The sequence below is a fragment of the Perognathus longimembris genome, chromosome 13 (genome assembly GCF_023159225.1).
Source record: "Perognathus longimembris pacificus isolate PPM17 chromosome 13, ASM2315922v1, whole genome shotgun sequence".
Lineage (NCBI taxonomy): Eukaryota > Metazoa > Chordata > Mammalia > Rodentia > Heteromyidae > Perognathus > Perognathus longimembris.
In genome coordinates, this window is record NC_063173.1 from 62325904 (window position 1) to 62390419 (window position 64516).

Genomic DNA, 64516 nt, shown 5'->3' on the forward strand with positions numbered 1-64516 from the left:
GTGGAAGAGAAGTGAGAAGAAAGGAGCGCACTGGGGGGAAAGAGGTGAAGGGTCACGTGACTGTGGGAAAAGGACTGAGGGGTGTGAGGGAGAAGAATGGACTACCGAGCACGGAACGCAGCATGGAATATGGAGGGGAGAATGGAGTACCAAGCACAGAACGCAGCATGGAATATGGAGGGGAGAATGGAGTACCAAGCACAGAACGCAGCATGGAATGTGGAGGGGGGAATGGAGTACCAAGCACAAAACGCAGCATGGAATGTGGAGAAAGAAGAATGGAGTACCAAGCACGGAACCACAGCATGGAATATGGAGGGGGGAATGGAGTACTGAGCACAGAACGCAGCATGGAATGTGGAGGGGGGGGAATGAGGCATGGCTGTGGGTCTTAAAGGCTGGGGTGGGGTAGGGAATGGAGCACAGACCACAGCACATGCAGCGTGGAGTCTGACGAGAGGAGCGTGGCGTATGCAAGCAATGGCCAGCAAAGTACAGAACGGAGAATAGGATGGAGAAGGCAGTGGGGGGTGGGGGACAGGGAGAGAGAGAGAGAGAGTGTGTGTGTGTGGGCAGAATAACTGCCAAGCATAAAAGGTGGAGGATGCAGAATGAAGGCCGGGTACTGGAGAATCGATAGTGAGGATGGGGGACAGGACAGAGCGTGGGGATGGTGACAGGACAGAGCGTGGGGATGGGGACAGGACAGAGCGTGGGGATGGTGACAGGACAGAGTGTGGGGATGGGGACAGGACAGAGCGTGGGGATGGTGACAGAGGACAGAGCATGGGGATGGGGACAGAGGATAGAGCGTGGGGATGGTGACAGAGGACAGAGCGTGGGGATGGGGACAGAGGATAGAGCGTGGGGATGGTGACAGAGGATAGAGCGTGGGGATGGGGACAGAGGACAGAGCGTGGGGATGGTGACAGAGGATAGAGCGTGGGGATGGTGACAGAGGACAGAGCGTGGGGATGGTGACAGAGGATAGAGCGTGGGGATGGTGACAGAGGACAGAGCGTGGGGATGGGGACAGAGGACAGAGCGTGGGGATGGTGACAGAGGATAGAGCGTGGGGATGGTGACAGAGGACAGAGCGTGGGGATGGGGACAGAGGATAGAGCGTGGGGATGGTGACAGAGGACAGAGCGTGGGGATGGGGACAGAGGACAGAGCGTGGGGATGGTGACAGAGGACAGAGCGTGGGGATGGTGACAGAGGATAGAGCGTGGGGATGGTGACAGAGGACAGAGCGTGGGGATGGGGACAGAGGACAGAGCGTGGGGATGGTGACAGAGGACAGAGTGTGGGGATGGTGACAGAGGATAGAGCGTGGGGATGGTGACAGAGGACAGAGCGTGGGGATGGTGACAGAGGACAGAGCGTGGGGATGGGGACAGAGGACAGAGCGTGGGGATGGTGACAGAGGACAGAGCGTGGGGATGGGGACAGAGGATAGAGCGTGGGGATGGGGACAGAGGACAGAGCGTGGGGATGGGGACAGGACAGAGCGTGGGGATGGGGGACAGAGGACAGAGTTTGAGGATGGTGACAGAGGATAGCGAATGGGGATGGGATCTGGAGGAGAGAGCATGGACGATGGAGGATAGACTACGGAGAGCACGGAGGGTGAAGCATGGATGACACAGAATGGTCTCTGGATTGTGATGCGTTAATAAGGGAATGTAGACTGTAGGGAATGGAGTTGGGATGGAGAATGGAAAGGGAGAGCGGGGTACTGTGGAGCACGGAGCACAGAGCACGGAGGCGGGAGAATGGGCCGGGGTGCATTGTGGGGCGGCGTGTAGAACACAGATAGGAAGCGTGGCGCGTGGCAGCGGGAAGGCGGGAGGTGAAGGATGGAGGAGGCGGGGAGAGTGGACCATGGAGAAGGGAGCACAGGGAACTGGACTTGGAAAACGGATAACGGGCTAAGGTAAGGGAGGGATGAGGGCGGAGTGGGGAGGACCATCAGGAGCACGGAGCCGGAGCGCGCCGAGAGGAGGAGCGGGGGTGCCGTGTGGAGTGAGAGCACGCGGCGGAAAGCGCAGGACAGACGCCGGTGGACGCCTTTCCCGCCCCTTTCATGCGTGACTCACACGGCGGAGCCCCGGTGATGAGAAAGCAAGCCGAGTGAGAACAGAAGGCCCCGAGTTCAAGACCCAGAACCAACAATGGTGCGTGGGATCTGGGGTGGAGAGAATTCCGTGGGGGGGGGGGCGTGGAGCATGGGGAATAGACAGTGGGTGTAGAGAAGATGGACGTGGAGGGGAGCTGCAGGACGGAACAGCGTGGGTGGAGCACGGACCGTGGAGCACGGAGAATAACGCCGGGCACGATGGCTTACACCTGCAAGCCTAGCGACGCGGGAGGCAGACGGGGAGGACGGCAGACCCAGGGCAGGCCAGGACAAAGGAGAACGTCTACAAGACCTCAGCTCAGCAGGGAGCGTCAACAGGAGGCTCCTCTCAAAAACAGCAAAAGTAAGAAGGAAAGTATCTGCCCAGGGAGCACAAGGCCCTGAGCACTGAGAAGAAAGACTTAGAAGAATGGAAACGAACTACGGAGTGCTCAAATAGAAGAGCACACAATATGGATGCAGAGTAAGGAGAATAAAATTAAAGCTGGGCGCCGGTGGCTCGGGCCCGCAATCCTAGCTCCTCAGGAGGCTGAGACTGAGGATCGCAGTTCGAAGACAGCGTGGACACAAAAGTCCCCGTGAGATTCTTCTCTCCAATTAACCACTCAAACACTGGACGTGGCTCTGGCCCAAGTGGTAGAGCGCTAGCCTTGAGCAAAAAGAGGCTCAGGGACAGCGCCCAGGCCCTGAGTTCAAGCCCCACAACCAACCAAACAAACAAAAAGGTAGGTAAATAACAGAAGCTGGGGTGAGAAACAGAGCGGCAGTGAGCGGAACGGTGGATTAGCATGGTGTCTGCAGCGAGCGCTTGGAGAAGACAGACTAGGGCCTAGGGCATGACCAGGGAGCATGGGAAATGGAGAACTGGTTAGAGGGAAGAGAGACTGGACAGTTAATTACAGAATATGGACACTGTCAAAGTAGTTTGTTTGCATTTACGGAAATAAAACAAAGGGACATGTTGAAATTGTTCTAAGAAGGGAGGTGGAGGAAGATAAGGAAAAGAGATCGAGGGGATGAGTTTGATGGAGGAATAGTGCATGCATATGTGGAAATGCCACAGTGAAATATCCTTTGTCATCTAGTGCATGCTAATTTAAAAAGTCATTGAAAAAAGAAGATGAAACCAGGTGCTGATGGCTTGTGCCTGGATTCCTAGCTACTCAGGAGGCTGAGATCTGAGGATCATGGCTTGAAGCCAGACCACGAAGGAAAGTCCGTGAACTCTTATCTACAATTAACCACCCCAAAATCCAGAAGTGGAGCAGCAGCTCAAGTGGTAGAGTGTTAACCTTGTACAGAAATCTAATAAACACTGCCCAAGCCCTGAGTTTGAGCCCCAGTACCAACACACACACACACACACACACACACACACACACACACACACACACACTATCCTGTGGTATGGAGGACGGAACATGGCGTACCAGAAACAGTATATGGATTAGAAGGTGGCTTATGTAGAATAGAGTGTAAATAATAAATTACAGAGCATGAAGATTATAGGAATTGAGTGAATACGGTTAAAGCGGAATGAAGAATAGAGTTTGGAGTTGTTGAATGGTGCGCGGAATTTGAGGAATGGAGTGAAATATGGAAGAATGGACACTGGTGTGGAGAATGGCGTAGAAGACAGGCCCGGTGTAGGGATATGGAGTAAATGTCCACGGAGAATGGAGTGTGTGGTGCAGGTGACGGCGTGCGGACAAAGATAATGGTGTGTTGGTATCTGATCGTGCAATGTTGTTTTGTTTTGTTTTGTTGCCATTCCTGGGGCTTGAACTCAGGGCCTGAGCACTGTCCCTGGCTTCCTTTTGCTCAAGGCTAGCACTCTGCCACTTGAGCCACGGCACCACTTCTGGCTTTTTCTATGTATGTGGTGCTGAGGAATCAAACCCGTGGCTTCATGTGTGCTAGGCAAGCGCTCTACCGCTAGGCCACATTCCCAGCCCCCATGCAGTGTTTTACATGGAGGATAAAGAAAGGAACACAGAGCCTGAACAAGAGAATCTGGAGTACACGACATGGAGCATTTTGTGATCAATGGAGTATGGTGTGTGGGGAAAGGAAATCGTGTGTGCTCGGGGGTGGGTAGAGGAGGGAGAGCTAAGGCAGGTGTGGATCACAGAGATGGCGTGTGCAGGGTGGAGGAAGCATGGGGGAGGGCTGAGTGTCGGGGGCGGATCCTGGAATAGGAAACATCCCCTGTGGAATGGAGGGGCGGGGGAAGGATGGAGAGAACATGGCGGAATGCGCTGCAGACAGAGTGGGGAAAGCTGGGAGTGGGGAATGGATACGGAATACGAGCGCAGTACAGGGAGGAGCATGAAGAGCTGGTGACGGGGTCGGAGAGCTGAGAACCGCACGTGGAGAAAGGAAGATGGAGAAGTCGAATGGGAGTGGAGAATCCGGGTGAAAGAGCGGAGAATACAGCGCAGTGCAAAGTGCCATGGAGAAAGGGAAGGGGAGAGGTGGAGAGGAGAAAGGCGTGCAGGGGTGAAAAGCTGAGGGGCCGGGAGCCGTCCGTGTGGAGAGCCGAGGTGGGCACGCCAGGCGCGTGCAGCTCAGCGTGGGGTAGAGGGAAGCGGATCGTGAAGGATGGCAGTTACAACGGGGAGAATGGAGGGCGGAGGAGAAAGGCGGGAGGGCAGCAAAGGACCACGTGCATGGCGGAGCGGAGCGTGTGTCGTGGATTCGGGGCGCGGAACGGGATCGAAGGATGGGGTGCGCGAGTGGAAATGAGAACGGAGAGTGGAGAGTGGCGATGCGGACAGAAGGCGAACACGGAGAAAGGAGGAAATTGGGTGGAGTGATGAGAAAATTGAACAGAGATGGCATAAGGAATGGAGTTTAAGCCAGGTAGCTTCTCAGGGGCTGATGTAAGGATCCTAGTTCAAAGCCAGCTGGGGCAGGAAAGTCCATGAAACTCTAATCTCCAATTAGCTACCCAAAAAAGTCAGAAGCGGAGCAGTGGATCAAAGGGTGGAGCACCAACCACCAGCCTTGAGCCAAGAAGCTGAGGGACAGGACCCTGGCAATGAGTTCAAGCCCCAGTAGTGGTGCATGTACACACACACACACACACACACACACACACACACACACACACGGATACGATGTAAATGGGAAATGGAATATGGAGATGCAGGCTGGGAAGTAGATGATAGAACATTTAAAGCACAAAGAATGCATCATGCAGTGTACGACACAAAAAAGGGAGATTGGGGATGGTGCGCCGAGAATAGAGAATGGAAATAAGATGAAGGCGGGTGTCTGAGGGCCACTCGTGGGGAATGGAGAAGGGATTGTAGAGGCAGGCATGGGCGTGGAGCTGAAGAAGAGACTGGGCAGAGGGACATAAAGCAGAGCACGGCATGCAGACCGCGGAGCAGGGGCGTGAGGGGAACGGTGCTTACTCCAGAGAAGGGACTGTGAGATGGCAGTGGGGAGAACAGCGCTGTGTGCATGGCGTTGTCACAGGCAAAGTGCAGTGCTGAGTATGGGAGAGGCAGGACACGTAGAGACTGTGGTGTGGAAACGACAGTGTGAGGGCAGAATGGGAGCGAGGTGTGAAGTGTGGATCTGGATGGGGAGCGTGGTGTGAAGCGTGGAGCTGATGGGGAGCGTGGTGTGAAGCATGGAGCTGATGGGGAGCATGGTGTGAAGTGTGGATCTGGATGGGGAGCGTGGTGTGAAGCGTGGAGCTGATGGGGAGCGTGGTGTGAAGCGTGGAGCTGTATGGGGAGCGTGGTGTGAAGTGTGGAGCTGACGCGGAGTGTGGTGTGAAGTGTGGATCTGGATGGGGAGCGTGGTGTGAAGTGTGGAGCTGATGCGGAGCGTGGTGTGAAGTGTGGAGCTGATGGGGAGCGTGGTGTGAAGTGTGGATCTGGACGCGGAGCGTGGTATGAAGTGTGGAGCTGGATGGGGAGTGTGGTGTGAAGTGTGGATCTGGATGTGGAGCGTGGTGTGAAGCGTGGAGCTGTATGGGGAGCGTGGTGTGAAGTGTGGAGCTGATGCGGAGCGTGGTGTGAAGTGTGGATCCGGATGGGGAGCGTGGTGTGAAGTGTGAAGTGTGGATCTGGATGGGGAGAGTGGTGTGAAGTGTGGATCTGGATGGGGAGCGTGGTGTGAAGTGTGGATCCGGATGGGGAGCGTGGTGTGAAGTGTTGATCTGGATGCGGAGCGTGGTGTGAAGTGTGGATCTGGATGTGGAGCGTGGTGTGAAGCGTGGATCCGGATGGGGAGCGTGGTGTGAAGTGTGGATCCGGATGGGGAGCGTGGTGTGAAGTGTGAAGTGTGGATCTGGATGGGGAGCGTGGTGTGAAGTGTGGAGCTGATGGGGAGCGTGGTGTGAAGTGTGGATCCGGATGGGGAGCGTGGTGTGAAGCGTGGAGCTGGATGGGGAGCGTGGTGTGAAGTGTGGATCCGGATGGGGAGCGTGGTGTGAAGCGTGGAGCTGATGGGGAGCGTGGTGTGAAGCGTGGATCCGGATGGGGAGCGTGGTGTGAAGCGTGGATCCGGATGGGGAGCGTGGTGTGAAGCATGGATCCGGATGGGGAGCGTGGTGTGAAGTGTGGATCCGGATGGGGAGCGTGGTGTGAAGTGTGAAGTGTGGATCTGGATGGGGAGCGTGGTGTGAAGTGTGGATCCGGATGGGGAGCGTGGTGTGAAGTGTGAAGTGTGGATCTGGATGGGGAGAGTGGTGTGAAGTGTTGATCTGGATGCGGAGCGTGGTGTGAAGTGTGGATCTGGATGGGGAGCGTGGTGTGAAGCGTGGAGCTGTATGGGGAGCGTGGTGTGAAGTGTGGAGCTGATGCGGAGCGTGGTGTGAAGTGTGGAGCTGGATGGGGAGCGTGGTGTGAAGTGTGGATCTGGACGCGGAGCGTGGTGTGAAGTGTGGAGCTGTATGGGGAGCGTGGTGTGAAGTGTGGAGCTGATGTGGAGCGTGGTGTGAAGTGTGGAGCTGGATGGGGAGCGTGGTGTGAAGTGTGGAGCTGATGGGGAGCATGGTGTGAAGTGTGGATCTGGATGGGGAGCGTGGTGTGAAGTGTGGATCTGGATGGGGAGCGTGGTGTGAAGCGTGGATCCGGATGGGGAGCGTGGTGTGAAGCGTGGATCCGGATGGGGAGAGTGGTGTGAAGTGTGGATCCGGATGGGGAGCATGGTGTGAAGTGTGGATCTGGATGGGGAGCGTGGTGTGAAGCGTGGAGCTGTATGGGGAGCGTGGTGTGAAGTGTGGAGCTGATGTGGAGCGTGGTGTGAAGTGTGGAGCTGGATGGGGAGCGTGGTGTGAAGTGTGGAGCTGATGGGGAGCATGGTGTGAAGTGTGGATCTGGATGGGGAGCGTGGTGTGAAGTGTGGATCCGGATGGGGAGCGTGGTGTGAAGTGTGGATCCAGATGGGGAGCGTGGTGTGAAGTGTGAAGTGTGGATCTGGATGGGGAGCGTGGTGTGAAGTGTGGAGCTGATGGGGAGCGTGGTGTGAAGTGTGGATTTGGATGGGGAGCGTGGTGTGAAGTGTGGATCCGGATGGGGAGTGTGGTGTGAAGTGTGAAGTGTGGATCTGGATGGGGAGAGTGGTGTGAAGTGTTGATCTGGATGCGGAGCGTGGTGTGAAGTGTGGATCTGGATGTGGAGCGTGGTGTGAAGCGTGGAGCTGTATGGGGAGCGTGGTGTGAAGTGTGGAGCTGATGCGGAGCGTGGTGTGAAGTGTGGAGCTGGATGGGGAGCGTGGTGTGAAGTGTGGATCTGGATGGGGAGCGTGGTGTGAAGTGTGGATCCGGATGGGGAGCGTGGTGTGAAGTGTGGATCTGGATGGGGAGCGTGGTGTGAAGTGTGGATCCGGATGGGGAGCGTGGTGTGAAGTGTGGAGCTGGATGGGGAGCGTGGTGTGAAGCGTGGATCCGGATGGGGAGCGTGGTGTGAAGCGTGGAGCTGTATGGGGAGCGTGGTGTGAAGTGTGGATCTGGATGGGGAGCGTGGTGTGAAGCGTGGATCCGGATGGGGAGCGTGGTGTGAAGTGTGGAGCTGGATGCGGAGCGTGGTGTGAAGCGTGGAGCTGTATGGGGAGCGTGGTGTGAAGTGTGGAGCTGGATGAAGGGTGGGAATGGGGCGTTTGGAGTGTGGAGCTGGATGCGGAGTGTGGTGTGAACTCTGCCGTGTGTGGAGGTAGGGGAAATGGTGTGGCGTCTAGATGGTGGAGGAAACATGGTAGGCGTGGCGTGGGGCGCACAGTGTGCAGAAGGTGTTGAGGGTGGTGTGGAGTGAGGAGGACTCGTGGTAGGTGTGGTGTGAGGTGTGGAGTGTGCAGAAGGTGTTGAGGGTGGTGTGCAGTGAGGAGGACTCGTGGTAGGTGTGGTGTGAGGTGTGGAGTGTGCAGAAGGTGTAAGGGTGGTGTGCAGTGAGGAGGACTCGTGGTGGGTGTGGTGTGAGGTGTGGAGTGTGCAGAAGGTGTAAGGGTGGTGTGGAGTAAGGAGGACTCGTGGTGGGTGTGGTGTGAGGTGTGGAGTGTGCAGAAAGTGTTGCACGTGGTGTGAAGTTGGGTGAGGCAGATGCAGGTGGAGCTGGTGTGAAGTGTGTAGAAGGTATTGAATGCGTGGGAGATGTGTGTGCAGGGCGGGGTGTGGAGGAGGTGTTGAGTGTGGTGTGAAGTGGGGAGTGTGGAGGAGGATGCATGGTAGGGATGCTGCGGGGTGTGTGTGTGTGTGTGTGTGTGTGTGTGTGTGTGATGAATGGAGAATGGGGTAGAGAGGACGGGGTGAGGCGGGTGTGGAGAGCAGAGAATGGGGATGAGGCAGGCGTGGAGCGGTGTGGCCTTGGGAGGCTGGGGGTGGGCGGCGGAGCGGCTCTGGAGGGGGCGCGGTGCGGTGTGGGGAACGGCACTGGGTGTGGAGACGGGAAGACAGGACACAGGCACACGAGTGCGAGGTGTGAGGAACGAACAGTGCAGCGTTTGGAAAAGGCCCCGGGGCGGTTCGCGTGCACACTGACAGTTGGAAATCAGTGTTCTAGAGTCCAGAGGAGGAAGCAGACCTGGTCTCAGCAGATTGTCCTGTTTACGCTTTTGATAAGTAAAAATTAGACTCATTCATGATTGTAAAGCAAAGAATATACGGAGAGAACGGGGAGTGGGGTGTGGAGGGCGGGGGGTGGGGTGGGGGTGGGGGCGGCGCGTGGAAGGAGAGCACCGCGAGGGAGCTGGAGCGTGGCACATCGGGATTGGGGGGCAGGGTGTTGGGAGTGGAGAGTGGGCGATGGGAAGCGTACACCGGCGTGTGGAGACGGGGCTCAGGGCATGGAGGGGAAATGGGTGGAGAGCCGCTGAGCGTGGGGGAAGTCGAGTGGCTAAGAGGACATCATAGAGACGGAGAGGGAAGACCGCCTTGCGCGTTGGAGGGCGGAGGGTGGGCGCGGGGAATTGCGTGGGAAGGACGGAAGTGGGGAGGGGCTGGTGAGCGTTGGGAATGGGAGAAGAAAGGGGGGAATGGAGTGGAGGTGGGACATGGGAAGGGAAGGCTGGAGAGTGGTGTGGAGAGGTCGGGAAAGGCTGGGGAGATGGGCGGGTGGGTGTGCACGTGGAGGTGGCGCGTGGGGAGAGGGGTGGAGAGAGCAGAGCGGGGAAGCTGAGATCCCTCGAGGACAGCGGCGGCAGGGGAGCCGGGCGGAGAGCGGTGGGCACAGAGGGAGCCTCGTGGCTGGAGAAAGGGGCGCGGGCGTGGGAATGGGGAATGGACCGTGGGGCTTGGAGAAAGGGAACGGGGAGTGAACGATGCAGATGGAGCCCGGTTCGTGAAGGAGGTGGAGACGTGGAGAAGAGGAGGCCTCGGGAACTAGCGACTGGGATGTGGACAGTGGGAAGTGCGTTATGGAGTGTGGGGTATGGAGAGTGTAGACGGAGCCAGGTGCGTGGAGAAAGGGGGGACCGCGGTGTGCGGAGTGTGGAGAGGGGAGGCTGTCGATTGAGCCAGGACATCCAGTCAGGTGTGGAAACTGGAGATCGAGGGGTAAAACCAGGAGATGGGTGCGGGGCGGGGCAGGGACGACGGGCCCTGAAGCGAAGGGAGAACACAGCACCGGGTGTGGAGAATGACTAGTGGGGGGTGGGGAGCGCAAAGCAACAGGGTGGTGTGGAACGGGGAAGATGGGGAATGAAGTGGTGTGCAACGAGAGCGTGGGGAGCAGCGTGTGGGGCCCAGAGCACGCGCGTCAGAGAGTGCGGTGTGGACAGAGAAGAAAGGAGTCAGGAGAATAGAGCATGGGGGGGGAGGGGTGAGAACAGACCCCAGGCAGTGTGACTTGAGGTGGTGGATTGAGAATGCAGATTGGGGTGTGCAGAAGGAGGGGACTGGGGTGCAGAGTGAGCTGGTGAGAGTGGAGAGTGAAGACTGGAGTGGGGGGGGGGAAGCATGACATGTGGAGAAGAACGAGGAGCTGGGGAGCTGCAAGGGGTGTGGGGGATGGACAGTGGTGTGGACGGACAGTGGTGTGGTGTGGACAGTGGTGTGGATGGACAGTGGTGTGGATGGACAGTGGTGTGGTATGGACAGTGGTGTGGATGGACAGTGGTGTGGATGGACAGTGGTGTGGATGGACAGTGGTGTGGACAGTGGTGTGGATGGACAGTGGTGTGGATGGACAGTGGTGTGGATGGACAGTGATGTGGATGGACAGTGGTGTGGTGTGGACAGTGGTGTGGGCAGTGGTGTGGATGGACAGTGGTGTGGTGTGGATGGACAGTGGTGTGGATGGACAGTGGTGTGGTGTGGACAGTGGTGTGGAAGGACAGTGGTGTGGATGGATGGTGTGGATGGACAGTGGTGTGGTGTGGACAGTGGTGTGGTGTGGACAGTGGTGTGGACAGTGGTGTGGATGGACATTGGTGTGGATGGAGTGTGGGGCATGCGCATTAGAGGTTATGGGCTCCGGGTGGAGGATGGAGGAGGCCCATGGGGAATGTAGCGAGCACTGTGGAGGCGGATGCAAGCACAGGAGCACGGGGCACATGAATGGAACGAGTGGCAAATGGGAAGCGCGCAGTGGCGCATGGGGGAGGGCCAGCGCTGGTGTGCGTGGAGACTGGAGGGTGGGTGTGGAGCGTGGTGTGGCTGTGGGGCGTGTGGAAGGGCGGGCTGTGGCGCGTGGAGGGAGGGGTGCGAGCGATGGATGGAGGGCAGCGGAGGCCGCATCAGGACAGGGAAGAGGCGGGGGTGGAGGAGGGGCCAGCGACTGTGGACATTCGCGTCCGGGCGGGGAAGGAGAGGGCCGGCGAGAGAGTGAGGTGTGGACAGCGGCGTGTGTAGACAGAGCCGGGACATGGGGAAGGGAGAGTGTGTTAGGAATGCGGATTGTGGAGAATAAGGAACCAAAAGCACCGCACAGGGCAGGCAGAACGAGGGGCTGCGGACCCCAGGGAGGGCAGGGAGGGCAGGGAGGCCGCGGGGGGGTGGAGACAGGGCGCAGAGCGTGGCGAGGGCGGGGAGGCTGCGCTGCGGGACTGACCGCGGCGGCTGGAAGTGTGTCTCCCGTGGGGAGATGGCAGTGGGGTGCGCGCAGGAGGCCTGGGGGAAGGGGGACGGGAGGAGGGCTGCCGCGTGCAGAACGGAGAGGCGCGCGGGGTTTGGGGGGCGGCGTAGAGAAGCGGTCGTGGAAATGGAGAGAGCCGCGGAGGGGCGGAGGGAGGCGGGAGGCGCCGCTGATGGAGAGGAGGATGTACGGAAAAGGGCGTGAGTCTGAGACAGTGCGGGGTGGAGAATGGAGCGACGGGTCGGGGAGGTCGCGGTAAGGAGGGTGAAGAGCGGGGCGTAGAGAACGGAAGGCGGGGGATCGCGAGTGGGAGGCATGTGGGGTGTGGACCGTGGGGTGTCCGCGGGGAGCGTGGGTCACGGGGGGAACGAGTGGTGGGGAATGCGGTGTGTTGCGTTCACTGGAGAGGGTGATGGGGACCGCGGAGCGGAGTGTGGACAATAGAGAAGGCGGTGCGTGGACTGACACAGGCGCGTGGCCGGTGAACGCTGGGTTGAGGAAGAGCGGGTGTGGAGAATGGAGTGGCGCGTAGAAGACGGAGCGTGGGCCTGTGGAATCGCGACTAGGGTGTGGGGGAAGGAGAGTGGGAAGTGGAACAGGAGCGTGGAGGGGATAGTGGGGTCCGGAGGATAGGAGGGCCGTAGGGGGAGTGGCGAGAGCAGAGAATGGAGAGGCAGCGAAGGCGGATGGAGGGTGAACAGCGGGGTTGGAGGCTGGGGAGCGGGGTGGGAGCCGACTGCGGTGTGCGAGAAGCAACCGTGGGTGGTGGAGAGAGGAGTGTGGGGCGTGGACCCAGGGCCGTGGTGGCCCGAGTCGGGAGAGCGAACAGTGCGCTCCGGAGAATGCGCAGTGATAATGGACCCGCGGCATCGAGATGGGGAGCGGGGGATCGAGAGCCCAGCCCAGTGTGTGGGAAGCAGAGCGGGGGGGGGGGGGAAACGGATGGAGGGGGCAAGGGAGAGTGGGAGGGGTGTGGAAGGGGGGTGGGCTGTGGGGGGCGCAGCGTGGGAGAGCCGTGTGCAGAAAGTGGGGAGCGAGGTACGGATCAAAGAGAGCAGAGAATGGAGAGAGGGACCTGGAGGATGGGGTGGGGGGCGTGGAGAATGAGCCGCGTCTACAGGGAGGACAGAGCTGGGGAAATGGAGCACAAGTACTGGGGAGTGGAGAGCGGAGAGTGGGGTGAAGGAAACCGAGATGAGGAGCCTGGAGCGTGGGTTGAGACCGTGGGGAATGGACACGGGGGCGTTGGGTCGTGGGTTGGGCGCAGTGGGGAATGGACACGGGGGCGTTGGGTCGTGGGTTGGGCGCAGTGGGGAATGGACACGGGGGCGTTGGGTCGTGGGTTGGGCGCAGTGGGGAATGGACACGGGGGCGTTGGGTCGTGGGTTGGGCGCAGTGGGGAATGGACACGGGGGCGTTGGGTCGTGGGTTGGGCGCAGTGGGGAATGGACACGGGGGCGTTGGGTCGTGGGTTGGGCGCAGTGGGGAATGGACACTGGGGCGCTGGGTCGTGGGTTGGGCGCAGTGGGGAATGGACACTGGGGCGCTGGGTCGTGGGTTGAGACCGTGGGGAATGGACACTGGGGCGTTGGGTCGTGGGTTGGGCGCAGTGGGGAATGGACACGGGGGCGTTGGGTCGTGGGTTGGGCGCAGTGGGGAATGGACACTGGGGCGTTGGGTCGTGGGTTGAGACCGTGGGGAATGGACATGGGGGCGTTGGGTCGTGGGTTGGGCACAGTGGGGAATGGACACTGGGGCGTTGGGTCGTGGGTTGAGACCATGGGGAATGGACACGGGGGCGTTGGGTCTGCACAACAGAGTGCGGTGTGTGTGAAGCACGGGTGGACTGTGGAGAGTGGAGCGAGGAGGGCCGTGGAGGCTGGAGGAAGGACAGTGAGGCGCGCGGTGTGAGGAATGGAGCAGGCGCTTTAGAACGGGAGCCACTGTGGAGGTTGGAGAGTCGGGTGGGGGACGCGGAGAGTGGAGAATGGATGCTGGTGTGTGGACAGTGAGGTGTGCACACAGAGCCCGGGCACGGAGAAGGGAAGGGATGATAGAGAGAGGTTATGGAGAATGGAGCCCGGCGCATAGGATGCGTGGAGAGGGGGGTGAGGAAGCGATGGTGGAGAATGAAGGGAGCGTGAAAAGCGGGCTTGGAATGTGAGGCGCGGTGTGGAGACTGAGGCTGCAGTGCGGAGTGTGCAGACCGAGTGTGTTAGCACGAGTAAGACGGGAGGACAGGGGGCTGAACACGGAGCCTTGGGGACTGGGCCCCGAGACGGAGGCGTGTGGAGAGGTCCAGCGCATGCAAGACAGCGAGCTTGGAGCGTACTGTGGGGAACGGACACGAAGGAGCGGGGAACGGGAAGCGGAGAGGGGAAAACAGCTGCAGCGTGAGGAGAGGTGAATGGGGTAGAGAATCGGGAGGGGAGACGGGGCTATGGAGCGCAGAGTCTAGGGAGCGGAGAAAATGGGGTGTGGAGGAGGGAGGGTGGGAGGAGGGTGGACCCCGAAGTGTGAGGTTGGAGACTGGGGAGTGGGGTGTGCAGATGGAGCCTGATGGATGGAGAAAGGGGGGTGCCACGTGGGCGGTGGACAGCGAGGCCGGGCGCCGGGGGATCCCGCCTGTGCTCCTGGTTGCTCAGGAGGCTGAGATCTGAGGATGGCCGTCCACAGCCGGCCCAGGCCGGAGCGCCTGTGAGACGCTCCTCTCTAATTAAACAAAAGAAAGGTCAGAAGTGGAGCCGCGGCTCAAGTGGTAGAGCACCTTGGACAGAAAGGCTCAAGGCCAGTGCCTAGGCCTGAGTTCCAAGCCGTAGCACTGGAGAAAGAAAGAGAAGGAAGAAAGAAAGGAGGGAGGGAGGGAGGAAGAAAAGGTGAAAGGGAGGAAGGGAGAGAGGCAAAAACAGGAAGGAAGGAAAGAAATGAAGAAAGCGAGGAGGGAAAGGAGAAAGCAGTGGGGCAGGAGGTACAGGGTGTGGAGACCGGGAAGGAAACGAGGCGTGAGGAAGCCAGCGACGTGCAGAGCTGCGTGTGACGGATGGAGACGAGAAAGCGGGCATGGACGCCGGGGAGTGGGGTCTGTGGCTCGGTGCCTGTGGTGTGGGAAAGGAGGAGTGGGCTGTGCAGAAGCCAGCCGGGGGTGGGGACGGGGAGTGCGTGGAGAGGGAGGCGGTGGGTGCCCCGTGGAGGCTGGAATGGGATGGAGAGAGGGTGGAAAGGTGGAGGACAGAGAGTAGCGTGTTGGGGGGGGGGAATGGAAAGCTCACAGGCACGGGGGACAGAGGAGAGGGGGAAGGACCGTGCTGAGGTTGAGGAGCAGGGGGGGGGATGTGGGGATTGGAGAGCAAGAGCTAGAAAATGGGGAGAGGGCTATGGAGAAGCAATGGTGGGAAATGCAGAGAGAGAGGTAGAGAGCATGGGGGAGGGGGTGGAGAGGGGGGAGATGGAGGAGGGTGGAGAGCAGGGGGGCAGAGCAGGGGGGTGGAGCAGGGTGGAGAGCAGGGGGGACGGGGTGGAGGGGGTGGAGAGCGGGGGAGGGTGGGGTTGGAGAGCAAGGGGGTGCAGGGGGGTGGAGAGCAGGGGGAGGGGTGGAGGGGTGGAGAGCGGGGGAGGGTGGGGTTGGAGAGCAAGGGGGTGGAGGGGGGTGGAGAGCAGGTTTGGGCGGCGGGCTCACGGTGAGGATGGGAAGCGGCCATGGGTGGAGGGGTTGGCGATGGGCAGGGGTCTGTGCTGTGGTCCCGGGTGACCATCAGGAGCCATGGGGGACGGGCTGAGCACAGCACCGAGACTGGGGAGGACGGTGAGGAGCAGGCGGAGGGTGAGGCTGAGCCGAGTGCCATGGCCTGCGTGGACGGGAAGGTGGCCCTGGGTCGTGGACAGGGTGCGGCGTGTCCCCCGAGTCTGTGCTCCCTTCCCGAGAGGACGGGCATGAGGGCCCCTCTTTGTCTGTGCACGGTGCCATGTTCCCGAGGGACACTGCGCGAGGCCACCACGAGGTCGTGTGTGGGTTCACTCACCCCTCACGTGGCTCCGCGTGGCCCCGCGTGGGCTCCGCGTGGCTCCGCGTGGCTCCGCGTGGTCTCTGCGTGGGTTCCGTGTGGCTCCACGTGGTCTCTGCGTGGGCTCCACGTGGCTCCGCGTGGGCTCCGCGTGGCTCCGCGTGGCTCCGCGTGGCTCCGCGTGGTCTCTGCGTGGGTTCCGTGTGGCTCCACGTGGGCTCTGCATGGGCTCCGCGTGGCTCTGCATCGGCTCCGCGTGGCTCCGCGTGGTCTCTGCGTGGTCTCTGCGTGGGCTCCGCGTGGCTCCACGTGGTCTCTGCGTGGGCTCTGCGTGGCTCTGCGTGGCTCTGCATCAGCTCCGCATGGCTCCGCGTGGTCTCCGCGTGGCTCCGCGTGGCTCCGCGTGGCTCCGTGCGGTCTCTGCATCGGCTCTGCATGGCTCCGCGGGGGCTGTCCAGGGCGTCCTGGGAGCTGGCTGCTCCCTGTGTGGGGCTGTCCTGTGTCACCGGCTGTCCCGGGGTGGCCTTGAGCAAAGGAAAGCCTCGGTCTCCTCGTGGCCCAGGAGGACAGACATGTCACCGCCCGGGGTGGTGGCGACGCGGGAGAGCCCCCGGCGAAGGCTCCCGGGGAAGGGCGGGCCTGGTGTCGTTCTGCCGGTCTTGTGAGGGGACACAGGGGCTCTGGGTTGTCCTTTCCCACGACAGAGCCCCCAGGGAATGGGGGACCCCTGTGCCGCCCAGGGCAGCCTCCCCCTCCCGGGACCGTCTAGATCAGCCATTGTCCCAGGCTCGGGATGGGCTCTGAGCCGTGGGCCTCTCGGCCCCTCTCTTCCTGATGGGCGCCATCTTTGTTGCCTACCTTCCCCACCACCAGGGCCTCTCCCCCACCACCAGGGCCTCGCCCCCTTCCCCAGCCAGGGCCTCTCCCCCACCCGAGCCCCTCCCCCACAGGGCCCCTCCCCCACAGGGCCCCTCCCCCACAGGGCCCCTCCCTCACCTGGGCCCCTCCTCCATCTGGGGCCTCCTGGTTCCTGGCTCCCATCTCCTCAGACCCTGTCAGAAGAGGATGCAGATTTGTCCATTCAAGCCGCGGGGCTCAGTTAGCCAACAGAGAGCGGACCCCCCGCCAGCCCCCCTTCCTCGGCCCCAGGTACACGCAGACCCGCCCCCCTCCACGGGGCTCTGACCTCGGGCGGTGCCCGGCATCCCCCCCCCCCCAGCCCGCAGACTCGCTCGGCCCGGCCTCAGCCCCAGGCCCACGGGGCCAAGCTAGGCCCCAGAGAGGCAGGAAGGCCGGGCATGGCGGCATGGCCGCCCACGGGGCCCGGGGCCGACGGATGGGGACAGGTGGTCGCCAGGCTCTCCGCTCCCCCTGCAGCCCCAGCCAGAGGCTCCCAGGGTCCCCCCCACCCCCCCCCCAGCTGCCCGAGGAGGAGGCCCCGGCTCCAGAGCACTGCCGGCCAAGCTGGAGGGAGTCGGAGAAAAGAGAAATCTCCGAGTCACTCCACCAGGCTTCCACGAAGAACACGCCCCTGCTGGCCCCTCGCCCGGGGACCCCAGGGGAGCCCGCCACCAGCTCGGCCCCCCCCACCGTCCCCCCCAGCCCAGCTCAGCTTCGCCCCCGCACTGGGCCGCAGGTGTCTCCCCCCTGCCCAGCTCCAAAGGGGGTTCACGGGGATCGCGCCTGCCCTGGCTGGCGGCGCAGGACACAGGGCGGACGCCATCTTGCCTAGGGAGACCCGGTGGGAAATGTTAGCAGGAAGCGAGCTATGCGGTCCCCCTGGTCCCCCGGTTCTGCTCACTTAGCTTGCTTATCGTTGCCCTGCGTCCACCCCCTGCACCTGTGCTACGCGTTCACCCCTGCGAACCCCAGCTCGGGGACTGCGGGGGGTCGCGGGGTCAGCTCCCGCGTCCGCGCTGCGGGCCTGGCCGGTCGCTTCGCGTGTTGCTTCCCCAAGAAGGCCACGTTTATGCTTGAGACCGTCCCTGAGTGGCAGGCTCTGGGAGGGACGGGGACGCCCCTCCCTCGCACCCCGCGACACTGGGAACCTCCTTCACTGCCGTGGATGTGGGGGGCTTTCTGTTGAACTCTCCCCATGTCCGGGCCTGGGCCGGAGTTGGGGCGTTTCCTTGGAACCCCGAGTGCAGGCTGGAGGAGAGAAGAGGCCGGCCTGCCCCCGGCTCAGGCCCCTGACCGGGAAGGTCGGCTGACAGGCTGGGGGCCTCGGAGGCTCCCCTCGGTGGTGGGGGGGAGGGGGGGCACCGTGGCCTCCGGTCCTCCGTGGCATGGCTCTCTGGGCTGCGCCCGCCTCCTGGACCGACCGGCTTGCAATCCGCCCTGCCCTCCCCTCCCCGAACAGCCCCGCCCCCACGCAGAGCCAGTGCCGTGACCCCTGAGAAGAGCACCCCACACGGCTCCACCCGAAACCCGGCCTCCTGGCTCGCCCCTCACGCCACCCCGAGTCTCCCTGCCTAAGCCCCCGCTGCCCCCCGCTGCCCCCCGCCCCTGGCTCTGCTACCTCTGCCCCCACCGGGGTCTCTGCCCAGCAGCCAGGCCCTCAGCAAGCCTCCGGCGCCCCTTAGCTGCCCCTCTCCGCCCCCCTCTTCCCTCCCACCCCACCTCTCCATCCTGGGCTCCCGAGGAGGCAGAGGCACCGACCCCGCTGCCTGCCTTCGGGGGAGTTCCTCCCCAGCTTAGTCTAGCCGGGGCCCTAGACTAAGCTTCTCCCTCAAGGCCTGGCTCGGGCGGGGCAGGAGGAAGGCCGGGGGCCGGAGGGCGGGGGGGGGGGGGCAGGGCGCTCCCGGGAAGGCGCTGGGACGCGTCCTTGAGGGGGGCGAGGGCGGACGGCCGGCTCAGACCCGGGGCTCCGCGGCGGCGAGCCCACGGCCTCAACCCGCTGAAATGTTGTTGTCTCCTGCGCCCCCGTGAGGTCACTGGCCCACATGACACCCATTTGGCCGCTGAGGTGGGGCTCCTGAGGGGGGTGCCCGCCCAAAGCACCCCGACCCCCTTGCTCTCCTGCAAAAGCTGGGCCCATCCACCCCCCCCGAGGTTCTCCAGGGCCTTAAGAGACAGCGGGCCGCTCCAGATCTGCTCAGCCGCCACAGAGGGGTGGCGGGCCCCCACCCTTGCCTGAACCCCATCCCAGAAGAGGGGGGTCCACACACTGTCCCAGAGAGCCTTGGCCTGTCCTCGTGGGGACCTTGCAGCTCCCTCCAGCACGGCTAAATGTTGTGGGGACACAGGGTTGGGAGCCGAGCGAGCTGGGACAGAACCCCCCGAATAAAGCCCGCTTCTCGGCAGAGCCAGGGTGACCCCGGGGAGGGCAGGTCTGCTGCTGAGGGTAAGTGAGGGAGAGCACAGGCAGCCCCGGGCTCGGAGAGGCCTGGAAGAGGGCATTCCACGGCCTTCTGGAAGGTCACCGCCCTCCGCCAGGAGCTCAGGGGACGGTTCCCGGCGAGCCGACGGCGCGGGAGGCCGTTCTGGGAAGCTCAAGGCCGGGGGCAGGCCCCGGTGGGCAGCGGGTGGCGGGCAGCAGAGGACACAGGACCAGGGCCAGGTGGACGCGGCGGGCGCCCGGCGTGGTGGGGTTCTGACCCCAGCGAGCCCCCCGCCAGCAGGCTGCTCCTGAGCCCTCGGGGGAAACTGGGGCGAGGCCCCACGGTCACAGCAGGCCACCCTGGGGCGTCTGGGGACGGAGAGCTCGGGTTCAAGACACGGCAAGCCCCTGGGCCAGGCTGGGGGAGAGGAGGTGCAGCCCAGAGTCCCCCTCATCCCAGCTGAGGTGGGAGGCCACATCGCCCTGTCCCTGTCCCTGCGGCTGTCCCCCCCCCCCCCCAGGCCTGAGCACTCCCTCGGAAGGACATCCTCAGATCTGATGGGGCCAGAGCCAGGGCAGAGGAAGGGACACACAGCGAGCCCAGCTGGGACAGCAAACAGGCCTCTGGGGTCTCTCCTTTCCCTTGCCTGCCCGCGGCGGGGGGGCTGGCTGGGGCCAGGGCCGGGGGGGACTTCCTCGATTTATCTCCGCCGCCGGCGGCGGACCTCGGGCCTGGAATCTGGGGTTAGGCGAAGGTTTGCCTGCCCTGCTGTGAGCAGCTTGTAGCTGGACGCAGAGGCTGCTGGGAATTCCTCCCCGAGTCCTGAGCGACGAGGGGGACCCTGGCCGGGCGGCGGGCAGGTTCCCCGAGCAGCCGGGGCCACGGGCGGAGGAAAGGGGCCAGGGCTGGTGCCGGGCGCTCGAGACACGGCGGCCGGCGGAGGAGGCCCAGGGAGACGCCCAGGCCGAGCGGGAAGCCACAGGGCCTCGCCGACGGCCCAGGCCAGGGCCCGCTGAGCCACCGCGGGAGCCGAGGGGCTTCCAGGGGCACGGCAGGGGCCCGGGCGCCCCGAGCCCTGCTCTTCCCTCAGTGACGGCTCGTCTCAGGCCTCGCCGGGCGCCGAGGGCTGGCACCTGGACTCCTCGCTACTCAGGAGGCTGAGATCTGAGGACCGGGGTTGAAGGCCAGGCCCCCGCAGATAAACCCACACGACTTCACGTCGGTGAACCAGCAGAAGGCTGGGAGAGGAGCTGTGGCTGAAGGGGGAGCGGGCCAGCCCGGAGCACAAAGGCTAAGCAAGACCACGAGACCCGAGGAAAAAGGACTCGGGGCGTGGGGCCCCGGGGACCGGCCCACGGGGACCCCCGGCTGCCCGGCGCCCCCGGGACGGCGAGCAGAGCAGCTCCGGCAGGTTCCATCGACACAGCGGACCACAGCGCTCCCGGGGGCCGGGGTGGGCCTGTCCTCTCCACCCTCCCCCTGCCAAAACGGCACACGAGTCTGGTCCCCAGGCTCCGTGGGGATGAGAGCGGGGAGCCCCGGGGAGCCCCCGGCCCCCAGACAGACCCCTGCCCCGCTGCCCCGCCCCGGCTGACCCCGTCAGGTGCCTCAGCGGCCCGGACAGTCCCTCAGTATCCCCCACGGGGCCACGGCTCCCCTGTGTCAGCGAGGGTGGGGGCCGAAGGGGACCCGAGGCCAAGGCACAGACGGAGGCACACGCGGAGGCCAGCCAGGGAAGTACCGCTGGGGGGAAGGGGGTGACCCCCCCCCAGGAGAAGGGACCTGGTCAGGTGCCAGTGCTCATACCTGCAATCCTAGCTACTCAGGAGGCTGAGATCTGAGGGTCTCAGGTTCAAAGCCAGCCCAGGGAAGTGAAGTCTGTGAGATTCTTATCTCCAGCTAACCAGCCAAAAGCCAGAAGTGGAGCTGTGGTTGGAGTGGTAGAGCGCCCATCTTAAGGGTGGAAGCCCAGAGATAGTGTCCAGGAGCTGAGTTCAAGCCCCAGTTGGGACACACACACACACACACACACACACACACACACATACAGGAGAGGCCTCTTGAACCCTTAGCCCCACACCCTCCCTGTGTGGCAGTCCCCCTCCCCCCGCAACGCCCGGCTGGGGGGTGGAAGACACAGACAGTGATAAGCACACGTCCAGGGCGCCTCTCGGCCTCTCCCTCACTCCCACCCACCCACCCGCCCTCACTCTTTCCTCTCTCTCTAATCCCAGCCGCACCAACCCCGCGCGTGGGGCCCGTTCAGGTCCCGCCAGGCAGCAGAGCAGGAGCCCCCGCGGAGCCGAGGTACGGGCAGCTCGGTGGCCAGAGCCCAGGGTGCCAAGTGGAAGGCATCCCGATGTTCCCCCAAACCCCACCTGCTCCCACCGCAGCGCCTGGAAAAGGCCCCCGGCCCCCTGGCCCAGGCCTGCCCTCCCTGCCGAAGCCTTTGAGGGATTTCTTAGAAAGAGCAATTAGAGCGAGCCGCAGGCCCGGCGAGCTCCAAGACCTCCACGCAGGGCCGCCGCCTCCCGGCCCAGCCGCGGGCCCCGCGCGGTCCAAGAACGCGGGCCCGGGGAGCCAAAGGCCCGGGCGGCCGCCCAGCCCCCGGGGCCCTGGGCCTCCTTCCCTCGGGTTTGCGAGGCCTGGGGTGCGGGGCAGAGAGCAAAGCCGGACCCCTGAGAGAACGGTAGGCCGGGCTTCCAGCAGCCCAGCGGCCCGGGTGCCGGGTGCCCGAGTGCATCGAGGGTCAAGGCCCTCAGCCTGGCGGCGGGCGGGGTGCGAGCGAGTCCCCCCAGGACCGGGCCGTTTACCACCGCTGAGTAGGCAGGGGAACCGTGGCCCCCATTGCCCGGCCTTGGAGGGACGGGCCCCAGGCCGGCCATGCCCCACCCACGACGAGAGCAATGGATGGCCGGGCGGGACGCACGCAGCCCAGCGTGGACGAGGGCGGCCCCTGCTCGTACTTCAGCTCGTGGGGACTCGGGGCCCTAACTCCCTGCAGGCTCGCCGGGGGGGGGGGGGGCGGCGGGCGTGATAAAAACAACAACCGGCGAGGCTCTGGGTCTCCACCGCAACTTCCGTGACGAGGGCTGAAAGCGCTACACCTTTGGAGCTCAGCCCCCTCCCCCCACCGGGGCCGTGGGGCCCCGGGTCCCCCATACAGAATTCTAGCCCAGAGCTCGGCCTCCCAGCCCTGGCTGCCAGGACCTCCCCACAGTCCTGGGTCCCCAGTGCCAGCTCCGCACCCCCCACACCCCCAGCACTAGCAGTCGCCCCTGAACCACCACCCTGTCCGTCCACAAAGCTGCCCTGTTCGAAGGGCCCCTCTTGGGCCTCTGGGTCAAAAAGACTGAATTCCGAGGACGGAGCCCCTGGCAGGAGCCTCGGCTCTGAGGGAAGCCATTTATCACTCGAATCCGGACCCACCCGCTCGCTGTGCTGCTGCGGCCAGTGGGCCCCACCAGCCAGGGCCTGCCAAGCCGCCCGCCCGCCCGCCTGGCCGCCCCTTGGCCGGGGCCCCGGCTCCCTCTCTGTCCACCGCCAGTACTTGCTGCAGGCCTGGGCTTCTGGTCCCAGAGGGAGTCTAGCCCCAATCCCTGCCCCTCCGTCGCGCCCCGGGCCCAAGGACCAGACGTCAGAGGCGGGGCGGGGGGGGGGGGGGGTCCCTACGTGCAGGGCCGTCAGGTCGTGGGAGACCGGGGCGCTTCAGGGGAGGTCTCGTGGACACCCCTTTTCAGAACCAACCTGAGGCAGGCAGGCAGGCAGAGCATGGGGGGCCCCTGGCCGCCCCGAGGCCTGCGCTCGGCCCCAGCGCTTCGGTAGGATGGCTGCTTACTCGCGGGAGAAAGTTGGGGGACGGGCGTCTCCCCCACTTGCTATGAGCAGTGGGCGGCGCCACTCCTCTGACGAAGACCCCGTGGGGCTCTCTCCCCGGTCAGCTGGGGGTGCCCTCTCCAGTCCCCCTCCCGGACCTTAGAAGACAAGAAGGGCTGGAGGAAGGGACCGCCGTGGGCAGGGCACCCCCCGTGGAAAGCCCCCCTCCTGCTGGGCACCTAGCAGCCCCAAGACACCCCGCCACTGGGCACTCCTCTTCCCTGGGGTACAGAGGGGGCCCGTGGCCGGCCCGTGGGCCCGCGTGGGGGGCGGTGGCACCGAGTCCAGGCCCCAGCCGCCCCCAGCCCCTCTCCTTGCTCGGTGGGCGGAGGCTTGAAGCTGAGCGCCCGAGGGCGGCGCCGTGGCAGCGCTGAACCCCAGGCCCAGGCTCCTGCTCCCCACCCAGCTCTGCATCGGCCCAGGCTTCGTAGACCCTTGTGACGCGCCCAGAGAGACGGCGCGCCCCCGGAGCCGGAGGCCGAGGGCCGGCACGGGCCCCCGAGATTCGCACGCCGGCTGTGGCCCGGGGCAGGAGCGCACCGACCCTGGGTCCGAGGGGACAAAGGAGGCCCGGGCTTCGGCCGTGCAGGTCCCCACTCCGTCGCTACAGCAGGCAGCGATGGCGGCCTATGGGCCTGGGGAAGTCACCTGACTCCGGGTCCCCACCAAGCAAGCCCGAGTGAGGGACGGGAGGGTGTGGCCAGGTATGCTGTTCTAGGTGGCCGGGCAGGCCTGGGTCTGTCCTGGGGGTGTTCAAGCCAGGGCCCAGGTAACCCCCCTCCAGGTAGCAGGCTTCCAGCTTCTTGGTGACCCTGGGCCTTGGACCAAAGCCCTTCCACCACCCCGGTTTACTCCACGAGCGGTTTAAGGAGCAGCAGCCACTGCGCGTTGAACTTTGACCCCTGCGGCCTTTGCAGCCCTAGGAAGCAAGGGCCGAGTATCTCTCGCGAGGGAGGGGCGTGTGGGGCTACGGTGTGCCCAGACGTTTCCAGAAGCCGCTGGGGCAGACCTGGGGGAGCTTAGTGGGCACGCCCCATCTCCAGGAGCCGGGCCCTTCTACCCAGAGCTGCCTCCAGCCTCGCTCCTTCTCTTGGGTGGCCCGAGAAGAGGGGCCGGGAGGCCCTCGCTGGCTCAGCCGGCCTCCCCGGGAGAGGAGAGACCGTGGGCACGGGGGTGCCGGGGCGGGGGGGTGCCGGGAGCCCTTTATCGTTATTCGCGTTCTCTGGGCAGAGCCCTGTGTGCCATTCTCGGGTGTGCCGGCCCCCCCCAAACCCGCAGCCCTGTTTCCTCCTTGCTGGCCCTGCCACTCCAGCTGTGGGGGGATTTCCTTTCCCCCCAAGTCGGGGCGAGCCCCATCTCTGGGCCACCCCGGCTGGAAGCGACGCCCAGAAGAATCTGGTCAGCCTGGGGGAGCCAGGGCCCTCTCCAGGGCGGGGCGGGGAGAGGGGGCACCGTGGAATGAGCGCCAGTGCCACCTCCACCCCCCCATGCTCCTGCCCGGGAGGAGGGGGCGCCCCCCCCCCAGGCCCTCCCAGCACGGGGTCAGGGTGGAAATGGAATCCGGGGAGACTTGAAACGGCTGCAGGGCCGGAACCTGTGAGCTCATGAGCAGAAAGGGGAGCAGGACAGGCCCGAGATGACCTCCGCCCTCCCTTCCTCGGGCCCTTTTTGGGGTCTCGGCGCGCCCGGCTGGCGCCTGCTGGATAGGGTGTCCACATTCCCTTCCTCTTTGGGAGGAGGAGGGCAAGAACGCCCGTTCCAGCCCTGGAAATAGCCCCCGTCCCGCGGTCGGCACGCGTGTGCGCACAGGGCCGCGCGGGCCGCTGGTTGGTCCCCCGGCGGGGGGCACAGGTGGCCTCGCCGTGCTCAGGCCCAAACAAGGCCAACAGCCTCCTGGCGTCTGTGCCCCGAGGCGGGCGGGCGGGCGGGAGGGGCGCTGGCAGCGCTGCGGGCGGGGGGGGGGCGGGGGGGGGGTGAGCCGGGCCAGCGCGGCAGCTGCCGGTGCCCTTGGCCAGCGGTCAGGGCCGGCGGAGACGGGCTGGGACAGCTGGGCAGGGAAGGACCCGGGGCTGCCTGTCCTAGGGAGCGTGGGGGGGGGTCGTCACGGCCGTGCGGGGCACAGACCCTCTGCGGTGGGGAGGCCCGTGGGGAGCCTGGACAGGTGGGGCCTGGCCGCCCCGTCCCGGCAGGCCCGAGGGCCTCGGTGGTGCCGTACCCCTGGCCCTGCCTGCCTCCGTCCCCGTCCTCCCCTGCTTTGGGCGTCCGGCGGGGGCAGGGCCCAGGCTCGGGGGGGGGGGGCGCCCTGACCCCTCGCACTCGCACTCGCTCTAGTCTCTCTCTCTCTCTCTCAACTCCGTCCCGCTCCCCGTGTTTGCTTTCCTTGGTCCCGGGTGAGCGCCCCGCACGGCTTGGCTTCTTGCGAGGAGCTTCCTGGAACACTTGGCGGGTTCGCCCGCCCCCCCCCCTCGTGAGGCACCCACGGGCCAGGGCTGAGGTCTCTGGATGGAGGAGATGGAAAGACTCCCCAGTCAGGAAGCTCCGGAAGAACCACAGACGCCCCTCACGGGCGGCTGCACCGCCCAGGCTGCGAGTCGGGGAGCACCGGCTCCGTTTCCCCCCTGCTAGGCCCTGTGGGGGGGGTGGGGGGGCTAGGAAGGGCCAGAAGGGCGGACACACACCAGGTTGCGGCCACCCTTGGGGGTCACAGGTCACCTAGGCCGGGAGACGGGCAGGGATCAGCTTCAAGAAGGCCCCAGCGTCGTGCCTGTAACCTTAGAATCTTACTTCGAGAGCTGAGGTTCAAAGCCAGCTTGGGAAGCTGGGGAAGATTCGCAGCTAACCAGCCGAAAGTGAGCCTTGGTGCTGTGGCTCAGAGGGCAGAGCACCGGCCTTGAGCAGAAGAGCCAAGCAGGACTGCAAGGCCTTGAGTTCAAGCCCCAGGACAGGCAGGAGATTGACAGGAGGGGGAGGAAGAGAAGGAGAGGAAGAGGAAGGAAGGAGGGTGGAGAGGAAGAGAAGCAGGAGGACAGGACCAGGACGAGAGGAAGGAGGAAGCGGAGGAAGAGGAGGAGGAGTGTGAAGAGCTTTCTGGACGGGGCCCAGGGGGCAGCAGGACAGCTGGGTAGGACAGCGGGGCCTACGGCGCCCGGCCGCTCCTCGCAAAGTGCTCCCTGTGGAGGCTGAAGCTTGCGGCCCGCTCGGGCCTCGTGGGCTAGGGGCAGCGCCGCGGGCCAGGCGTGCGGGCCCCGCCCGGGGGTGGCCGGTCACTGCCCACGGTCGGGAAGCCCGAGGGGGCCCTTCAGAGCTCTCCATCCCCGTGCCTGCCCTCCGCCGCCCCCCGGCCCGGCTCAGCCCTCTGCCACCTCTCTGCTGGTCCCCACGGAGGTCTGCTTGGGAACCCAGCCTCGTGGCCTCCCTGCTCCTTGGGAGCAGTTTTGGGGGGCAACTCACAGCTCCAGCAGGCCCTAAGGAGGTGCCAGGCCTCTCTGTTCCTTAGCCCTGGGACCCAGCCTGGCCCTGGGAAGGGGGGGGGGTCCTTGTCTGTCTCTGGGAGGGGGGGTCCTTGTCTGGCGGCGGGGGGCGGGGGGGGTCCCTGTCTGGAAGGCACATGCGGAAAGATGGAGCCTGGAATTTTTCCCTTTGAAAAAAGAAAACTTGTTTTAAAAGAGGAAAGATTGATGTGCTTCTTGCTTTCCCACACTTGGTTTGCAGCCAACGAGGTGGTTTGAGAAGAAATTCTCCTGTCCTCTATTAAATGTAACTGAACACGGTCTCTCTCCATGGGCAAATCGCACGGAGGCCCAGAATCTCTCCCGTGGCAGGCGAGACAGACGCGCGCCCGGCCCCGGCCAGACAGCGGGGCAGGGGCTGGGGGCGGGCGGGCGAGCAGCCAAGTGCCCGAGGTGTCCAAGACGAAGGTAGAGGTGGCCGCCTGAAGCCAGGAGCCAGCCGCTGCCCGCCAACCACCCCGGGGTGGCCCAGCCTCAGGCCCACGCCTCTTCTGTTCCTCTGAGGGGAGACTCAGCCTCCACATTGCTTATCGTACCCCCCCCCCAGATGGAAGTGAGGGCACTGGGGAACCTCACAGAGCCCCCACGTCCCAGGCTGCGGGGGCCGGGGCGGGGCACTTTCTTAGGATCAAGAATGCACCATCAGCCAGGAGCTGGTCACTCTGGAGGCCGAGACTCAGCATACGGATGTTCAAAGCCAGCCCGAGCAGAAAATCCAGGGAGACGCCAACTCCAAAATAACCAGCAGAAAGCAGGGCTGGAGGCATGGATTAAGCGGTAGCACACTAAGGCAAAACAAGCGCAAGGCCCTGAGTTCAAATCCTAAAACTTCACCACTGTTCAAGTACCTTGCGTTTGACACCGCCTCTCATCACCCCGATTAAATCGAATTAAGATGGAAGCAGCCATAGTTGAAGTCTCTGAAGCGGAGCTGCTGCTGGACCGGGAAGCCCGGGGTTGGGACAGCGGTGCTGGGCAGTGCCCCGTGGAGCCCCGGCACCCGGCTGGCGTCCTCCCCTTAGACGGAGGCACTGCACCCAGATGGATGCCGTCCTGTTATCTCTGGGGTCCCGGTGCCCCGTGCGCTGCCCAGGGTCCATCTCACGGAGAGGCCACTAAGCTAGGACGCCCCCGAGGCCTGGCACGGGGGTTCTATGCCCGCAGGCCCCTGCCCCAGGTCTCCTCCTGGCCCCATTCCTTGGCACCCTCTCTCAGCAAGCAGGTGGGGGCAAAGCACCCCCAGCGGGCAGTGGAGGGGACAGAGCCCCCCACCCTGCCCCGCGCGCTGCTTCGCCTCGGAGGCCGGGCCCGTGAGGGCACCCCGGGGTGCGGAGAACCTGCCCGCCGGGCTCCAGGGGGAGCGGGGTGGGCGGGGGCGGGGGCCGCAGCCCTAGCCCAGGTGTGAGGTGATGAGAGCCGGGGGTGGGGTGGCAGGAAGGGGAGGAGGGGGCCAGGGCCGGGCTGGGAAGGCTGCCAGCCCGGGGGTGGAGCCCGCCTCCCTCTCGGCGCCGTCTCCTCCTGCCGTGGGCCCCCCGAACGCCTCCACCCCACCGGGACGCGGCCTGGCCAGCCCCGGGCCGCCGCGGACCCCTCGGGCACCCGCCCGCCTCTCGGCCCCTTGGGGCAAAAAGGTGGGCTGGAGCTGCCTTCGGGGAGCCCGCGGGATCCCGACCCCTGGGCCTGGCGTGGGGGGCCCCCGGTACCCCTGGAGGGCTGCAGCCTGTCACCTGGCAGTGCCAAGCCCGGGGGCCGACGCCGGGAGGCCGGGCCCCGCGGCTGCCTTTCAGACCCCATGACGGCCCTGTTGGGGAGCCGGGTCAGGCCTCCCGGCTTTGGACCTGCTCATCCAGCTCCTTCTCTGGCCCGGCAGGGGCCTGGGCCGAGAGCGGGGGCCCTCGGGGCGTTCCCCAGCCTGGGTGGCTGCAGAGGGAACAGGGTAAGGCGACCGAAAGGGCCCCAGGTGGGCAGAAGACAAATGGGGGGTGGGGGGCTGGAGGCCGAGGCCTGGTGTCGCCCCGGGGCGAGGGGAAGGCCCTGCCCTCCGCGAAGACCGCCTCCATCCTCCGCGGGCGATGGACGTCTTTGCGCCGCCACCATCATCCACAAGGCTAACGGAGGCAGGCTCCTCCACGCGCGCCTCTGCCCCCCCCCGTCCCACGCGGCAGGAACGGGGGCCCGATGGCCACGTTCCCGCAGCGCGGCCCCCCGTCGGGCCTGTTCCCGAAAGGTGACATTCCTGAAAAACAGAAATCGGCACTGCTGCCCAGGGATTCCATGATGAGGAAACCATTCCGCCGTGTTTACCCAGGGGCGGGCGACCTGGCACCCCGAGGCCTCCGTCCCTCCCTCCGCGCCCCGGTGCCGGCGGATACGGGGCGCGGCCCCGGGTCCCCGAGCCCCGAGCCCCACGCCGGCCCCTCTCGGCCGCGGGCTCCGCGGCGCATTCCCGGCTGGGAAATGAACCTTCAGAGGGGGTGGGTGTCCTCCCCGGCCCCCTCCTGCGAGACGGAGCATGTTGGGGAGAAAGGAAAACAGGCGTTAATCCCCAGAGCCTCCCCGAGGGCTTTGCGGAGGAGCCGGTCGGGGGCCTCCCGCCTCCCCCGGTCGGCCGCCCCAGGGCCTGACACCCACCAGCCCCACCTTTGGGGCTGAGGGCACCCCGGGGAGAGACGAGTCCCGCCGGTCCCGTCCCACTTACCCTCGAGCCCTGTGTGTCCGAGGGCTGAGGACCCGGGAGGAGGCGGGCGGGGGGCGGGGGGGCTCCCCTTCCCGGCCCCCACTTGCCCGTCCGCTCGGCCTGGCCCTCGGTCTCTGGGTGGGCCACAGGCGGCGCCCCCCTCCCCTAGCCCGGTGGCACCGCTGCAGATGTCATTATTACCGGGAGCCATTTACAGGGTGCACTTTGTACATGTCCAGAGTTTACAATCCCTTTTATTAGTCGTAAAAAGGCCTGGGAGGAGAAACCGCAGCGCGGTGGGCTGGAGCCCAGCTGCTGCCTGGGCCCGAGAGAGAGGCCCCGGGCCGGGCGCTTACCTTCCCGACCTGCGCCCCCCGGAGGGGGTCCCGGCCGCAAGGCATGGCCGGGCTGCTCTAGGTCCCCACCACCCGTCCTGGGTGGAGGGCTCCCGGGGGGTCTGGAGAGGGTGGAAAGTTGAGGTGTCTGGTAAGGGAGGTGCTGAGTGTTGGCTACCATGAGTTTACACTGTATCCCCTGGGAGGCGCCCCACTTCTGAGCCCCCTTCCAAGCATGGGGGACCGTCGGGGTCCACGCCCACTGGACTGCAAGCACGGGGGGGTCCACGCCCACTGGACTGGCCATCTTGGAGTCCTGTCCCTATGTCTCCGGCCCATGCACCTCTGGAGACAGCTCACCTCCTCTGGGCTTCCCATGTCCGTGTAACCGTGCCCCAGTGTGCCCATGTTTGCCCACCAAAGCCCACCTTCCCAACTCTGCTGCCAGTTCCACCCTTTCCGGGGGCCTCAAGACACCAGTCCAGAAATCCAAGGGGTGCGAGTGGGCGGGGCAATGGTTGACCGCAGGACAAAGCACCCCTCGAGGCCCCATCCAGGGGGCGGCGCTGCCCCAGTGCCTGCGGGGCGCAGGGGTGCGGAGCCCCGGCCTCTGCCTACACCGGGGCTGCCCGGCGCCGGCGCAGCCCTTCTCGCTCTCCAGAGAGAGCCCCGCCGTCGGGCCGCCCATCTGCCCCGCACGGGGCAGACTGTGGGGAGAGCCCCTGGGTAGGGGGCAGGGGGTGGCTTGGGCCCTGGAGGGAGCTTGGGCGGTGTGGGACTCGAGGCGAGCCTGCTCTGGGGTCCGCGATCAAGGCCGGCACAATCCTCAGCAGCCGGCCAGCCCCCCGCCCCCCTCCGCCACCCCCAGGGCCAAAGGGAAAGGGGCCGCAGGGCCAGCCACGTCTCCTGACTGCTTCCCCTCCTGCCCCCAGGGCTGCAGAGTGGCCCGGCGGGCGCCGGGGCGGGCCACCCCGGCTCACCCTCAGCCCGGCCGGGCTTCCGCGTTGGGCCTATCCAGGCCGGGGTTCAAAGGCACAGCCCCCGCCCTCTGACCGGATCCCGCCTGGGGTGGGGGCTGTCCCCTACGGCTTCCCGGGGGGCGTGGGGGGGCTGGCAGGTAGGGCTGGAGCTTCAGAGTCTCCCCAGAGGCAGCTGTTCCCTCCCAGACTGGAGATTCCGGGAGGCCGCGGCAGGGCCTCTCCCTCCACATGGAAAGTTGGCCCTGATCAATAAGGCTGCACACGAAATAAATCACTCGAGGGCTCAGGGCTGCGTGTCTGCAGCGGTTAGAATAATCATACTCACGACAATGACCTTCAGAAGCCTGGCAGAGGTGGGGCTGGCGGGGGGGGGGGGGCGGGGGGCAGGGGCCACACTGGCCTTCTGGGCTGGTGAGCCCTGCCCCCAGCCTCTGTCCCCCCCCCCCCCAGGGCCCCACGGCTGCTCGGGTCATGGCCTAGCCTTGCCTCTCCACCCAGGGCAGCCGGGAGGGGAGGGCGGCTCAGGCCCAGGCCTACCCAGGCCTCGCTGGGCGACCGAGACCTCTCTGTACACCCCAGGAGCAGCTCACACAGGCAACGGGACCAGGGCACCCCGGCCCGAGGCCTTGACCGGGAGACCCCCGGCGGCACGCGGGAGACGCGGGGTGTGGGTTAGTCCCCTCTGTCTGGGCGGGACAGGCCCGTGGCTCCCACTCGGCCAGCCTCGGGGCCGCCTGCTATGGTCTCGTGGGTCCGGGGCGCGCGTGGGGGCTCCTCTCCGTGTCCAGGAGGAGGACGGACGGGCGGGCGGCGTCCACAGGGGCCCAGGCCCAAGCTGACCCAGAGCGGAGGGCACCCCCCCCCCACGCAGGGCAGTGCAGGCGGGTTCTCTACCCACCCAGGGCCCTCAGGCCCAGCTAGAGCCCGGGAAGACAGGGGTGGGAACAAGGGCCACAGAGTGCTGAAGGCCAGAAGAAGGCAGAGCAGGGCCTGGCACCCACCCGGGCCCCCTGGACGGGCGGGCAGCCCCTCAGGGAGAAGGTCCCAGCCTGCCCGGGGCCGTCCAGGGGGACCGTGCTAGAGCCCCCCCCCCCCCCCCCGGGCTCCCGGCCCGCGCACACTTCAGACTTCAGGAAAAGCTCAGGGCACACGAAGACATCAAAGGCCCCAGAGTTCAAAGATGCCAGAGGGCAAAGGCCACAGGCTCCGGCTGCCCCTCATTTGACCTCAGCTCCTAAAAGGGAGAAGGGGGCGAGGAAGAGCGGGGAGGGGGGGTCTCCCAGGCCTCCATGCGGCTTCTCCCCCCCTCCTTCTCCCCCCCTTATTTTTGCAAGAGCCACAGAAAGCACTCTCCCTGGCCCCTCCAGCCCCCACCTCCCCTGCCCACCCCTGAAATAAACCTGAGAGCACCGCCAGCCCTCACAGCGGGGCACTGGGAGTTGTTTGCAGCCCCGAGAACTATGTGAAAATAAATTCCTTGTTTATGACAGGAGGGGCGTTGGGTGGGGAGGGGGGCGGGGGGGGAGTTATGACTTTCTCCTCGTGTCGCTCAGGCCCCGAGCTCCCGGCTTTAGCCCCATTGTCCACGGTGGGCCTAGCGCCGAAACAGGTTAGGAGGCGGAAGAGGAGAGGAAGAGGAGGGGGGCGGCTGCCAGGGGTGAAATTTAAGCCGGCTGTTGGCCCAACCACCAACTTAAAACAATAAAGCCAGAGGAGCTCACATAGGAAGGAGAAACAGGGCAAGGGGGTGGGCAGCCGGGGGAGCAGGAGCAAGGGGGCCCGGGCCGCCCCCGGGGACTCCTGAGGGAGCTCAGTACCCGGCCCTCAGCCTGGCCCCGGGCAGCCAGCGGGCAGTGTCTGGGCTAAGGGGGTGCCCCGGGCAGCCAGCGGGCAGCGTCTGGGCTAAGGGGGTGCCCCGGGCAGCCAGCGGGCAGTGTCTGGGCTAAGGGGGTGCCCCGGGCAGCCAGCGGGCAGCGTCTGGGCTAAGGGGGTGCCCCGGGCAGCCAGTGGGCAGCGTCTGGGCTAAGGGGGTGCCCTGGGCACTTCCTTTGATGTAACAATGTCTCTGAAGCGTTTGGGGGGGGCACAGTTGCTCTCGATGGCCCTGGCAAGGTAGGGTACCCCGCACCCTGGCCAGCACCCTGGAGAGGATGGGCGCAGAGGCCCCGCCCCCCGCCCGGCCCTGCCTGCGCACGTCGCCCCAACCAAGCCGGCGCGCACCCCTGGGTGTCCGCGGGGGCCGTGAGGCCCCAGGGGGCGGTGTGGCCGTGGCCCCCCTGCCAGGCCTTGGGTCGCCGCCACAGATGCACTCGAAGTCTCCGAGGACCTCCAGGAGGGGCCGCCATGCCCGGCGAGGGCAGACACGGGCCACGCCAGCGCGGCCCTGGGTCGGCAAGGCCCCCTCCTGCACCCAAGAGCACCCAACAGCACCCAAGAGCAGGAGGCCCCGGAAGCCCGGCCTGGGTCCTGGCTCAGGGGTCGAGGGTGCCACCGGCGGGGCCTGGGCCGCGGAGAGGGCGGCTGGGAGGACTCCCAGCCCCCTGGCTGGGGGGGCAGAGGCGCCGTGCCCAGGAAGCGGTGCCCACGAGAGACGGGGGCGGGGGGAAGGGAGCGCGGGGCACCGCGGCTCCCGCGGGCCGAGGCTGCTCCCACAAAGGCCCGCAGATCCGTGGCTCCACCCGGCCCCACCGTGGCGGCAGTTAGGGGGGCGGAAGAGCGCTGTCTGACTGGCCGGTGGCCCCTCGGGGCCCTCCGCGGCCTTCCCCTGTGTCTGCGTCCTTGGCCTCCTCTTCTCCCGCGGTCCGCTATCGGATGGGTCAGCTTCCCCCTCCCGCGTCCAGCCCGGGGCTGGGGGGGGGTGCTGAGGGGGCGCTTCCGCCCCTGACAGCCACCCCGGGGAGGGGGCGGCGGGCAGCCCCTGGCACCGGGCCTGGAGGGGGGAGCTTGTCGGCACCCCGGGGCGGGGGTGGGGGGGAAGGTGACAGATCTCCGCTCGGGGGCCCCCTGAGCCCTGGTGGGAAAGACCGGCCCGGGGCCCAGGTGCTCGGGGTCGTGAGAAGCGTCGAGGCCGGGGCAGGCCTCCATTCTCCCCGGGGCCCCGGGGCGAGGCCCAGGCTGGGGGCCGCGATGAACGCAGATGAGCTGCTCCGCCGGGAAGGGGGGAGCTGGAGTCTCGGCTGAGGACTTGGAAGCCACAGTGTGGGAACCGGCCTGGCCAGGGCCGGATGCGAGAGGGGACCCAGGCGGGCCGGGGGGGGGGGGGGACGCGGGGAGTGACCGCACACGCAGCTCCATGTCCCGTCCTCCGGATCCTGCCGGCCCCCGGGGCGGGGGGGGGGGGGACCCATAGTCACCCCACCCCGGGGCGAGCTGGGCACCCACCCGGGAGGGGGCGGGAGCGGCCAGCGCGGCCCCCGGGCCCCGTGGATGCCCGCGGAGCGCCCCCCGGGCCCCCGCGCCGGGCTGAGAAGAGGGAAGCGAGCGCGCGCAGGAGTTTCCTCCAAAATAGCTCGTCAGCGGAGGCCAGATGGAAAAATCCGCCTCCGTGGGGCCCTTCGGAATTGGAAGTGATTTCTTTCTGGAAATATGTAGCGTGCGGGGTGAGATAAAGGGCAGGCCGGGCTGTTTCTCAGGACGGCCCCGTAGGTGCCGCACGTCTCCTCCGGGGCCCCCGCCCCCGCCGTCCCCACCCTCTCCCCACCCTCTCCTCTGGCCCGGGGGGGGGGGGGGCTCCCACCAGCCAGGGCCGAGGGACGGATTCCAGGTGCGACGGGCTCTCTACCCGCGAGGGAGCCGTGCCACAGGCCCACGGGGCCCCGCGTCCGCCCTGCCCAGCCGCGCTGGCCACACGGGGGGGGGGGGGGGGAGGCCTCCCCGGGCCCGGTCTGGAAACCGCCCCAGTCACGCACGCCACCCACGGCGCGCGCCACGCGCACCGCTCACTACGCACGCCCCACGGGCCACGCACCGCGGACGCGCGCGTCACCACGCTCCTGCCTCGGTGGAGGAGCCCCGGCCATCCCTCCTCCCACCCCTCCTCCCGTCCACGAGGCCTCCGCGGCGTCCCTGCCGGTCCGCAGCGGGAGGGCCTGGTGTCGGGTGGGTGCGGCCCACGCCCGCAGACGGGGCTCCTCCCTAGTCCACCTTCCGCCTCCACACCCTGTCTTTCGTCTCCATCATCTCCCGTCCCTCCAAGAACGGCTTCCCGGCGTTCGCAGATGGCGCCATCCCCGCTCAGGCCGGCGCGGGTGGGCTGCCCGCCCCTCCTGGCGATGGGGTGGCAGGAGGGGGGATGGAGCCTAAGTGGGACCCTGTGGGCAGGGGGTATGCCGCTGTGGGGGCCCCCGGGGGGAGCAGGTGGACCCCCCCCCCGCATGGCTGCGAGAAGGGAAGGGTCCATGCGCAGGTCCTGGTGAGCCAGCGGGAGGCGGGGGGGGGGGGGGTGGGCGGGAAGGAAGCGTGAGAGTCCTGGGGTGACGGAGGCCCTTCTCCGGCCTTTCCAGCTCCAACCCCCAAGTGTTCAGCCTCAGCCTTCAGGAATGTTCCGTCTATAGCTGGAGCTGCCAAGGAGAATGGCCAGGGCCCCGGAGTGGGGGGCCCAGGCAGGTGGCCGGGGGGCCCTGACATTTTCCTGGCAGCAGCCTCCGTCCCCCGTGGACACCGCGGTGGAGGTTTGGGGGGCTCGCGCGGACAGGCGTGGGGAAGTTTCCTGGCCCATCTGCTCGGAGGGCCTGTGCTGTTGAGATGTCTGAAATATTTGTTTTCCGAAGGATTCCTTTCCAGATGATACCACGAGAGCCGGGGGGCTCCGCGAGGCTGGAGGAAGGAGGCCCGGCTCCCCCCACACCAGGACCCATCCTCCCCCTACACGGCCTTCTCCTCTCTGGTCCTTGGTGTCGACCGGCCCACCCCACGCCACGCGGCCCCCAGTGCGGCCCCGGCCTCCGTGGCCCCCTCTCACGTGCTCTGGCCGGCTCTCCCCTCCCGTCCTGCCCCTGCCCCTGGGGTGCTGGCGGGGGAACAGGCGACTCCTGCACCCCAGAGCACTCGGCAGCCCTCCCGGGGATTGCTGGGGTTTAGGGTGGCCACGGCGTGGCAGACGCCCCGTGAGGCGAGTCCACGAGGAAAAGGCTAGATGGCCGCACTGTGGGGCGGCCCCCACCAGCCCAGGAGGGAGACCCGGCTGAGCCCCAGAGACGGGGCCGCCATCAGAATGAGCTGACCACGGGACCCCCGCAGCCCCCAGAGCCAGACCGAATGGGAATCCCCGTGGGGCTGGGGTCCCTAACAACCCTAACGGGGGCAGAAGAGTGGAGGGGGCCGGGGCAGGATGGCAGTGACCCCCAGCCCCTCCGTTTGGGGGCAGCACCCTCCCAGCCGGCAGCGCGCACCGGCGCAGGAGCCCGGGCAAGGACCCCAGGGCCTGCAGATGCCCTGTGCCCAGCCAGGAGGTAGCGAACCCCAGCTTCCTTCGACGGCAGGGCTGCGTCGGGTGTGCTAGGGATGCGGCTGCGAAGGGGAGAGAAAAGCGGGAGGCAGAGGACGGCAGGACCGAGAGGCGGCAAGGCCGGCGGGGACAGGGTGCGCAGACGCACCCCGAGAGCAGGCAGGAAGAACCCCTCTTGCACCCGGCGCCGGCGGCTCGGGCCGTCATCCCAGCGTCATCCCAGCTCCTCGGGAGTCTGAGATGAGAGGAGTGGGATTAGAAGCCGGCCCCGGCAGGGGAGTCTCCCACTGAGGACTGAAGAGCCAGAAGTGGAGGAGCAGCGCAAACGAGCGGGAAAGCTTAGCGACAGCACCCAGGCCCTGGGTTCAAGCCCCAGGACAATCACACACGCACACACGTGCACACACATACACACACACGTCTCACTGTGCATCTAAGGACAGGTTCAATGACTTCCTGGCCTCGTACCCGGCGGTCCAGAGAGAGGTACTGATGGGCAGAAGTCATCGGTCAGGGGCACACGGATGAGCCACCCAGAAACACCCTGTGGGGTACCCCATGCCACAGGCAATGAATGCCAGGACAAACCAAAACCACTGGAGGGCTCAGACCTCGCTACAGACAACACCAGTCCGGACACAGGTGGCTCACGCCCGTCATCCTGGCTACCCAGGAAGCTGAGATCCCACGATCATGGTTCAAAGCCAGCCTGGGCAGAGTAGTCCCCATGAGACTCTAATCTCCAAGTAACCATTCAAAAAAGTGGAGCTGTTGGGGCTGGGAATGTGGCCTAGTGGCAAGAGTGCTTGCCTTGTGTACATGAAGCCCGGGGTTCGATTCCCCAGCACCACATATATAGAAAACGCCAGAAGTGGCGCTATCCTTGAGCAAAAAGAAGCCAGGGACAGTGCTCAGGCCCTGAGGCAAGCTCCAGGAATGGCAAAACACACACACACACACACACACACACACACACACACACACAAGAGTGGAGCTGCGGCTCAAAGCACTGGAGCGCTAGCCTTGAGCACAAAGTACTCAGGGACAGAGGCCAGGCCCCAAGACCAACAACAAGAAGACGGCACCAAATTCCCAGGCTTAGCCCTCCTGGGGAGAGCTTCCCCTTCACCTCCCGGGGAAACAGTCAGAGCTTCCGCAGCTCCCGCCAATTTGAGTTTTGAGATGCTAATTGGGGAGTTTGCATGGGAAAGGAGTGCAGGAGATCGCCCAGGGCCTTCCCCCTCCCCCTCCAGCTCTCCCCCACCACCTGGGTGCAGGCAGCCGACCCCTTAGGGCTGGGGCTACTGTAAGGGTCAGGGCGCCGCCCTTGGGCTCCTCTTCCCAGCCCTGGGCTTGGGGCTCATTGTGCCCCTCTGCTCTGCGCATGTGTGCAAGGGGGCACACCCGCCTGGCGTAGAAGTCTTCCCGAGTTCGTATTTCAGGCCGTGAGTGCTGCTGCTGAGCCACGCATGGCCTCAGGTCTGCGGGACGGCGCGTGGCCTGGGCGCGGCAGATGGCGCGTGTCCGTGAGCGCATAAACAGAAGTGGCTGCATAACGCAGCACATCACACGCGGCGTGCGGCCCAGACGCGGTTGGCATTGGGGTTCACCCTTCGTGATGTCCCTGGTCACCGAGGCGCAGCGCCTCGGCGACCCACAGGTCACGCGGGAAGGCTTTCCCTCGGGCTGCGACCCCGGTCGGCGCGCGTGGCTCCTCCCGCGGTGGCTGTCCGGAGGGACGGGCGCGGCTGCGCGTGGCAGCGTGCACGCACGTGGCACGCGGCCCGGGTCGCTGCGATGGGGATTCACCCAGGGCTGAGCCTTGGTCTAGTGCCGGTCGTGGGGAGCAAGCGGGACACCCCGTCGGTCTCTGGAAGGTCTCCTGGGGTCCTGGACTCCAAACGCGGCCGGCGCGGCTCACTCCCCACGCGGCGCGGCCGCGGCTCGCGGCACAGCCAGGACGTCGCGGCCCAGACATGGCCGCGGTCGCGCCCACTCGTGGCTGTGTCCCAAGTGACCCAGGCCTGGTGCCTCAATGGCTCGCCAGGTCCTGGGGAGCAGGCAGGGCACCCAAGAATTTAGGACTCTGCCATTGTCGGCGAGGAGCGCAGTCGCCGCGCGGGGGCAGCAGGGGTTCACACAACGCCGCGGCCCAGACGCGGCCGAGATGGGGGTTCACCCTCCGCCACGGCGCAGGTCGCCCTATGTCTAGTGCTGCAGCGATTCGCGGGGTAGTGGGAGCGAGCGGGACACCCCTTCATTTCGCTGGAAGGGTCTCCTTTGCTCTCGGACTCCGAAATCGGCGGGTGCAGCTCACTCCCCCAGCGGCGCGGCCGCGGTTCCCGGCACCGACAGAGTTGCCGCGCGAGGGGACGGCGCGGTCACACGTCACAGCCCAGACGTGGCCGCGGTCGCGGGTCACTCGTGGCTGTGTCCCGCATCACCCTGGTCTGGTGCCTCACTGGTTTGCCAGGTCTTGGGGAGCAATTGGGACACCTACGAACTTCTGGCAGGGGAGGGGGTTTCACCTTGGGCTGCACCCCCAAGCCAGAAGCTCGGGTCCAGCAGCTCGCCCCCCTTTTCAGTGGGGACAAATGGCCTGGTGCGGTGACAGTCACATCGCCGCTCAGACGCGGCGATTGGAGTCGGGGCTCACCTGGAGCAACGTCCCAGCCAGAACCAGAGCCTCAATAGTTCACCGGGTCTTGGGGAGCAGTGGGACACCCACCCAAGTCCTCCTGGACTTGAGCCCCCAAACTAGTAAGTCCGGCTGCCACCCCAGACAGCGCGGCCGCCTTGGAGGACGAGGAGCGCAGTCGCCGCGCGGGGGCAGCAGGGGTTCACACAACGCCGCAGCCCAGACGCGGCCCAGATGGGGGTTCACCCACGGCCACGGCTCAGGTCGCCCTACGTCTAGTACTGCAGTGATTCGCGGGGCAGTGGGGGGCGAGGGGGACACCCCTTTATTTCTCTTGAGAAGTCACTTTAGGTCTCGGACTCCAAAATCGGCGCGCGCAGCTCACTCCCCAAGCGGCGCGGCCGCGGTTCTCGGCACGGACGGGACGTGGCTGCGGTCGCGGCTCACGCGTGGCTGTGTCCCTGGTCACCCAGGTCTGGTGCCTCAATGGTTTGCCGGGTCTTGGGGAGCAAGTGAGACACCTCTGCACTTCTGCAGGGGCTCACCTTGGACTGGCACCGCCAAGCCAGGAGGCTCGGGTCCAACCGCGCGGCCGCCTTGGAGGACGAGGAGCGCAGTCGCCGCGCGGGGGCAGCAGGGGTTCACACAACGCCGCGGCCCAGACGCGGCCGAGATGGGGGTTCACCCACGGCCACGGTTCAGGTCACCCTAGGTCTAGTGCTGCAGCGATTCGCGGGGTAGTAGGGTGCGAGGGGGACACCCCTTTATTTCTCTGGAAGGGTCTCCTTTGCTCTCGGACTCCGAAATCGGCGGGCGCAGCTCACTCCCCCAGCGGCGCGGCCGCGGTTCCCGGCACGCACAGAGTTGCCGCGCGGCCGGTTCACTCGCAGATATGTCTCGGGTCACCCCGGTCCCATGCCTCGATGGTTTGCATTGAATTGGGGAGCAGGCAGGACACCCAAGTATTTAGGACGTGAGCCTCCAAAGCAGTGAGCTTGGCTCCCCCCTCCCCGCACACCCGGCGCGGCAGCCGTTGGCGGTGAGCACCGCAATCGCCGCGCGGGGGCAGCAGGGCTCCGTCCATCAGCCACAGCCCCGGGGCGGCCGAGATCGGGGTTCACGGGCGGCCCACGCCTCGATGGGCTCACAGTCATTGGAGGCACAGGACTCCTGCCCACGTCTAGAGGGGTCCCCGCTGCTCTCGGACCCCTGAACCGGGGAGCTCGTTTCCTTCGCAGGCAGCAGCACGGGCTTCGCGGGTGGAGACGCAGACCTTGCCGCCGGGGTGTCGGGAGCAGCGCGCCCGCAGAAGCCTGGGGGCGGCTGGGATCGGCGCGCACCGGCACCCACGTCCTGGGTCACCCGGATTTAGTGCCTCAGTGGGCATGCTCACACACTCGACAGATGGATAGGATACTTTTGCATTTCTAGAGGGGTTCCCTCTGTTCTCAGAACCCCAAATCAGTGAGCGCGGCTCACCCATAATGCAACAGTGGCGGGGACAAATGGTTGCACGCGGAGGCAGCGCGGTCACCCAGGCAGCCTGGCCGCCGCGGAGTGTGGGTTCCACTAAGCCAACGGTGCGGGTCCCCAAGGCCCGAGAGTCGCCGACTCCTCGCGTCACACAGAACAGATGTGTACCAGTGCATTTCTGGAGGGGTCCCTTTGGACTTGGATCCCCAAACCAGTGAGTTCAGCTCCCCCCCCCGCCCCCCCCCCCCCGCCACCTCCAGACAGCGCGGCCGCCTTGGAGGACGAGGAGCGCAGTCGCCGCGCGGGGGCAGCAGGGGTTCACACAACGCCGCGGCCCAGACGCGGCCGAGATGGGGGTTCACCCACGGCCACGGCTCAGGTCGCCCTACGTCTAGTACTGCAGTGATTCGCAGGGCAGTGGGGGGCGAGGGGGACACCCCTTTATTTCTCTTGAGAAGTCACTTTAGGTCTCGGACTCCAAAATCGGCGGGTGCAGCTCACTCCCCCAGCGGCGCGGCCGCGGTTCCCGGCACCGACAGAGTTGCCGCGCGCGGGGACGGCGCGGTCACACGTCACAGCCCAGACGTGGCCGCGGTCGCGGGTCACTCGTGGCTGTGTCCCGGGTCACCCTGGTCTGGTGCCTCACTGGTTTGCCAGGTCTTGGGGAGCAATTGGGACACCTACGAACTTCTGGCGGGGGAGGGGGTTTCACCTTGGGCTTGCACTCCCAAGCCAGAAGCTCGGGTCCAGCAGCTCGCCCCCCTTTTCAGTGGGGACAAATGGCCTGGTGCGGTGACCGTCACGTCGCGGCTCAGACGCTGCGATTGGAGTTGGGGCTCGCCTGGAGCAACGTCCCAGCCAGAACCAGTGCCTCAATAGTTCACTGGGTCTTGGGGAGCAGTGGGACACCCACCCAAGTCCTCCTGGACTTGAGCCCCCAAACTAGTAAGTCCGGCTGCCACCCCCAGACAGCGCGGCCGCCTTGGAGGACGAGGAGCGCAGTCGCCGCGCGGGGGCAGCAGGGGTTCACACAACGCCGCAGCCCAGACGCGGCCCAGATGGGGGTTCACCCACGGCCACGGCTCAGGTTGCCCTACATCTAGAACTGCAGTGATTCGCAGGGCAGTGGGGGGCGAGGGGGACACCCCTTCATTTCTCTTGAGAAGTCACTTTAGGTCTCGGACTCCGAAATCGGCGCGTGCTGCTCACTCCCCAAGCGGCGCGGCCGCGGTTCCCGGCACGCACAGAGTTGCCGCGCGGCCGGTTCACTCGCAGATATGTCTCGGGTCACCCGGTCCCATGCCTCGATGGTTTGCATTGTCTTGGGGAGCAGGCAGGACACCCAAGTATTTAGGACGTGAGCCTCCAAAGCAGTGAGCTTGGCTCCCCCCTCCCCGCACACCCGGCGCGGCAGCCGTTGGCGGTGAGCACCGCAATCGCCGCGCGGGGGCAGCAGGGCTCCGTCCATCAGCCACAGCCCCGGGGCGGCCGAGATCGGGGTTCACGGGCGGCCCACGCCTCGATGGGCTCACAGAGTCATTGGAGGCACAGGACGCCTGCCCACGTCTACAGGGGTCCCCTCTGCTCTCGGACCCCTGAACCGGGGAGCTCGTTTCCTTCGCAGGCAGCAGCGCGGGCTTCGCGGGTGGAGACGCAGACCTTGCCGCCGGGGTGTTGGGAGCAGCGCGCCCGCAGAAGCCGGGGGGCGGCCATCGTTGGGGTTTACCAGAGTCACGTGGAAGAGGGCCTGCCTGTCTGTTGTGTTCCGCGGGCGGGATCCCCCTTGGTGTTGAACCCCTAAGCCTGCAAGCCAGCTCCCTCCCCAGACGGTGCAGACCTCAGCTGGGGGAAGCGCCGAAGGAGCCACCTGCGGCAAGCGCGTTGCACCCAGCAGCCGATGGCGGGGTTCACCCTCGGCAGCCCCACCGGTGCCACAAGGGTACCCTGAGTCATTGGGGTACAAGACTTCTGCAAGCCGCCCCAGGCTGTCTTGACTGATCTGGGCTTCTTGTCCATGGGTCCTAGACCACATTGGGGCCTCCCTCCTTGGCTTCTCCCTCCTTGAGGCCCCAAATCGTGTAACCTGTTGAGCAAACGCTACGGAGGTCAGGGTCCCAACGCCACCTTGCAGGGAGGCAGAAGACCAGAGTGGCCAGGGAGGCTGTCCCCCATTGTGTCATGGAGCCCCGGTGCCTTGAGGGGACTGAGCAGCCCAGGAAAGCTGCCAGGCTGTCCTGGGAGTCCCCACTCCCCATGCGTGGCTCCTGGCAATCTCTATTGTTGGCTCCTGGGACCCCAGAAGGGAACCGAAGCCAGCGGCAGTGAGGAGAGGAGGTGACAGTCGAAGGGGGTGTCCCCCCGGGAGCCCTGCGGCAGACAGAGCGCGCGTGGGCCGCCCATACTGTCCCGGCAGGCGCGGGCGCGCGCGGTTCCCGCTCAGGAGGGAGGACAAGTCCTCGGCCCCGGGTGGGGGTGTTCGGCCCACGCCAAGCCCTGGCGAGGAGATAGCAAAGGCGGGGTGCGGGGAGGTCTTTGGAGAATTCCGGGACGTGTGCCGGTGAGAGGGACGGGCGGGCGGGAGCCGGCGGGTGCTGGAACGGACCGGGGTGGAGGTGGGCCCTGCGGGGGCCCCTGCGGGGACCCGCTCTGATTGGCCAGTCAGGCAGGGGCGGGAATTCTGGGCGGGGCCACCCCAGTTAGAAAAAGCCCGGGTTAGGGCCGGTAGAGCAGGGTGAGGGAGGGGGGTGGGTGGGAGGGTGGGGGGGTGGGGGGGAACGGGGGAAACTGGGGAAGATGGGGTGCTGGAGGAGAGTCGTGGGGGCCAAGGAGCACCTTGGCCGTCTGGAGTCTGGCGGGAGCGGAGGAGAGGGCGTTTAGCTCGGGCATCGTGGAGGCGCTGGGGCCGGGGCCTGGGAGCCGGGAGGGGGGCGTCGGCTGGCTGCGGGCTTCGCGGAGGAAGGGCGACATCGGCGTGGGGCGGAGGGGCTCGAGCGAGGGTTGGCGAGGAGAGGGGGGAGCCAGGCATTCATCCCGGTCACTTTTGGTTACAGGACGTGGCGGCTGGTCGGACGAGGGGGCGCTGCCGGGCGGGGTCCGAGCCCCAGACCTGGGCAGCGGAGGTGTAGCTGGCAGCGGCGGTGGGCAGGCGAGGAACACCGTCCGCCGGGCAGGCGCGTTCCCTTCCCTCTCCGGCCCCGCGGCCCGGCCTTCTGCCACACGGAGGCCCGGAGCGCGAGGGCGGGCGGGGAGAAGCGGCCCGGCCTCCCGGCACAGCGGCGAGCGAGCGGGGCGAGACAGGACAGGCAGCCAAGGGGACATCGTCTCGGGGGGAGCCGAGACGGGGGAAGGCTGGGGGGGGGGGCTGTGGGCCACCCCCGGACAGAAAGAGCATCTCCAGAGGGCGTGGGGGGGGGAGGAGGACAGAGGCAAAGCTGCCAGCGGGGAGCGCCGAGGGGATCCAGGTCGGGGGTCACGGACAGAGGGGGGGTCCCCAGCCGCCACACCACCCACCCACCGCAGTTCACTTAGGAGCGGGCTCCTGGGTGTCTCTGGCAGGGCCTCGCGGGGCCCCGTCCAGGGCGTCGAGGACAGGAGAGCGGGAAAGCAGGGCAGTGCTCGGCCGGACGTCACCCCGGGGGGCCGCGCCCGCGGGTGGCGGGCTCCAGAGGGATTTTCGCAGCAAGGAGGCTGCAGCGGGCCCAGCCTGCGGACGCGGCCCCCCTCGCGGCACTGCGGCCCAGGGGCTGGCGCGGAGAGGGCCCACAGCGGGCTTGCTCGCGCTGTACGCCCTAACCGCTCAGCCCCTGGGTCCGGCACGGCAGACAGGACAGCACCAGGGGAGTCAAGGGCACGGGGCGAAGCCAGACCGGGCGAGGCAGGCGGGGCAGCGTAAGTGCAATCTCTAGGGAGGGAGGTCGGGGCGCAGGCAGGCGGGGCGAGGCGAGGCCGCGGGTGGCGAGCGGCGAGGGACCGGCCCCCGGAGCCCGCGGCCAAGGCGGGCCTGGCGGGCGGCGACAGAGAAGGGACCGGTGCCTCTCGCGCTCGGACTGGAGACGAGGGTAAGTGGTGCCCCGCCGCGCCCCGACCCCCCCACCCCCCCACCCCGAGCTAACCACCTCTTTCTTTGTGCCCCCCCCCCTCCCCGCACAGCCAGGTCTCCAGCAGGGGTGGACGGGCCAGTCAGTCTTAAAGGCCAGGACGTCAGTGCAATGAATCTACTTGAACGATATGACATGGTCCGGTGGGACGGTGAGGGCAGAGGCGGGGCTGCCGTCCAGCTTTCCGGGTGAGCCTGCGTGCCGGCCTGCCTCCCCAGGGGGCCCGAGGCGGCGGCGGTGCGGCTGGCCACGCCCCCAGCCCCGGGGCCGCGCCCCCAGCCCCGGGCCACGCCCCCAGCCCCCTGGCCACGCCCCCAGACTCCTGACCACGCCCCCAGCCCCCTGGCCACGTCCCCAGCCCCGGGCCACGCCCCCAGCCCCCTGGCCACGTCCCCAGCCCCTGACCACGCCCCCAGCCCCCGGGCCACGTCCCCAGCCCCGGGCCACGCCCCCAGCCCCTGACCACGCCCCCAGCCCCCGGGCCACGCCCCCAGCTCATCCCGCACGCGGTTCTCCCCCACGCAGAACAACCTGGCTGGCACCGCGCGGGACGCTGCCACACCAACGTCTGTTCCTGGGCTTCTCCACAAGAGCTCACACACACACCCACGGCTGCTCTCTGGGCACACCCTTCCCCCCCTGAAACCCTCAAGATGAAAAGGTGAGGGCCTTCCTGACGCACGCGCGCGGCGAGCCCGGCACGCGTGCGCAGGAGGCCGGGGACTCACGTCCTCCCGCCCACAGACATGGTGCTACCCAGCTCACGTCTGGGCCCTCGAACCCGGGGACTTCTTCAAGTCCGTCTAGCTCTGGATCAAGAAATATGCTGCACTCAGGAAACATGACACACGACACAACTTGCCTCAGGAATCAACTCTTCAGGGTGAGCCAGGGCACCCTTCTGGAAGCTTCTCAAGCCCCCCCCCCATCGCCCTGTCCCCCCCCACCCACCACGTGTCATGTCACTCTTTGCAGGTGAAGCCAAAGGAACAGACCGCGTGAACACCGTGGAAGAGCAGACCCACAGCAGCCACCCCCCACGGCCCCATCTTCGTGGCCGACCCCCGCCCCGCCCAGGAGGGCGCCCCCCCCCCACGCGGCATCCCGGCCCCGGGGTGCCGCCACCGCCTCCCTCCTCTCTTCTTCTTGTTCAGCCTTTCCTTTGTGTTCTTGTTTCTCGTCTTTCCTTCCTTCTTCACTTGAGAGACTCCAGGCGTCCACGACTCTGTTTCCCCACCCGTCCTTTCTCAGTTAATTTGCACTAAGTCTTTTGCACTGGTTTGGAGTTCTGGAGACAGCCTCGAGTCTCTCCGCGCGAGTGTGTAGCGAGTGTGCGCGTGTGCGCGCGGGCCCCTTTGGCCCGCCTCTCCGTCCGTCCGTCCGTCCATCCACGCATCTCTGTGGGTGCCCGCGGGTGGGCTGTGTGCCTGGGGCCTCGACCCTCCCTCGCCGAGTCTGGACGCTCCACAACACCGGAGCTTCCTCCAAACATTCCATTACGCCCCACTTTGCCCCGGGCCCCTCCCCACCAGGCCTCACCAGAGGCCCTGGACTCATCAATAAACTCACAGTCACGGTCTGGGGTGCCCTGGAGTGTCGTGTCTGTCTGGGGGGGCCACGCGCTTTGGGCCGAGAGGGGCTGGGGACCGGGCCATGAGCAGGACCATGGGGGGGGTGGGGAGGGCCAAGGCCAGCACACACGGGGAGGGGGGAGGGTGGGGGCAATGAACAGGAGGGGCTTGTGCGAGGGGGGGGGTATCCGGGATGAGGCGCCCCGAGGGCGGGGGGGGAGGGGCGGAGGGGATGGGGGAGGGCTGAGGAAGAGGGTGGGGTGGGGAGGGGCTCTCGGGGAGCGCGGCACACGAAGGGTCACGTGGCAAGGGCCTAGGGGAGGCGGCCAAGACCGAGGGCGGCGGGCGCCACGTGGAGACCAGAGGATTGTGGGTCGGGAGGGGGCACCCCAACGTGGGGAGGAGCGGGGCCTCTCCGGCAAGGAGGGAGACCGGGCCCCACCCGGGAGGCTCCGGGCTCCCTGCCACGGGGCCCTGCCTGCCTGCGCACCCGCCTCCCAAGCCCCCGCGCTCGCCTCGCACCCGAGGCCCGGCCTAGGCTTGCTAGACCACCTCCCGGGGAGAGCCTCGTCAGACGGCCGGGGCGTGCCGACCCCCGGGGCCGGGAGCCGCTGTCACACGAGGCTCCCACTCACGAGGCTGCTGCCCCCCCCCCGGCCTGGCCCTGCCTCTTCAACCCCGGGCCGTGCTGAGTTCTGGGGGGGCACGGTGTCCCCTTCCCCCTCACTCCGCTGCCGGGAGTCAAGGGCCCCCGCGGAGAGACAGGGGCTCACCCAGGCCCCACCATGGGCTAGGGAGGGGCCAGAAATCTAGGGCAATAGGGCGGGGGTGGGGGGGGACAGGGGCCAGTGGTGGGGTGAACCGTCCTGCCCCATGGGGTTGGAGCTCCCGTGGAGATGGCATCGAGCGCCGGACGCCAAGGCTGGACGCCTACCACCCCCCCACCTGCCCACCCTCCACTCCCACCTTCCGGCTCCTTGGCTATGCAGAAACTGGGAACCATACAGACACGAGACCCCGCTTCTGGCAAGGCGGCCGGGGTCCCTAACCCTCCGCTCCTCTCCTCCCAGTCCCACTGCCCAGAGTGGTCAGGAAAGCGCCCCCAAACAAAGACCAGACACCCCCCGCCCGGGCCTTCCCTGGCCTGGGCCCCCCTCAGCCTTCCCCTGCCCTCCGGGCCCGTGGGTCTGTGCCACGGCGTTTACTGGGACCCCGCTCCTCACAGGGATTTGGGCTAAGAGGGGGTCCTCGCCCCGCGGGGCACAGCGGGACGTTCCCTCCAGCTGCTGGCCGGGCCGCCCCGGGGGTGCGGGGAGAGGAGCCGCCCACTCCACATCCACAGAGAGGGCCACGCGGCCTTCGTGGAAAACGGCTCCGGAGCCAGAGACAAAGCGGCCTTTCCAGAGGTGCTGGCGGCCCGGTCGGGCCCTGCAGGTGGCCCAGCGATGCGGAAGGCGGGGGGGGGGGGGGGGGGGGAGGCCCACAGCCCCCTGGGGGACGCAGCGATGGCGGTGCGGGCCGGGGAGCGGGTGGGGGTGGGACAGAGCGTGCCGGCACATTCCCACGTTTACCCTGATAAGGCTAGGTGGTCCCTTGTTCCTTCCCTACCCGTTGGGGCCCCCGAGCCGCCCCCCGCCACCCCCGGGCCCACCGCCCCCGCCCCCAGTGTCAGGACCGGCAAGGGTGTGTGCGGGCCGGCCCGGCCGCACGGTCACCCCCGCTTTCTTCCGAGGGCTTCCGGGGTGGCCGTCCAGAGCGGTCACCCTGGGGGCGGGGGGGGGGGCAGGATCCCGGGGCACGCACAGGCCGGGGAAGGAGCCACGGGCCCGGGCATTATCACTCTGCAAACAGGTGTGCAGGTGGGTCCCCGCCGAGCCTGGCGGAGGGGTGGGGGCTGGGAAAACACAGGGGGGGCCCCCCGGCCCCAGCCCCGACAAAGCCCCTCCATCGACCGCCGGGGTGGAATGTGTTTACCTTCAGCCCAACCCGATTTCCTGCTTGTGAGCGAAGGGGCTTAGAGAGGGTTGCTAGACAGGCTCCGGCCCCGCCACCCCAAGGCCCGTTCAGAACGCCCCTGCCCGCGCCCCACTAAGTGCGGGGACTCACGCGGGAGCTGGAATCTCAGCCCCAGCCCCAGCCGGGGTGCGGTGGGGAGGGGCCCCCCCGGCGCTGCTGGGGAGCCTGGAACGGAGGCTTCCCAGGGCAGGGGGACCCCAGAACCCCCCCCCCAAGCCTGGCTCCGGCCCCACAGGCGCACAGCACCACCCGGGCCCCCTCCCCCTCGGTGGGAGCGGAGGCGGAATCAGCCTCCCCAAGATGGAGGCCCTTCCGTGTGTGTGTGTGTGTGTGTGTGTGTGTGTGTTGGGGGGGGTGTAGGGTGTGGGGGGGACGCCAGGACGCTCGCCGTACCCCAGAGCGAGGACGGAACCTTCCGGCACCACAGAGGACACCCGCGCAAAGGGTGTGGGGCCTGATCGCAGTGCCCGGGCGGGGGGGGGGGGGGGCGAGGGTGGCCGCCCACCGCCCCGGGAAGGCAGAGGCCCTGTCCAGCGGGGTGCCACGGAGCCCAGCGCTGTGGGCAGCGGACCCCCCCCCCGCGTGGAGGCTCACGCGGGACCTTCCCGCACACCGCGTGAGCCCCACGGGGGCCCGGAGGTCCTGCCGGGCCTTGGTCTCTCCTCGGGCGGCCGCGGCCGCACTGGTGGGGGGGGGCCCTTCCCGCCCCTCTCCTCTCCCCCCCGCCGGCCCCCCTCCAGGGCTGGGGGGAGCCGGCGGGGGCCCTTCCTGGAAGCTCACCTTCGGGGGCTTGCTGGGAAGGGGCCCGCTCTCCCTCCCCGCCCCCCCCCCCAGCCATTTCCTGGAAGCAGTCACTGTGGGCATTCTGTTCCTCGTCAGCCCTGAGCCTGCACATAAAGCAGACACTGTGCTCCTTGTCTTCGGGGCGCTCCGCTCCATCACCCCACACCTGGCTGGACACGGGCGGGCAGCTGGTCCATGGAGAGCGGCGCGGGGGGGGGCGGGGCTGGACCCATAAACAAGAGCAGGCGCCAGGCGCAGGAGGTGCCCCCCCATCCCCGAGCGACACCTCTGCTACTGAGCGCGTGCCAAGCCCCAGGCACAGCCGGGGGGGCGGGTACCCCCGAGAAGGAGGAACCACGAAGACTCAGGAAGGGGTCGCGGAGGGGAAGGCCGGTCAGGGCCCCACGCTCTGCAGAAGCGTTCCGCCCGCGTGGGAGGCTTCTCTGGAAGGGCAGGGGCCACGCGAGGAGGGTGGGGGGCTGCGGGGGGCTGTGCGTGGGGTGGGAAGGGGGCTGGGGGGGGAGGGCCTGAGCAGGAGGAAGGATGTGAAAGCCCGGCTCTGGGGTCCAGAACAAAGCAAGGCGCGTGGAAGCCGGGCCCGAGGCCTGGAGATGGGCCGGGCGCTACGTAGAGCCGCAGGGGTGGGGCGGGAGGGCTCTGAGGGCCGGGGGGGGGGGAGGCACCCCCAGGTGTGCGGACGGGGGCGCCAGGACTGTGGGTCGGGGCCAGAACGACTGGCGTCATCCCAGGGAACCAGGGAGGGCCACGCGGGGCCACGGAAGACGTGGCCGATGGGGCTGAGAGTGGGGGCTCGGAGCTCTGGGGCGCACACGGCTTGGGGTGAGGGCAGACCCCCCCCCCGCACACGCCACCTCCCCCCGGCCCCTGTGCCGGGGGTGACTGGCCTGGTGCAGGCCCCCCGGGGCCCCGGGGCCGTCTGGTTTATTCAGGTGGCTCTCGGGCTCTGCACGTGCGTGGCGGGCCGGTGGGCCGGGCGGGCGCGCCCAGGGCCCCCAGCGGCCCCCCACTGGCTGCCGGCGACGTCACGCCTGTGTCAACACCACACGGGCCGGGGTTTATGGAGCGGGACCCGAGCCCGCCGGGCCCCCACCGCCCCGGCCCACACACCGGCCCTCTGTGAGGGTCTGGGGGGGGGGGGGGAGGCTCCCTGCCTCCGAGTTCCCGGCACAGTGCAGCCCCCTGGGCGTCCCCCCCACCCCTCTCCCGGGAAGAGCTGCCGGGCCCCGAGCCCACGGCTCTGGGGTCCCAGCCCAGCCCCCCCGGGACGGCGCTTCCGGTCACGCCAGCCCCACGCCCCACGCCGGCCCGCGCTCCGCGCCTTCTCCACGGCCAAGCTCTTGAATGGAGCCCCCCCCCCGGCCCTTCCCAGCGCCGGCCGCGGCACGTAGGCGCCATCCATCCGCCCGCCCCCCCCGCCCCCCGCACCTGGAGCCTTTCCCCGCTGTCCCCCGGCCGAGGGTGAACGGCCTCCGTCGCGGGCCGGTCGTGGGGCCGAGGGGCCCCACAGGACACGTGGCTGTTTGCACTTGGTGAGGACTGTTTTCTGATGGGCTCGGAGCCAGCAGGGGGCTGCGGGGGAGCAGGAGTGAAGGCCAGGCCGCTGGGCTCCCTGCGTGCGGCCTTGGACTCCGTCTCTGCCTCTGCGGGGGGCCTCGGCGCCGGGGGGGGGGGGGGCGGCGGGGGGCGCCCACGTCCTTCCCCGGGTGGGGGTCCCACGTGGTCTCAGGTGTTTGTCTCCCGCTGTCCACCCGCTCAGGACTCGGATGGTGTTCTGTGGTGGCGGGCAGAGCCCCTGCCCAAGCGGGGACACGCCGCCCAGGAAAAGCCACCTGGACGTCTCACGACGGGGGGGGGGGGGACCCGAGGAACAGCCTGGCGGCAAGGCAGGCCCCGCCCACAGGGCCCCCCCCCCCCCGCACGCCTGCCCGCAGCCAGGGCAGCCCCAGGTTTCCATCCCTCCAAGCGCCCCTGGTCCCCGGCTTCCCTGGCTCCCGGAAGGAGTGGGGGGGGACGTTGGCTGCCTCGGGGTCTCCCCTCAAGCCAGGGCCGGATGGTGGCGGTGGCAAGGAGGCCACAGTGGCTCTCAAAGGGCCGCTGCCCCCCACCCTACCCAGGAACCTGGCATGGAACACAAAAAAGGCGGTAAAGGCTGCGAAGGACTGTTGGGGAAAATTCCGGAAAGGAGTTGCTTTGTTAGAAAGGCCCTGGGCCCCGGGTCCCGATCGACGAACACGAGTGTGCACCGGCGCCCCTGCGCGCGCACGCACACGCACACGCGCACACACAATCTCTTTCCTCTCTCTTTATTGTGGGGTTGTAGAACGCTCCGAGGGCGCGGCCGCTCTGGGGAAGGGCAGGGCGCTCCGGGGCAGCCGACCCTCGCCCGGCCGGCCTCCGCGGACGCGGCCTGCCCTTCCGCCCGCCGGACGGGGCGCTCGGGCCTCTGGAGAGCCCCAGAAGGTTCTCTGAGATGTCCCAGGTAGGAGGCCTGGCCAAGAACCCCAGGAATGCTCCACGGTGGGCAGAGGCGAGGCAGGAGAGGCGACAGAGCCGCGCGCCCCGCTGGGGGACTTCAGGGGCCAGGAGGGCCCCCGGCCCTGCGCCCCCGGCCCAGTTTCCAAAGAGCCCCGGGCTGTCGGCCTAAGCCAGACTCGGAACAAAGGAGAGGCCCGCACGGCTCCCCAAATCCACCAGAGCCGTCCGGTCCGGGAGACGCCGGCCCGGGGCAGGAGGGCAGAGCCCCGGCCCCCCGGCCCCCCAGCCCCCCGGCCCCCCCGGCCCCCCGGCCCCCCGCGCTCGGCCGCTCTCCGCGCCGCACCGCCCGCTCCCGCGGACCCGGCAATCGCAGCGGGGCCGGCCACGCTGTTTATTTTCAAATGACATCCTTAAGAAAAATGGCCTCCCCCAAATGCTTGACCCCACGTGTGGAATGTGGGGGTGTGTGTGGGGGGGTGAGACGCAGCGCCCTCTCCTCCCAGGCCCTGCACAGAGCCTGGGAGAGGCGTGGGGGAGGTTCCGAGGGGCACGGGCGAGCCCCGGACGGGGCCCGGCGGCCCGGCTCCGGGCTCCCGTCCCAGCCTCGCTGTGTCCCCAGCAGGGTGCCCCCACCTCTGCGGTCCGGGGGTCACGCACACGCAGGGACAGCTTGTCTTGGCTGGCCAGGCTTGGCGCCCCCGGCGTGAAGCTCCACGGACGTTCCCCCGCACACGCCACGCGGGCCACGTGCCTGGGTTTCCTGCCTGTTCTGTCTGGCCTCCTCTGCCCTCCCATCTCCGGGAAGCCCTCCGTGTCACCCCAGGACCCTGAGGCCCAGCCTCCAGGTGGGCCGCGAGCCCCCCCAGGCAGAGGCCAGGCCTGGGGAATGAGCCGCTGGCCCCGTGTCCCCCCTCCCCCAGCGGGCTCCCCAGGGCGGTGTCCCCTGCAGTGGCGTGGGCCTGGCCTGGCCATCCACAGCCTGGGACGACGCTGGCCAGGTGGCAGGGAATCTGAGGGGTGCCGGGGACCCCACCTGGCCAGCGGCCCTGAGCAGCCACTGGCGCTTGCGTCAGAGCCTTGCTGTCTGTCCTGGGGTTCCAGAGGAAGGTTCGGCTTGGCCGGCTGGCTGGGCGCTGTCGGGGCGCTGTGGTCTCTGGGCTCCTCTGCTCAAGGCTAGCGTCCGGCCACGCGGAGCCCCAGACGCGGGGCGGAGGCCGTGGGGAAAGCACGCCGGGACCCCGGGGCAGGGCCGCGCCCGGCACCCCGCGCCGTGAGCACAGCCAGCCCTGGTGGTGGAGAGGGCTGCAGAGGCCCGAGGCCCCCGGGGGCTGCGTCCCCTCTCCCAGCCCACAGAGCACGGAAGGCACCGGGGCCTGGGGACAGCAAAAGCCCAGGAAACCCCTGGCCTCGAATGAAGCCACGTCACGTGGCTCGCGTTTCCCATCATCCCCGCCGCTGCTCTGCGTCCCCTCCCAGTCCCCCGGCTCTGGGGGCAGAGCAGATGGGGCTGGGCCCACCCCCCAGGACCCCCTCTGGCACCCCGCCGAGGCCTCCCCGAAATGCAGCCGTCTCGGCCTTGGGGGAGGGGGTGACGCCCCCACGTGGCCTCCTCCGGAGTGGCTAGCACGACCACTGTCCAGACTCGAGGTCCAGGGCAGGCGTGGGCCCCTAGCCAGGGCCTAGACCCAGCAGCCCGTGGGCCAACTGCAGCCTCGCCGGGGGACCCACGCGGGGGGGGGGGCGCTGCAGGGCCCAGTCGGCCGAGAGGGAGTCCCAGGCCCCCCGCCCCCACCCCCGAGGGGCCAGGCCCACAGCGCCTCCTCCAGGCGGTGCTGAGCGGAAAGCAAGGGCGGGCTTGCTTTTCCCAGAGGCCTCAGGGGGCCAGTGGCCTGGGAGGGGGCGGGGGGGGGGGGCTGAGGACAGGGTGGGCGGAGGGCTAAGGGCAGAGGAGTCATTGACCCGGGATCCTTATCGTCTGGGGCTCTGTCCACATACAGTGTCCGCCACACAAAGTTAGCTGAGCAAACGCCGGGCCAAGGGTCAGGGGCCCGCGGGGGCCCCTCTGCCTGCCCCCTCCTGGCTGACCGCCATCTCAGCGTCTGCCCGCGTGACTTCAGCCCAGGCCCCCGCCCCCCCGGGCTCTGCGCCCCCGCGCGTCTTGGGGCTCTTTCCCATCATCACCTTGGGAGCAAAGCCCGTGCTGCCTGGGCGATGCGGTTTTCGGCCTCCACGCGGTTGGGGGAAAGGAGGGCATCCTCCCCAAACAGGGCGCAGGGCGGGTGCGAGCGGGGGAGGGGAGCTGGCTGCCAGGAAATGACTCCACTTACCCAGCTAATGTCAATCAGCAGAGCCCCAAGGCCCCACCGGTCCCCGAGGGGGCCGAGGCCCGAGGGGCCAGGCTAACCCAACGGGGCACGGTTACACGGGGCGTCAGGAAAGGAAGGGGGGGCGGCGGGGGCTGGGCTGGGGGCTCCTCGGCCCCGGGCAGCAGCTGCTCTGCCCACTCACCTTGGTGTGACTGCCTATCGTAATCAGCCGTGGAGGGCTCAGCCCGGGGGGCTGGGGGCGGGGGGGGGGGGAAGTTGGGGCAGGCCTGTCAGCAGGCTCCAAGAGGCAGGGACAGCTGCTGTGGGAAAAAGCCCACATGCCCCCTCCCCGTGGGGAAGCCGGGGCCGCCACCCAGGCTTCTCCCCAACTCCCTGCTTGGGAAGAGTTAAAGCCGGGAGAGTCTCGGGCCCCCCCAGAGACACGGGCGCGGAAGGAAGCCGAGCTGAGAGAAGAGGTGGCCAGGGGCTCGGGGAGCAACCTCTGGGGACCCCCTCCCCGCCGCCGCCGCCGCCGAGCCCCCTCTGTCCCCGTGGGGAGGAGAGGCCCTGTCTGGAGCACCCCGCTTCCCCACCACCTGCAAGGTGTGGGAGGCTGTGAGACTGGGCCGGCTCCCCCCCAGCCCCTGGGGCTGAAGGTCTTCGATGAGAGACCCAGGGAAGGGAGTCGGGGTGAGGGACAGGGCCAGCTGCTCACCCACGTGGGCTGCCGCCCCCCCCCCCCGCCGCCTCGTTCTGGAAACTCGGAGCCCCACCATCCTGGCCCACCCAGGACCATTCCTTCCCCCCTAATCCCCCGTCTGTCTCTTCCCAAGGGTCCAGGCGGTTGGATGCATTTTCCAAATTCCCAGGCCGCTGCTGTTTTCTCCTCGGATTCCTCGCCGCCGCCCCTACCCCATCTCAGCCATGGGAAAAAGGCCGCGGCTCCGGGCGGGGCTGCGCCCGGCCAGGGGTGGGTGGTAGGGGAGCAGCTGGCTGTGCCCAGCTGCTGCGAGGTGTGGGGCGCCAAGGAGAGGAGCCCCGATTACCGGGCCGTCGTGGGAAAGCGCGAGGAGGGCTGCCGCGCCCCCCCACCCCGCCCCCCCGCCCCGGGCACTGCCCCATCCTGCTCTCTGCCTGGATCCCTGGCCCCGGCCGGAGTGTTCTGGAGGAGAGCAGATGTGACCGGGGGCGGGGGCGTCCTGCTGGCCACGGGTACTGCCAGGAAGGTCCCATCTGCCCGTCGCCCTGTCGCCTGGCTCTGAGCGCGGGTACCAACGCGTCGGGCCTGGGCCCTGGCTCCCTCGGTCACTAGAACACGCCTCTGGGCAGGCCAGGCCCCCCCAGCATGGCCCACCTGAGGCGAGGGGCCCCGCGCAGAGCCCGGCGCCCTGCTACGAGCGCCTGCAGGCAGGGCTGGCGGTCAGTGCCAGCCAGACGAAGCCCGAGTGGTTCACACCCTCCCCCCGGCGCCCCCATGGCCGGGGGATCCGGGAGGCCCGGTGGGGTGGGGGTGGGGCTCTGGAGCCACGCGGTAGCCGGGTGGCCACGTGGTGACCACCTGCAGAGACGAGGCGGGTTTGCTGAAGATAACGTGGGGCGGGGGGCTCCCCACCGGGCGGGTGGACAGGGAGTGGCAGGCAAGCCCGGACTCTGGGCCTCAGGCTCCCCTCCGGCCCTCCGGGGCCGCCCGGCGTCGCTGGGCCGTCCAGGTCCCAATCAGCCTGTAACTGTGTAACCAGTGTCTTATCGCTGGATGTGGAAATGTTCTTGGCCCGGTGGGCCGGGGGCCTGGGCCTCGTGTCATTATCTTCGGGCCCCTCCGCCTTTGTTCTGCCTGCCACCCAAAGCCCGCTGGCCTTGATCCCTGACCGCCCCTCCGCCCCCCCCCCCCGCCTCCCCGCCCACACTCTGCACCCGGCTCCCGGCGGCCGGATCGAACGCCCACCCGGCCCCTCTCGCCCGCCACGTCACCCCGAGTCCACCTTTGCGCTGACGGTCTCCTCTCCTTTCCACAGGCAAAGCCGGGCTTCCGCCTGGTGGCGGTGGGACTGGGGACCCCACCCCCCACCCCCATGACCACAGGGTTCTCTCGAGCTGGGGACGTGGCGTCTGGCCTCCCGGGGTTCGTCCCTTCGCTCCGTGCCCCCCGTCCTCCCCCCACGGGCCGTGTCCCTCGGCGCAGCACCCTCCGCGAGCCCGCGCGCGTGCGCGTGTCCAGGTGTGTGCGCGCGCACGCGCGTACGTGTGTCCTTCGTATAGGATAGGCCCTAGCGTCTGGCTGCAGGGGCCAGGCAGCTCCGCTCCAGGAAGTGGGGGGCTGACACCGGGGCCGTGAGGGGTCAAAGGTGAGAGGACAGGAGACGTGTTCCCCGAGGGGCCTGAGACACGGGGAGAGGCCCCCGCCTTCCCGGCCCGCCGGGGACGCCGCCCCGCCCCCGGCCTTCCGTCGCGTCGCGTTCTAACATGCACGCGGCACGGCCTCCGCCATCTCGGCCGGCCTAACTCGGTGGCGGTCGGGGCACCCGGGGGCCGGGCAGGTGCCCAGGCTTTGGCCCGTCCCGGGCGAAGCTCGCTGGCGGCCACTCTGCCGGAGAGAGGACCACGGGTTCCCTCGGGTCTCCCCGGGGTCCCGCGGCGAGCTCCCGGAGGCGGGCCCGAGGGAAGAAAGCGCCCCGTGCCCGCCACCCCCCCCCCCCCCCCCCCGTCCCCGGGACTTGACCCGGCCCTGCCCCGCGTCCCACCTGCCCGCCTGACAGCAGCCGAGTCTCACCTTCCCGCCTCTGGTTGTCATTAGCCGCTCCCGGCGGGAGGCGGGGCGGCGGAGGCCGCGGCAGCCAGAGGACCCGCTCACACAGGCCCACCTGGACCTCATTACGCTTAAGTGGTCCGGTCTGAGTTGGGGGCGAGTGGAGAAAACCGCCCCACCCCCCCGCCCCCCGCCTCCTGCTCCGGGCCGGCTCTCGGGGCCCAGGCTGGCGTGGAGGGTTGAACCCACACAGGCATCTGGGGTGGGGGGGGGCGGGCTCAATGGACATCAGAGGAAGGATGGGGGCGGGGTGCCTGGGGCTCAGACCCTGCTCCTTCCCTGTCCCCCGGGGTCCCGCCGTCCTTCCCGGAGGGGAACGCGCGTGAGTGCCGTCAAAGCCGCCGCCAGTGCCCTGTTTCCCTCGGACTCCCTTGGACGGGCCTCCGAGTCCACCTGCCCCAGAGGCCCCCCACCCCCCCCGGCCAGGGATGGAGCTCGGAGAGGGTCCAGGAGGCCCAGGGAAGTGGCCCCTGGGAACCCAGGACCCCGGCTCCCCAACCACAACTCGGCTGCGCTGACAGGGCCGCCCGTGGTGGCCTTGGAGAGGGGACAGCAGGTTGGCCCGGGTGCGGAGTGGCGCGCTGGGGTACCAGGTCCGCCGAGGTCAGCAAGGGAAGCGGGGGACGGCGTCTCTCGGCTCAAGACCTGCAGCCGGGGTCCCCGCGGGGCCCCGGGAACCCCTCGGCCGAGTCTGCGGCTCCCGCGGGCCGGCTTGGACAGTGAGGCGGAGGGTCAGTGCCTGCTTGGTGTACCCAGAAAAGCCCAGGGGAGGCTCCCCCCGCCTCCCGTGTAGCCACAGGAATGTGCAAGGTGGCTGGGGGTGGGGGGGTGGGGGGCAAGCGGGGTGCGGCGGGGCCGGGCATCCGCGGCGGGAGGCGGGCCGGAGCAAAGGGCCCCGTCCAGACCTCTGGCGCCGCCGCCTCCGCCGCCGTGTTTTGACCCAGGGAGTGAATATATACTAAATGAAGCACAAATTAGCACAGCCAAGGGAAAGTCGATTGTGTCCTTTCTTAATCCCTTTGGCTTCGGTTTTCCCCGGCCTGGACAGCCTGTGCGGGGGAAAGGCTGTCCAAGGGCACTCGGGCATCCGTCCGGGGACATTCAGGCCCTGACCAATCCCGGGCGGCCTCCGCCGCGGGCCTTTTCCCAGCCGGCTGGAGGGGGAGCCGCCACTGTGGGCCCCTGAGTCCCGGAGAGATGGTCAGGGATGGACCGGGGATGGAGACCGGCGAGTGGCCGGGTCCATCGCGGAGGCAGCGGCAGGAAGACGAGATTTCCCCCCGGCGGCCCTCTCCTCTGCGGCCCCAGCTTCAAACCCCGGGCCACCGGAAGCCGGAGCACCTTGTCCGCTCAGAGGGGACAGGTCAGTTCCAGGAGGCCCAGGCTGGAGCCCTGAGTCCAGCCCCTGCGCTGCAGAGTCAGGCCAGGGCCCACGGGGCGGGGGGAGGCTCAGAGATGCGCACTGGGGCCCCTGGGGCCGAACCCCCATTGGGGAGGGCGACGGCTACCCGGCTCGCCGTGCCCAGCTCTGCGGGCTCTACCTGGGAAGGAGAGGCCTCCCCACCATGCCCGAGCAGGAGGACCCTCCCCCACGTCAGCAAGTCTCCCCAACCCCACTGGACTCTGGCTTGCTTGCTTCCCCCCCACACACACACACCATCCCCGGCTTCCTAGGAAACCAAGAACGGAGCGGCCTCTCCCCGGCCCTGAGTCTCGGAAGGGTGCCCCTCTGGGCAGATAAGCTGCCTGGGACCTGAGATGCGCGCCCTGCCTCCATGGTTCTGCTCTGAAGGCTAATTGGCCTTTGGGATAAGCAGACCTCATCAGGAAAGAGCCCCGTGCCCCTCACCCTAATCCTGGGCCCCCCACCCCGGCGGGCCAGGAGCTTTGACCTAAGCAAATAATTACTCCAAGGAACCGAAGGCTTAGGGACTCCGTCAGGAATCTGAGCTTTGTTCTCTGCCTGGCTCCTGCCCAGCCCTCTTGGTCCTGAGATAACTACAAAGCTTTGCATTCCCCCCCCCCCCCCAGGCTTTCTCCAGGTATTCTCCAGCGCAACCCGGCCGAGACGGGCAGAGCTACCGCTCTCCTCACCGGACACCCGACGTCAGGAGCCGGAGGGAGCCGGGAACGAGCCGGCTGGGACCAGCGCGGGCCTGAAGGCTCACGGACCCATCCCAGTCAGGGCGGAGTCCGGAAGCGTGGCGGTGCGGATCCCTGGACCTGCTCCAAGGCTGTCCCGGGCCAAGACCCCTTCACCCAACCGAGACTAGCACCTAGCCTCCACCTACCATGGGCTGAGCTCCCCCGCATAGACCCAGAGCCCTGCCTTGGCTCTGGCGGGGCGGGCTCCGCCATCTTGGAGTCCACCATCTTAAGACCCTTCTTCCCTCTCAACTCCCATCTTGCCCAGAGATGCCTCCAGGCCTTCTAGATGGCGCTGTCAGGAGGAGAAAAAGGCCCCTGGTTCCCCCCCCCCACCCCGATCCCCCCACCTCAGCCCAGAAGTTTTCCTCCACCCCACACTTCATACACAGAAACGAAACTTAACCCTTAACTCACCCCAAGACACAGACTCTCTCTGAAATGGCTTGTCCTGTGCAGCGGGAAGCCCCGGCCGCCCAACGCCCAACGCCCAACGCCCCACACAGAAGGGCGGGAACCTCTAGCCCCAGGCCTTGGGGGCACACAGCCTCACAAAATGGCGCCCGCTGGGCTGGTTTCTACTGGGCGAGGAGATACTCCTTTGGCATCATGGTGACCGGCCATTCTCAATTGCACACGTCCTGCTGCTCTGCTGGGGTTTTCCTTCTCCCCACACCTCGGCCTCTCCAGAAACGGTTCCCTCGGGCCTGTCGGACATCGCTCCCGGGCCCGGCTGACCAAGGGCCCCGGGGCAGCTCCAGCCCCCCAAAGCCCCCTCCTTCATTGCCCACCGTTCCTCACCGAAGTCCTTCTGTGTTCCAGAAAGGCTCCCAGCTGCGGGACCCGCCCTGGTCTCTTCCACCCTCGGTCCCCTGTCCTCTTAGAGCCTTCTGTCTGTCTCCTCCCCGGTCCCTCCTCATGGCGGGAGGGGGTGGGGGGAAGGCGGCTCTGGCTTCCCTGGGGGGTGCGCCCGGGGGCAGGGGCAGGGGCAGGGGGTCTTGTTGAAGTTGGAAGGGAAGGAGACGGCAGAGGCGGCAGAGGGCTCCCTGTGCCTGGAGCAAGGCCGAGCCAGCGAGTCCCGGGTGGTGAAGGCCGCCCTTGGCTTGCTGCGAGGAGAGCCGAGGGCCCCTCTGTCTACACACGGCGTGGGTGCCAGGCCGTCCCGGGCCGGCCACACCGCAGCCCCGCGAGACCCGCACTGCTGTTCTCTCCACGGTGCGGACGGGGTCCTCGCTCCGCGCGGAGCACCCTCCGGGGCTGGGCTCCGGGGCTGGGCTCCGGGGCTGGGCCGCGGGCCTCCTGCTGCCCTTGGCAGTTGTTTGGCTCAGCAGTGGAAGAAGATTCGGGGGTCCCAACCCAACCCAACCACCGCTCCAGGACTGCCGACGTCTTACTTTCCGGAGAGGTCCAGCACTCCTCCGGGCCCTGCTTCTAGGGCCAGGGCCACCCATGGGCTCCGGAGGGGGGAGCGGTTGGGGGGGGGTCTGGCTGAGGGCCTCTCTACCCTCCCGAAGAGGAAGCCAAGCGAGCAGCTCCCGAGTGGACGGGGCCGAGGCCATCGTGCTGCCGGCTGGGATGGAGGGCGACGGGGTGGGGGGAGGCCGAGGAGGCCGAGGAGTCTCGCCGAGGAGTGGGGGGGCCGGGGTGGGTGGCGAAGGGCGGTGGGGGCGGGGAGACCATGGCTGGGCCCGGCGCGCGGCAGCCCCGGTGGCCAGGTGGCCTTGGCCGGCCCTGCCCTGCCCTGCCCTGCCCCGCCCTGCCCCGCTGGCCCGGCTCTGCCCGCTGCCTGTGGGGTTTGCAGAAAAGTGCTGACCGGCCGAGCCCCACAGCCAGCGGGCGCGGAGGCTCAGGAAGGAGCTCTCGTTTCCCAGGGCACCTGGGGACGGGCAGGGCCTGCGGGCTTAGCCGGCCGGGCCACCCCCGGGCCTCCCCCCGGGCACCCCCCACTCAGGTCTCTCGACCCTTTCCCACCTCGGGCGCCAGCAGCACACCCCCCTCGGGCGGGAGGGGGCCGGGGGCGGTCACCACCCCGTCCTCGCCCGCCTCCAGCCATCGCCCCGGCGCGCGCTTGTTTGGGGGAACAACTAGCTCCTGCTGGCTCCTACGCCTCTCAGCGCGGGGGGCCCACTAGGAAGTCCCACCTGCCCCCCCACTTCCCTCCAGGCCCACACTGCCCCCCCCCCCCGACTCAGCCCCCGGCGACCTTGACCCTCACCCGCGGGGGTGACAGATGCCTGGGCGTGGCCCGGGTGCGGTGGGGTGAGGCCAGGCGGGCTGGAGGTGGGGTACGGAGAGCAAGGAGGCACTGCCCTCCTCCCGGAGCCCGCACCTCCCGGAAGGCTGGGGGCGACCTGGGGACCCGGGGAGGACAGGAGCGGAGGCGGGGACAGCACGGCCGGGGGGACCAGCAGTGTCCCCCATCCCTGGAGGAGGGTAGCTGTGCCCGGGCCCCAGGGTGCTTCGGGAGGCCGAGGGCACTGGGGCGCTGGGTGGGAGGACAGGGGCGGCTGAGCACCAGGGGCAAAGCCCCCCCCCCCGGCAGAGGTGGGGGGTGAGGGCAGAGGGGGCCCTTGAGAGAGGGGAGGGACTGAGGGAGAGCCGGGCCCAGGGGACCACGGCCGACGGCAGGGCTGGCAGACGGCAGGGCTGGCAGACGTCGAGAAGCTAGGCCAGCTGCCTTTGCAGGCTGGGTGTGAGGCCCAGGCGCTGGGGCTGCTGGGTGTGAGGCTGGGGCTCTAGGCCTGGGTGTGAGGGTGGGGGGGGGCCTGGGTGTGAGGCTGGGGCTCTAGGCCTGGGTGTGAGGCCTGGGGGGGCTGGGTGTGAGGCCAGGGAGGGGGGGGCCTGGGTGTGAGGCCTGGGGGGGGGCCTGAGTGTGAGGCCTGGGGGGGGCCTGGGTGTGAGGCCTGGGGGGGGCCTGGGTGTGAGGCTCCAGCTCTGGGCCTGGGTGTGAGGCCTGGGGGGGGCTGGGTGTGAGGCCTGGGGGGGGCTGGGTGTGAGGCCTGGGGGGGGCCTGGGTGTGAGGCTCTGGCTCTGGGCCTGGGTGTGAGGCCTGGGGGGGGGGCCTGGGTGTGAGGCCCAGGCGCTGGGGCTGCTGGGTGTGAGGCTGGGGCTCTAGGCCTGGGTGTGAGGGTGGGAGGTGGGTGCCGGGCCTGGGTGTGAGGCCTGGGGGGGGGGCCTGGGTGTGAGGCTCCGGCTCTAGGCCTGGGTGTGAGGCCTGGGGGGGGGGCCTGGGTGTGAGGCTCCGGCTCTAGGCCTGGGTGTGAGGGTGGGAGGTGGGTGCCGGGCCTGGGTGTGAGGCCTGGGGGGGGGGGCCTGGGTGTGAGGCTCCGGCTCTAGGCCTGGGTGTGAGGCCTGGGGGGAGGGGCCTGGGTGTGAGGCTCCGGCTCTAGGCCTGGGTGTGAGGCCGGGGGGGGGGGGGGGGGCTGGGTATGAGGCCTGGGGGGGGGCCTGGGTGTGAGGCCTGGGGGGGGCCTGGGTGTGAGGCTCCGGCTCTAGGCCTGGGTGTGAGGCTGGGGGGGGGGGCCTGGGTGTGAGGCTCCGGCTCTAGGCCTGGGTGTGAGGCCTGGGGGGGCCTGGGTGTGAGGCTCAGGCTCTAGGCCTGGGTGTGAGGCCTGGGGGGGGGCTGGGTGTGAGGCTCTGGCTCTAGTCCTGGCTGTGAGGCCTGGGGGGGGGCCTGGGTGTGAGGCTCAGGCTCTAGGCCTGGGTGTGAGGCCTGGGGGGGGGGGCTGGGTGTGAGGCCAGGGAGGGGGGGCCTGGGTGTGAGGCTCCGGCTCTAGGCCTGGGTGTGAGGCCTGGGGGGGGGGGCTGGGTGTGAGGCCGGGGAGGGAGGACCTGGGTGTGAGGCTCCGGCTCTAGGCCTAGGGTGAGGCGGGGGGGGGGGGGGCCTGGGTGTGAGGCCTGGGGGGGGCCTGAGTGTGAGGCCTGGGGGGGGCCTGGGTGTGAGGCCTGGGGGGGGCTGGGTGTGAGGCCAGGGAGGGGGGGCCTGGGTGTGCGGCCAGGGAGGGGGGCCTGGGTGTGAGGCTCCGGCTCTAGGCCTGGGTGTGAGGCCTGGGGGGGGGGGCTGGGTGTGAGGCCTGGGGGGGGGGGCTGGGTGTGAGGCCTGGGGGGGGGGGGCTGGGTGTGAGGCCTGGGGGGGTGGCCTGGGTGTGAGGCTCCGGCTCTAGGCCTGCGTGTGCCCATGGCCTCTGTCTGGGGCAGCAGAGCTGGTCAGATCTGGGGGTGAAGGGGACCTTGCACCTCTCCACACCAGGTTGGCTGCTCCCCCCCCCCCCCCCCCGCCCGCCGCCCACCCGCCCGCCCGCGCTGGCTTGTGCCTTCTGGATTCCATCAGGTACCACAGCCATGTAGCTGTGACATAATGAGGCAGGCCGGGGTCAGCGGGGTGACTTCTCCCGGCCCCAATGTTTGGAAATCCCCAAATCAAAATGACCCCACAGACAAGCTCGAGGCTAGATTTTCCAAGCGGCCCCTTCAATTACCAAGAGACACAAAGAGCGGCCCCAAGGCGGGCGGGCCGGGAGCCCGAGGCCTGGAGTCCGGCCATCGCCTGCAGCCCAGCCCAGCACCCAGCCCGGTTACCCCGAGAGCCGGCACGCGGGAAGGAGGAGGGAATGAATAGGTGCGGGTGGGGGTGGGGCGGGCCCCGCAGCTCTGTGTGACAAAGCCTGCACCCCAGGCTGGGGCCCGGCAGGCTCGGGGTGGGGGCGGGGAGAGCCGAGCGGCTAGGATGGATATAACTCATGGCCGGGGAGTGACGGCAGTGGGAGACACTGGGGGCCGTGCGGGGGGGGGGGGAGGCTTGGAGTGGAATGTCCCCCAGCCCCCCCCCACCCGCACACACAGACCTTTGTGGTAAGCAGCCCTTCCTCTGGTCCCCCCCCCCACCATTCCAGGTGTTATTTGAAAAAAAAAAAAAAGCTATTCAAACTACATGCTGAAAACTTCAGCCTGAAAATTTAATGTCAGAAAGTCTGTAATCTCTTTCCCAGAGATAAGACACGGCCCCTGGAGGGGGTGGGGGGCGGGGAACCTGATCCGCCTAACACAGAAAGCAGACGCGGGAGGGGGGCGGGGGCCGGGGCTGGGGGCGGGGGTCCGGCTGAGGAGGGAGAGCCGGGCGGGGGGGGGGGGGGGGACCGTCCTGGGGGGTGGCACTCGGTGGGGGGGGGATGCCAGCTTTCTGGCCTGGCCTGGCCTGTCCACCGCGCCCGTGTGGAAGAATCTCCTTCTTTGGGCCGGACGCTGGGCCCCGAGGAGGCTCGAGTTTCCCGGTGCCCCTGGGCCCCCCGACCTCCTGCCGGGGAGCCCTGCTTTGGGCTCAGGTTAGGAACAGCTAAGCCGGGCCGTGGGGCCGGGCCGTCACCGTGGGTGACCCCTCCGCCCGGCGTCCGGCTCCTCCCGGTCCGGCAGCGCCCCCCTCGGAGGGCACGCCGGGCCGGTGGGTGCCCGGCCCGGCCGCCCGCGGGGCCCTGGGGGGGCGCACACCACCTTCGGCGCTCACGCCGGGGGCTTCGGGTCTGGAGATAATGAGCCCTCTGTCCCGGGAGGCTGAACAAAGGGCCTCAGACGCCCCGTCCCCGGCTCCCTCCAAAATGACAGGGCTTCTCGAGGTGGTCCCCGGCAGAGAGCGCCTCCCCTCCCCCTCGCCCGCAGACCCCCCTGCGGAAACCGGGGCCTGGGACCTCCCTGCTGGGAAGGGGGTGGGGGGGAGCTGGCCGCCGGGGTGTGTTTTTTCACCAGATCTGCGTGTTCTGCACCGCATTCCGGGGGTGGGGGTGGGGAGGAGGGTTGGGAAGGCGCCATGTGGAGCCAACTGGCCTGGCTCGGGGCAGGAGGCCCCCGTGCAGGGAGCCGGGCGGGGCGGGGCGGGCGCCGCGGGCCTCTACTGCCCCCTGCAGGCGGCCGGCGGAGGAGCCCCCCGGCTCCCCAGGTCGGGCTGGAGACTCTGCCCGGGACACCGGCACCCGGGAGGGGGAGGCCCCTTGTCCAACAGAAGGGCGAAGACCCCGTAAAGGGGTTGGGGCTGCTTCCTCGGGCCCCCAAACTCCGACGGGGGCCGCTTCCTCGTGCCCAGACACTCCCAGGGCCCCCCAAGGTCCCGGGAGCCTATAGCCTTGGCCTTGGGGGCCTGGCCACTCACTTAAGAACCCCCCCCAGAGCCCCCTCCACTACACCCCAACTTGGATAGGCAGGAGGGCAGAGGGCACCTAGCAGGACAGGGAGAAGCACAGCCGGGCAAAGCTTGAGCGAGGCCAGCCATGGGCACCTCTCAGACGTGGTCACGTCGCTCCCCCCGGGGGGGGGGCAGGGGACCCCGCTGTTCTGTTTTCCTGCCCTGCTGACGTTGCTATGGCAGTGACACGGGGACACTGTGGGGG

General features: G+C 67.9%; 1 long non-coding RNA gene across 1 annotated transcript; it reads left to right on the forward strand.

Moving 5' to 3' along the window:
* The first annotated feature begins 43349 nt into the window (after positions 1–43349).
* Positions 43350–45595, forward strand: LOC125361623. The gene is made up of 5 exons (XR_007212971.1): positions 43350–43977; positions 44069–44204; positions 44542–44677; positions 44761–44899; positions 44992–45595. It is a non-coding gene; the product is annotated as an uncharacterized LOC125361623 (long non-coding RNA).
* Positions 45596–64516: the final 18921 nt, after the last annotated feature.